This window comes from Melospiza melodia, chromosome 4, assembly GCF_035770615.1.
Source record: "Melospiza melodia melodia isolate bMelMel2 chromosome 4, bMelMel2.pri, whole genome shotgun sequence".
Classification (NCBI taxonomy): Eukaryota; Metazoa; Chordata; class Aves; order Passeriformes; family Passerellidae; genus Melospiza; species Melospiza melodia.
This window is the reverse complement of record NC_086197.1, coordinates 7,874,309-7,936,176: the sequence shown is the minus strand read 5'-3', so window position 1 is coordinate 7,936,176 and position 61,868 is coordinate 7,874,309. Positions and strand designations below refer to the sequence as shown.

General features: G+C 43.7%; 2 protein-coding genes across 6 annotated transcripts; one reads left to right on the top strand and one right to left on the bottom strand.

The window, feature by feature from the left end:
• The first annotated feature begins 23,275 nt into the window (after positions 1 to 23,275).
• Positions 23,276 to 52,135, top strand: DMTF1 (cyclin D binding myb like transcription factor 1). Of its 5 annotated transcripts, none has more exons than XR_010027489.1 (17): positions 23,276 to 23,382; positions 30,047 to 30,163; positions 30,661 to 30,780; positions 31,701 to 31,795; positions 32,506 to 32,620; positions 34,768 to 34,844; positions 36,273 to 36,430; positions 37,244 to 37,276; positions 38,462 to 38,571; positions 39,096 to 39,324; positions 40,914 to 41,065; positions 42,501 to 42,716; positions 45,164 to 45,249; positions 45,886 to 46,044; positions 46,791 to 47,177; positions 49,825 to 49,895; positions 50,094 to 50,224. XR_010027489.1 is itself a non-coding variant. In XM_063153770.1 (17 exons), exons 2-17 carry the CDS (start codon positions 30,055 to 30,057, stop codon positions 50,898 to 50,900), a joined length of 2,304 nt encoding a protein of 767 aa, XP_063009840.1. In that variant the 5' UTR covers positions 23,276 to 23,382; positions 30,047 to 30,054; the 3' UTR covers positions 50,901 to 52,135. The 5 variants fall into 5 exon arrangements, 3 of the variants coding, with proteins under 3 accessions (XP_063009840.1, XP_063009841.1, XP_063009842.1); XM_063153770.1 differs by lacking the exon at positions 49,825 to 49,895 and adding an exon at positions 50,791 to 52,135 and having other exon boundaries at positions 50,094 to 50,241; XR_010027488.1 differs by having other exon boundaries at positions 46,791 to 49,895.
• Position 52,136: 1 nt separating this feature from the next.
• On the bottom strand, positions 52,137 to 61,135 carry TMEM243 (transmembrane protein 243). The gene is made up of 4 exons (XM_063153773.1): positions 61,046 to 61,135; positions 55,049 to 55,099; positions 53,694 to 53,798; positions 52,137 to 52,649 (listed from the first exon to the last, which is right to left on the bottom strand). The coding sequence occupies exons 1-4, from the start codon at positions 61,121 to 61,123 to the stop codon at positions 52,527 to 52,529; spliced, it is 357 nt and encodes a 118-aa protein (XP_063009843.1). The 5' UTR covers positions 61,124 to 61,135; the 3' UTR covers positions 52,137 to 52,526.
• Between the last annotated feature and the right edge of the window lie 733 nt (positions 61,136 to 61,868).

The window sequence follows — 61,868 nt, the reverse complement described above, 5'->3', positions numbered from 1 at the left end:
AAAAAAAAGTGTGCTTTTATTCCAGGCTGCTTTCCAAACATCAGAACTCCTTTCAGAGCTCAAGTAACACAGGGGTTGTCACATCAGCAATTTTCTGAAGGCTAGGTACTAGATTTTATTAATATTTTGACTCTGTAAAACATCCCAATTGTATTAAAACACCCATGAAACTTAAACACAAGTAGCAAGGGAGTTTTCCTCCATTTATCAAGTATTGTACTTTCAGGTGTGTCAGGGCTGTTGCAGGGTCCAGATGGCTTGTACTCAGAGATCAGGTTCAAACATAAACCTGCCCTTCCATTTCCCCTTTTTTCCCTCCTCCTCCCTTCTCCTTCTCCTTCCTTCCAAATCTCAAATATTTAAATATCTTTATAGGATATAAACACCTGGACTGTGCAGGTTCACTTCATGTTTTGACAGAGAATTAAACTATGTTGTCTGCTAGTAATAGAGTGACAATTCAGCTATTTTTTTACAATATCTGTACCACTGCTGTGTACTGACCCCATCTCCCTGCCTTTGAACCATTTCTGCTGCTCTCACAGCCCTGCCCAACCCAGCAGCACCCACAGCACAGCTCAGATGAACCAGGAAGAGAAGAAAAGGGCAAGGGGCATTGTGCAATTAACACTCAGCAGCATCCAGTTGGCCTGGAAAGCGTTTTTTAATGCCTGAAACTTTGAAAGTTGAAGGAAGATGACACACTATCGCAAAAGCAGCTTTCAGGGCTCATCACTGTCTTTGTTCCAGATTCATGTGAAAAGATTTAGTATTTTCAAGAGAAATTCCTTGCTGGATGGGCCCTGGAAAAGGAAACAAAATTGCTGTCTTTTAGGCAGCAGGTAGGACTGGGCTGGGTCAGGATTGCTGTGACTGGTAAAGAGAGGGAACTCTTGAGTGAAAGATGCCACGGCAGAAATTAGCAAAACGCAAAGTGCTTAAGAGACTTGGTGACTCCTTATATCCCTGTTCTTTTTTTCTTGGCTATTTCATACTTTTCTGAAATCCTGCACTGACAGCACATTAAACTATTTAGCTGTTAACTTTTTGTTCACTTGTCACTGTCATATTTTCTGAAAAATCCCTTCACCGGGATTTCTTCTCCTGGGAAGCTGAGAAGCCTCAGAGAAAAAGGAAAATAATAATTATCTCATTGCTTCTCCTGTTTTTGCTGCTTTGGAATGTGGTTGGAGATTGTTTATCCAACAGGTGGTTGTTTGATTGGTTTCATGTGAATTGTTTTTAATTAATGATCAATCACCATCAGCTGTGTCAGGACTCTGGAAGCAGTCACAAGTTTTCATTATCATTCTCTTGTAATCTTCTGTCTGCATCCTTTCTCTATTCTGTAGCATGGTTTTATATTTATAGTATATAATATATATTTATATACTATATATATACTATATATATAATACAAATATATACATATATATTTATATATTTATAGTGTAGCATTTTTTAATGTTAATATCATATCATATCATATCATAATAAATTAGCCTTCAAAAATATGGAGTCAGATTCTCAATTCCTCCATCATCCTGGGGACCATGAAAATACCACATTCACTGGACACATATGTTGACTTAATATATGTCTTAAGTCAAACAATGGGAGGAAAAAAGATCCTGCAGATCTCCTCAGATCAGTTGAAAAAAATGGAAATGTGCAACTATATTATAGCAAGGATATTCCTGATGAGGTTCATTTCCCTTTGTACAATTAACAGAATTCTGATAATAAAGGAGTGGCTTTCTCCAGAAACTGCAGCTCAATTTAATTCTGACTCAGCAGGGAGAGCCTTTTCTTGATCAAGATGATCACCACTTCATTCAGTGCATGGAGCTGCAGTGCTGAGTGTTCCCAATTCCTAATGGCCATAAAATATGTATGTGAATGGTTTGTGCCTTTTCACAGACTGTTTATAGGGTGAGACTGCAAGCTCAGCCATTGGCAGGTATTTTCTGAGGTTATGAAATAGTAGAACCAAAATGCAGGCACCTAAGCCCCCTAAAGCAATCTGCAATTGAATAAAATTAGACACATAATTAATCTAAGTCTGGGAAGCTCAGCTTACAGGAAGAGGGAAAAGATAGCCCTTTTCCTCCATTTATTGAAGAATGTTAAAATATTCTATGTTCACAGGTGCCTTGTTCACAGCTTGTATAAGAATCATATTTTGGATTCTAGGTGGTTCCTTCCCCCTCGCCAAAAAGATATAATGAGAATTCTACCCAGCTGGAAACTGAGGCTAAATAATTTCATATTAAAAAAAAAAATAGATAAGGCATAGAATGGTAACAGGAAAGGCAAGTTATGTATAGGGTTGTGTGGGTTATATATTACCAGAAATCTTTAAATCATGGTCAGATATTATTCTGAAAGAACCACTAGAGCTGAAACAGAATTTTCTACTCCATGAAGAAATTACCATGTGGGATTTGGAGGTCTGTGCTATACAAGAGGTGAGTTAGTTAAAGGTGATTACCAACATCCACTTGAAAAATCAAGAAATTCTTTCTCTCTGATCATCTCTCTGAGCTCTGTGGAAAGGAGAAGTTAAAACTTTCCCCTTTCCAGAGAGCTCAGAGAGATAGAAAGATAAAACCACCATTGTAGCCATAACAGAAAAAGATGCAAAGAGAGCCAAAGCAAACAGCAGCTGGCTCAACAAATATAAATTTCAGGTAATGGTCATAAACAACAGGCTGGAACTGTGGATGCCAATAAAGTGAGAGCAAAGGTCAAATTTTTCTCTTCAATAACATGGTTGGTTCAAAATAACAAATAAAATGGAAGTGTCATTCACAAAAAAAGCCCATTTGTTTGAGCACTGCAAATAGCTGGTCCCCATCCCAGCAGTGCCTCAGTCCCTACAGCAGGCACAGAAGTGGTGCCTCCAAACCACTGAAAAGGCACCTGGGAGACTGAACCTGCTGCTGATCCTGCTGACCAAGCTCCCTGTTTCATGGCATTCCTCAAGTGTTGATTTGCCCCCCTCTGCCATCCCTTCTCTCAGAAACAGATTGTAAAATGCTTGCAGGCAAAACCACCTTTCTATTGTTTCTTTTTGTGTAGTGGATCCCACAGGGGGCTTCAGGTCATGGCTTTGACACTTTGGGTCTAAGGAAGCACTTGGAACAGTAACAGATAATATTTCATCCTTTAATCACTGTTGCCTGCAGAGCCCCTGGAAATAAACAGAACTCACACTGGTATTCAAGTAGTGATGTTGAAGGGAAGAGATTCAGCATTTACAGAGACTCTGGGGATATTAATTCATAGCAAGTCAAAACCCAGAGAAGTTTGGTCTCGATGAGGTGATTGCTGGAGCTGGTTTCTTCCCCATCTGCCTGTGTGAGATTTTGGATGCAGCTGTGCAGACACAACAGGGGCAGGATGCTGAGCCACAGTGATGGGGATGTGGAGACTGATCCAGACTCTCAGTTCCTGTGAGAAGCATTAGCCCTCAAATTGCTGTAAGTAATAATCAGATTTTATGCTTATCACAAGAAAAATCCCATCATTGTCCTAATAACTCTATGAAAAAATTATCTCATTATTTATTTCTTTGTTCGCCAGTGCAGTAACCTGAACACAGATGGGCAGGAAATACTTTTTTCCATCATGTGACCTTTGGGCTCTATTGTCAGCTTGTTTTCTGCACCATGGAGCAAGCTCATTTGTGAAAAGGTAGAGGGAAAAAAACAGAATAGCCAAAACCTTTGTATTAAATGTATTTACTTGGGCTGAGGGGTGTACCTCTGAGTCCAAACCATTTTGAAAGCAGCTATTTCCAAGGCAGAGAAATCTCTGGCTGACCCAAAGTTTATTTAAATGATTAAAGAAAGTGTAAAAGACCTCACAGGAGAAACTAAGAATCATGCCTTGGAGCCAAGGGGGTTTTCTGGAGATATACTGGGGTCTGGGTCACTGCCCTGGGCCAGGATTCAATCCTGAATCCTCCATTTACCATGTTTGTCCTGCCTCTGCTACAGGGACTTTTCACTTTTGAAACTCAGAAACAAAGACAGATGGAGGTAAAAAAAAGCTCTTCTTTAGCTCCCCATTCTCTAATGGGAATTGTGTTTCACAAATTGTGATGGGGAAATGATGGAAGAGTCCTACAAGCTCTGCACAGGAACCATTCAGCACTGAAAATTATCTCACACTGGAATGGGCTAAGTGGCCAAGCTAGAAGGGAAAATTAGAGAGAGGATTTCAAACTCAAAGAAGAAATAAATATAACTGTTTGCTAGTTATATAGTTTCATATGTAGTATGAAGGATATTACATCAATATTCATCAAACTTCATGGCATTTTAAGTCATTAAAGAATTTTTTCCTTTTCTCAAAAACAAAAAACCTGCTAGGTTGACAATGATGAGATAAAGAGAAAGAGGCGCTAAAACACTCAGTTTTAAAATGCAGAGTGCTTGGACTCTCACTTAAAACCAGTCTTGTCCATTTGAGTGGAACCAAACTGTGTTATAACCATGTTATGAAACCATGAAAACCTGTATGGGAGCCCAAACTGGGATATGTCAGCCATAGAAACAGAAATGGACAGATGATGCTCCAGAAGTTAATGAATTTTAAAAGAACAGCTCAGACATCTCCTTCTTAGAGAAAGGAAAAAAAAATTAATACTTTGGGTTAGGGTTGTCTAGATGAAAAGAGATCTTAAAACTTCTTTTTTTTTTTTTAATCAAATCCAAATATTATTAACAATAAGGGTTTAATCAAAACCTTATTTTTACTGAAAGGCCCCAGTTTTGGAAAAAGGGTGAATTAAAAATTGAGTAGTTCTTATTTTCAACCAGGACAAGGCAATACTTCATGCAAGGTTAGGCAGCAACACACAGTGAGGAGATAACTCAGGTTTACCTGCTCTGTGTGCAGCTTCCCCACTATATCACACTTCTTTCCACTTCCTATTTGCAGAAGCAGAGCAAAACAAATTTGCACAGAGCTGTCCAAATCAAAATGTAATGATTACCTGCAATGAGCAAATAGAAAACACAGTCATTTTTATAGAAAGCTGTCTGACTCTCATATATGCTGCTGAACTGGTGGTGGATTGGGTTTTTTTTTCAGAGCTTTTTCTTTCTGATATATTTGACTCCCCTGCCTCTCATTGGCAAAGCACATAATAGATATTATTGTTAATTTACTGGGAAGATAGTTCTCTGCAAATTTTTTGTGACTAAAGAATGCAATGAACTTGCACAGAAATAACATCTGGGAAAATACATCACATTTTTGTCACTTCATTTGAGATATTCACCTCTCTCTGGGCTCTTCACGTACATAATGGAGCTATCACACACAGCAAGGTTAAAAAATAGCTGCACAGACAAAATTAACTTGACTGGCAGACTCTGTGAAGGTCACAGAGCAAGAGGGACTTCACACAAATTCACATGGCACTCAGAAAATATCTTATTCTACTGAATTCTGACAGCGACCATACCCAGATCCCTTCATCTGAATGCTGTGAAAACTGGCTGCAGACATCATCTCTACAAGTGACCTTTGCTGCCTCTCTGCCTTGGCTGCAGACATAAGCAGCTCCACATTTGGAAAATATTCGGAGATGAATTCACATTGGAAATCTGCACCTGAAACCTGCTCTGTAATGCTGGAGCCTGACTCGCTGCCACCAGTGATCAGAGTGAAGGCAACTCCAGCAGCCTGAAAGAGCAGGGTGTAAAAGGTTACAGCATCTCTACTGTCAATTAGAAGAGCTTCTGTGGTCAAAACATCATTAAAAGGGGAAAGACAGGGGAAAAAACAGGAATCTGTCCAACATCCTGCACCAGACCTAACAGATGGACTGGCCTGATTCTCAGCTGCTGCTGCAGGCAGATTCAGACACTTGATTCTCAGCTCTGAGATTAAAAGAATAGTACTGATAAGCAAAAAAGAAAATAAAGACAAAAAAACAAAAAACCAAAGCCAAAACAACAAATTCAATCAAGGATTTCAGCCACATCACTGCACATATACATACATATTTCTCAACAGCTTTTATTTGTTCTCTCACCAAATTGATAACTTCAATATTCACTGGAATTGCAGTGTACTTGGGTTTTTTCCATTTTTTAGATACTTTCCCATTTACTCCTCACAACTGTCTGTAGTGTCTAATACATACTACAGAGAAACATCAATTATTAAAGATGTCAATTATTGTCTTTTCAAGAGGACTGAGGTGTTTATGCACATTTTTTCACATATGTGTAACCAGAACTATTTTTTTCCCAAAATAATTTTGAATTGCTAGGATTTCTAATCACTGGAGAGTTTGCCAGAGCTGGCAATTATTCTGATATAACATATGGCTATTAATTCTATTTGATACAGCTGACAGTATCAAATACAGTATTTCTCAGCAGGGAATTTGCAAAAAGTCTAAAAGGGATTTGCAGCTCTTGTGCACAGACCTCAAATTCTTCCTTTCAGGAAAGGGAATGAAATTTTGAAATCAGAGGATAGAGCTGAACAAACACTCCTGAAAGGGGATATGGTCAACCAAAAATGAAATTGAAAACTCCAGAAAATTTGAAATGGAGTGACTATAACCAATTGTACTGAGATGAAATTGGGTGAAGGGAAAAAGACCACAACTTGTCAGAAATTATTCCCTTGGAAATCCTTTAAATTAGGGAAGAAAGATAAAGAGACAGAAGGGAAACAGAAGAATAGAAATTTCATTTTTAAAAAAACTGGGTAGGATGTGAAAACAAGAAAAGCCAATGGGATGACATGAAGTGCAGAAATATGGACCAAAGTTTGCCCAATTGATCCTCATTGAAATCACAAGATTGAATCTTGAAATCAGAGGAGAGAGTCGAACAAACCCTCCCAAAAGGAGTTATGGTCAATCAAAAATGAAATTGAAAAATTCAGAAAATATTTTTTTTTTCCTTTCAGGAAATTCTTCCTTTCCCTTCAGACTCTTTAATTTGAATCACTCCCTGCATTTCAGCCATCCTGATTTGGCCCTAAATATCCAAACAGAAATTTAAGAATTTTTATCGCTTGAGATCCCATCATATATATTCCTAATCTAAATTCATAGAACTACTCATGATTGAAATTAGGGATATACTGAGGTATTTACACAGTGAGAATGCTGAGGACTAACTTCTTAAATTTCTCCTGCTTGTATGGCTGTTGACATTGTCTTAAATGGAAGAAAATGTAAAAAGCAGATCTCAAGAATATCATCTAAACATTGATATATTTAGATTTTCTTTCCAAAATAACTGATTGATGACAAAGTAATTGAATTGTAATATTGTTCATTTGAGGCGGGGAAAAAAAGGGATTTTGTAATTTCTTGTTGTTCTTTTTGTCAGTCCCAAAAGCAGAGATTAAAAAGCATAATAAAAGCCTTTTTTTCCCTTGAACACAGAGTTTTCTGATCACCAGTGACATATCTTATCAGCTGCAGAGATGAAGATGATTTCCTAAACAATTAACTCAGAATCACTGTTGGAGACAGGCCAGCAATGCTTTGGCTGTTCCTTACACTGATGGGTGAAGCTGGTTGGTTTATTTTATAATGCCTTGTTTGCTGGCTGTTGCTTTGCCTTGTGTCAACATTTGAAAAAGTTGTGGTTTTGAGTTACAGAAACATTTCAGATTAAGTGAGAGACGGAGATGGAAATACAGGTTCTCCATCCAGCTCAAATATCCCTCCCAAATTTTTTTGCCACCCAGTGACCTCCATCATCAGCAGCATTTATCCTGCCTCCTGCTCCTTCTAGATACTGAGCTGCAGGGAAAGGTGCCCTGCCAACGACTACATGCCAAAAGCTAAAGATTTGTACTGATTTAATTTGAGAACAAACTAATTTTAAAAAGATTGAACAGATGAAAACACAAATTACAACAGAAACCAGGGCGCAGTTTGTAGTATAGCACTGAACTGCCACAATGCAGGAATGTGGCCATATGTTTGGGAGTGTAACATTTTGTACTTTATTTTAATTCTGGTTGGTTCAAGATGGTCAGGAAGCTTTTACAAATGAGTGGAGGGAATGAGTCTGACAGTTGAAGCATGCTGATCACTTCACTAGTAAGAGTGATTTTACTGGTTAAGTCCATCCATTTAGACTGAAAATCTATTAGAGTACAGCGGACAGATTCTGACAAGAGTCATCCAGGTGGGATAAATCCAGATTTACAGCCATATAAATGAGAAGAATATGACCCATCTGGCATGTTTAAAAAAAAAACACATAACCACAAGATCTTCCAGACACTTTCAAATCCCTAGGAGGATCACTCCTTTTCTCTCATAAGAGTCCTGTACAGAGAAACCTGCACTCTCAAAATAACCATCATGAAGAAACTCACAAATCATTTGCAAGCTCGAAGCAAAGTTTTTTGCTTGGACACGATCCGATCCCCAGTGCAGCAGCAGTCTGACATTTACTCAGGGATTAGCACATCCTCCAGCATCACATCCCAAACACCACAGCCCTGCAACTCCTGGCCCCACGCATAGGGCTGCTGTTTGACATCAATGAGATTCACACAAACGCTGCAGCTGTGCTGGCCCCAGGTGAGCTGACATTTGTGTAATAGCTGTCAGAGGAGAAAGCTGCCCTGTAACTCAGACCCGGGGAAAGAGGGAATCTCAGCCAATCCTGATAACAAGTGTAGAATTTCTTAGTTCAATCCCTTTTTGAGCTGGTTATGGATTGAATCCTGCAGCCCCTAGCTGGGGATCAGTTTGTCATGCTCCCCTGTATCCCCGCCCCCAGGAAGGCATTTTAGCTTCTGCCCAGCACTTGCTCCTGATCTGACCCCACTCAGAGGTGGATGGTGACTGCAAGGCTTTGGGAACTTTCCCAAGTTCCCAAATTGTTTAAAACAACAACACAAACCCTGTAGGGCCAGGGTGCTCCAAGGGAATCACAGCCACTCACTGTTCTACAGGTACTGACCAGTGGATGGAGGATGAGCTGTGATTAGGACGGTCCCTGGGGAGGATGTCACACACCTGAGTGGGACAGGAGGAGGGGGTGAGGTTGGAGTATCCACCTGTGAACAAATCCCCAAAGTAGTTTCCATCTCACAGGGAATAGAATAGCCCAGGGGTTGCTACCAGCAACCAAGCTGGATAAATCAGTGCTCTGGGAACAAAGAATTTGTCTTGCAGCCTGATGTTCACACAACCCTTCACCTGTGCTGGAGCACAAGCAAAGGGCAGGACTGGGAGGTATTAAAGAGCTGAAAAGTTTTTATTCCTGGAAGTTGAATTCAGAGTCCAGTTTCTCATGTGATGAATTCATAGCTGTCAGCTACAGGCACTTCAGGGCAGATGTGCTGTGTAGGAGCACAATGTGCTGTACACAAAACTGTGATTCTGGAAGACATAAACACAAATAATTGTTTTCTCACTCCTTTGTTCAAAATGTGCCTGTCTGTAAGTGCTGATTATAAACTCATTTTCCATGAGATCCATGTTCTCATCCTTTCTCTCTACTATGTAAAAGGAAAGTATCCAAAATGCCACAAAGAGAAAACTGGTAATCTGGTAAAGGTGGGGTGTACACTGCATGATGATGGCATATGAGAAATTCTTCTTACAATGGGGTGCAAGCTAAAACCTGAGACTTTCAGTAAAATACAGGACAGACAGACAGCCTGTATCTGGGACAATGTTCCTACTCATTCACTCCCTACAGATTCACATCCTTAGCTGCTCTAATTCTGCACAGTCTGACTGACTCCTGCAGTGGAATGAGTTTGCAGCAGGTAAATATTCATCTCTACAAAGGTAAGGGGTGTTCAGACCACAGAGGTGCAAATCCATCTACAGCCTGAAGAACTGGATTTATCCTTCTGACCTCTGCAAAGGGAAGAGGATATGAATGAGATAATGAGGAAAGGGAAAATATAGACACAAAGCATTGAATTAATTGTGAGGAAAAGACCTGAGGCATCACAGAGTCCTCCCATCAAGGTAGGGACAGGTGCCAAAAGCAATTGGTTAAAATTCATTTTACCATTCATTCTGAGGCAGAGAGCAGAGAGCAGAGCACAGACTGCAGGGCTGAACAGCTTCCAGCCAGCAGAGAAGGATTTCTGGTGGGTCTTGGTAATGCTTTAAATGCCCTGAACACACACCTTCAGCTGTGAGACCCTGCAGACTGTGCTACAGACACAAGAGAGGGGCTCCTGGAAAGGCAAATGTGGAAGCCCAGTCTGCATTTTCACTCTGGGCTCAGGGCTCCCACTGGTGACTGAAGCTACTGATGGCAGCCTCACTGGTGGAACAAATTCAGGAATCATCCCCCTAGTGAGCAGCTTTAAATTAACCTGATTATTTCATCCCAGCTCTTTGACAAATGAGTCTGATTTATTTAGCTCATTTGAAACAAGTTCATTTTAATGAAGTTATTTATATAACTCTGTGATGCCATTAGCCAGATTACACGCTGTCCAAAGGGCATAATGCATGATCTCATTTCCAACTTAAACCCCTTCTATTTCTTTCCTCCTCTAACTTAAGTAGCAGGACATCAGAACATATGTTCTTCTGCTTCTCTCTAGATGGCAAAAAGTCCTTTGACAGCTGCCAGGTATTATCAGCTCATTTAGTCACTTCTTCTCTAGCCTAGGAAATCAGATTAGAATGCAAAACATATTTCTGCTAAATCACAGGGAAATACAGCCCTGTTTGAAGTCCAGAAACATATCACTGTCACTTTTGGAAATGGATAATGTTATCCTGGCCACTGCCCTTTAAACTGTCAAATTTGTTTTACTGCATTAATTGCTTCTGAAGATTATTCTCACCAGAATAATCTGGTGAGAATAATCTTCAGAAGCAATTAATTCAGTAAAACATTATGTCTGTAATTGGAAAAAACAAACCTGTTGTGGCTCAGGTTTCAAGTTCTACCCTGCCATGGATTTTCCAAGAGGCAAACTTCTCACACTCTTCACGCTCATACTTCCCCACATGAGTCCATGGGCACATGGGCACAGAAATCCACTCTACAGAGCACATGGAATGTTTGAGCCTTGCTGTGAGCATGAGAGAGCCCAGGAAAAGGCACATTGGGCACTTTAAATCACCTCTGGAACTGAGCCCTGGCACTGGGTATCATTTTGCACTGAGACCCATTGATTTTTTGTGAGCTCAGGTGGAATTGCCAGCAGCAAGATAAATGTATCTGAAGAACTTGGCCATGCAGGAGTGGACTGAGGTTATTGATGTTATTTATCAAGTGCTGAGTTTGGGAAACACTGCCTGAGGTCCAGATGTGCTTAAGCATCAGGGACCTCCCCTTGGTCCTTCTGATGCAAGTGCAAACATTTCGCAAGGCCTTGGAGGAGACAGAAAAGTGCTCTGGAGATTTCAGGAGGATAACCTTGTCTCCCTAGGTTTACCTCTGTCTCTTCTTGAATGTAAAGTATCCACAGAAAATGTTAGGCACATGCATTCTAAGAGGACACATCCACCTGGGCATCACCTCAGAAGTGGTCCCTGATGGACTGTTTCCTCATTAAAAGGGGAAAAAGTGCTCGCTTCTTTTTGCATAAGAGCCTCTGGCACAATTCCCTCCCCAGGAGCTGGCAGGCTTCTGTCCAGACTCCTCTCATTGTGAAACATGGTCCATGGGCACGTTCTCCTCAGCACCCAGAGAGATGTCTGCCTGCAACCCCTTCTCACATCCTGCAGCTCTTGTCTCTGACTTTTTAACAACTTTATGGGCTTGTGCTGGAAACTGGGTCACTGTAAAGATCCAGGACAAAGCAGAAAAACAGTAAAAAATTACCTATTTTGGTAATTGGACATTTTTCTTAACCTAGATCATTTCAGTCATGTAGCATTCTGGCAGGGATGGTGGGGGGATCTGCTCCCTCTCTTCTTACACAGAGCCTGACATAAACCCGGGGCAGGAAGCCTGATGCTCAGATGGGAAGGATAAAACAGGGGTCTCCCATCCCACTCAGCTCCCTGGACTTTCAGATTTCAGGAAAAACCTGAGGTAAGTGACAGAAATCCTTGTCTGGCTCCAAGTGTGCTGGCTGCAGGAATAAGGTCTTTCTTTTTCTTGGTTCTTCTGGCCTTTAGCTCCAGCACTTTCAGCCACCCTCAGATAACATGGGTGCTCCATGGACCTCTTGAGCACAACAAGAAGAGTCTGTGCACCTCTTAGACAGCAGTTCCAGAAAACAAATGAGATCTAACCCTAATTTTTAGACATTTAAATTTAGATATTAAATAGGCCGATCCCATCCTTCACTAATGCCTTCAAATGTTCTTTTTTTTTTTTTTTTTTTTTTTTTTTTTTTTTTTTTTTTCAATATAAAAGCATTTGGGTTGATTACGGGGTTTTTGTTTGCCAGAAAGAAACCACTGAGAGAAACCTTTAATCACACTGTACATTGCAAGGAAAACAATCAGCAATGGATCACAGTATCAAGCATGTGATATAAAAAGAAATATTAAAAACTAGGGCAGAATGACTCTCTGAGGTTGTTTAGGTTGTATCTCAGGTGTATCTATTGACAGAAACTTCAGAGTGCTCTCAAAGGGAGACTGCAAGACCAGCATGAGTCTGAAAGCTGGATTTGTAAACATAAGAGAACCTTAAATTGTGGAGAATACTGCCACCCACAAGTAGATTTTAGTTCAGTGGAAAGATTTGGGTTTGGAGTTGTATTCTTCCTCCCAGCCCTGTGATAATCCAAAGAGGCAAAACCAAAATTGGCTGATCTGCTTAGAGAGTTGAAGTTGGGAGCAGAACAAGAGAAGAGAATTTCATTTCGTAGTAAAACAAATTCAGGAACAAACTCGAATGAAAATATGTAAGAGAAACTGCCTGCTCACATCCTCTCAAAGTTGAAAAAGCTGGTTCCCAGCTCCTGGGTAAATCACAGCACCATCTGCCAGCAGAGAGTAGAATTACATCATAAATGGCGCATTTTCCCTAAAAAACACTTTGTCCCCTTCTAATGCATAGGAGGTTTGTCATTGATTTCATGATAACCCAGCATTTAGCATAAGCTGCCAAAAAAGCTGAACCTACGTAAAAGCTAAATCAACCTGCAGCTAAAAACAGGACAAGTTTTTCCACTGTGGAATACATCACTCTCCCCCCCACAGCTTGAATTTATCAGAGTTCAAGATAATGACCACTCATTACTGGGGTTTTATGGGTGACACAGGCCAAGGAAGCAGCTCTTGGCCCTCTGGCTTCCCCTGTACAGTTGCAGCCCCCCTGCACACAACCTGGGCACAATGCCATGCAGAAAGCACCTGCCCACTTTCACCTGTGCCTCCTACAGAATAAACAACATTTGCCACCCTCTCCTCATGCCTCCCCCTGTGTAGCAGGATGCTTTGCCTGGAAAAACAACTTGAACAGTGCTCTATTTCCAAAGCTATCAGTGGTAAATGAAAAAGGGAACCTCATGCTGCTTTAGGTGCTGATTAGTGCTGAAACCAGTGTGACACATCAGTCTCGAAGTTAAACATCCTGATAGTGAGACAAAGACCTGGTAAAATACCTGGATAAAAGAACAAACAAATGCTACTACTGATCACTTACCTAGAGGTGCTGAGCTGACATGGCTGGCCTGGAGATATATGACTGAGAGTGCATCACTTCACACTATAAAAGCCCAGTTCCAAATTTTAACATAACATACCCCTTCTTGGGTTTGTATGTGTGGAGGTTCCTCACTGAGGATGCCCCTAAAGGTTATTCCTGGAGGCTGAGTGAAAGAAATCTGTCCATGGCCATTGGTATGGGTGAGTAACATCAATCTCTACTTCATAATTGTTCTTGCTAGCTTTGATACAATTGCTTTAATACAATTGCTTTAATGCAATTGCTTCAATATCACTCCATAGTGCACTGTATAATAATGGTTATAGCTCCTGTACTGTCTACTAAATAATTCTGATTAAGATCTTTTAGTCTAATCATAATAATCCTAAATCATATATATTTATATAAATACATCTAGTTTGCCATCCTTAATGCTGTGAAACAAAGTTGTATAAAGGTTTGATTATTCCTAAATAAACTGTGGAAACCCAGGGGAGCACTGACTTTGACCCTCATTCAGGGATAAAGTTTCCCAGACTTCAAGATAGACTGGAATCCACAAAAGTGTGCAATAGATTATAGAGAGCAGTGTAGGTGTATCACTTGGTGAGAAATTGAGGTTTTGGGATTTTTAGTATGTTGTGGATGGAAGCAAGATGGAGGGCACAGGGTGTCATCCTGGGTTTCTTCTTCGTGCTTCTTCTTCCTTCTTCTCCATGGGTTTGGGTGGCATTTTGTAATTGGGCAGGAAAGTCCCCATTGTGGGCTCTGTGGGATCAGTTATTGGGGTAAAAGGGAAAATAATCTAGGTGTCAGTTCTTAATTGGAGAGTTTAGGCTTAAAAGACCTTGTAACAAGAGACTGTTGGCCATTTTGTGCCTTCTAATGAAAAGCTGCTGAACTCACAGTAGTGAGATTGTTTTACTGATAAGAAATAATAAACAGCTGAGTCTGAACATGAATTACTGTCTCAAGTGCCTTCAATCCAGACCCAGAGAAACCAACGACTGGTACCCCCACAATAAACCTTTACACATAAACTATTGACAAAGTCTGGGGCTCAGATTGGATCCAGCTGCACTCAGGCTCCTCTCTCAGAAAGGCTTTAGAAAGCAAGGGGTGTCCTCTCTGCACCTCATGACTCAAAGGGAGGGCTGCTCTCATGAACTTTGGCTGAAGCTCCCACCCTGCCCACCTCACGCTGCCAGCAGCGCCTCTGATTTGGGTAGTGCACAGTAAAGCAATTCCCAGCTGGGATCCATCTGCTCCTCCCATCTGCTCTGTCCTGTTCTCTCCCTTCTCTTCTGCCAGAGATCCTGTGAAGTCTCATTCCTTCTCCTCTTCTGCTGTCCACACACCCTCCTTACAGAAACCAGTTCCTGTTTGCTCTGATATCCCCTCCAAACACCAAATCCTTATGGATGCTGTGAATTGCACAGCTGCCTTCCTGCTAAACTCAGCAGCAGGAAGAAAGGCTCATCCCAATTTCACTGGCAGCTCAGATCCACGCAGACCTTGTCCTCTGCTCACTGTCTCTGGAATTCTGATCCTTTTTCTTCCTCCCATTTAGCCATATCAACAGAACCATTCCTAGTTTTGGACTGGGTTCAGAGGGATTGCTACTGCTCCAAGGCATGGAGAGGGCTGGGCATGTCCAGATGGCAGCCCAGGTTGTAGGTGTGCAGCCTGCAGTGATTGCTACTGAATTCAGGTGCCTCAGCAGAGGTTTCAGAATAAAAGAATGACAATGCCCTTATTCCCAGCTCTGCAGACTGGGTATTGAAGCTCCTGGACACATTGCCATTCTCAGACATTTTCCAGGACTTTGACAGATGGTAAGTGACAGAGCAGGCACTCAAAACCAATAAGAGAGACTTTCAAGGTGGTCAGACCATTACAGCCTCACACAGGTGCAAGTCAGGAAATTACAAGATTGTCACCAAAGTCTCACAATGAGTGAGTGCTCTTTATAGGATTCTTCCTAGGCCAGGCCACAGGCAATAATTTTTCTTAGAGTGAAGAACCCATACAAACTGCCACCAGTGCTCTGTTATTCCTTCTCTGGCATCTATCTCTTTTATGGCAGCTCTTCAGAGCCTGAGCAGTTCTCCATAGCCAGCCCCTACCAAACTGTGAGCATAGAAATGAACAAGTGTTATATAAATACTAGATTGTTTATTTATAGATATAATTTTTTTCTGTCAATGAGTAATGAATATATTTGCTGTACCCATATGTAGTTAGCTTCATATCTCTACAGAGAGAAATCTATAATCTATACAGATAGAAATATGAAAAATCTCACAAACAAACAGGAATCAAGGACTTTTCTAACTTCTGTGCTTTGCATTTCTTCCCTGAATCTTGCAGAATAAAACTTTATTTCTTCTATTATGAAAAAGGATCTGCATCAAGCTTTCTGCCACCACCTATGTAATCAGATTTGGGATTATTAAATTCACACTTTGCCTTCAGGATTTATGGTGACTCATCAGCATGCCGATCCTCCTTCTCACATCTTATCAAGGAACACCCCAGCCTCACTTTCCCCCTAGTGCTTGACGAGGAGTGTCATTTGCTGTACCTACAGAGCAATGCTAATTGGGCTTTAATTGGAGCAGGGTTCCATCTCTGGGATACAACTGGTGGGTCTGGAGCACAGGGCAGCGGGGACACCTGGTGGCCACCAGGAACACAGGGCCTCTGGAAGAAAACTCAGCGTGAGCTGGTGAAAAGCTATCTTAATATGAAGAGATTGTTAGATCCATAGAAAATTCTGTGTTTGAGTCTTTCATGGAGTTAAATAGGTATAGATGCATGCAATTGTTCTGTTAACATGAGAGAACTCAGGATTCATGAAGCTCATTTCCACTGCGGAACAGGAATCTCTTACAAGAGTAAGAGTTCATCCTGCTCCTGAAACACCAGAGAATTCCAGTCATCATTGTTTCTACATATACCTTGAATCTGATATAAAGTGAATGTTCCTGAGTGTGGTTACAGCACATATCTGTGAGGAAAAATAAATTCTCTCTATTGCATAAACAGGGAATGGGGCCCAAACAGAGCTCATCATCCCAAACTCTGCACAAAATCTTGCAGATCTGTGACTAAAATGGTGACAAAAAATGACCAGTGACCCAGTCCTCAACGTGCTGCCACTTCACAGCTTGTCATCTTTGTATCTTGCTAAGTCCCAGAACAACATCACTCTGTAAAAGGAGGTACAGATTTTGCAGTTAAAATAATGTTTATATGTGGTACATCCAGATAAGTAAGATAAAAATATAGTAAAGTGGAAGGCTTTATATCCAGCATGGGAAAGGCTCATAACTGAAGGGATGACATATGGGGAAACTAATTTATGGAAGGAATCCTCTTCATGTTTGCTGCTTAGTGCACAAGGTCTTTTTAGAAATTTCCACATGGCGGAGGCTTAGATGAAATTTCAGTATTGTTTCCTGCAGTCTGAACATATCCTCCTGATGAAGCATTTTGGTACAGCTCAAGGAAGTGGTATCCCGTTATTTTCAAAGCAAGACCATAGCTAAACCAAAGCAAACCAAACTAAACCAGCCAAACAAACAAACAAAACCCAAAAAACCAAACAGAAACAAAAAAACCACCACGACAACAACAGAACAGAGAGGTACTTCACGGAAGGCAAATGTAGTGTTCGTGCATCATTTGCTGCACAAACTGGGGGGGGAAAAACTCAGAAGCTGCAAGAGATCATGACTGGTGAGTCCAACAGCTGTATGCAACCCTAGCATAGCAAACTGTGTCTCTGCTTTGGCCAATTAGTGCCTAAGGGGACCAGGCACTTAAATTGGAAGTCAACTACTAGGTGTGGAAATCGAGATTCCTGAGTTTTGATGTCCAGAAATACCAAGTACACATAGACCAGAGTTAATGTAAGTGTGCTTTGAACAAAACAGGTGCTATAAATCTTGCTTTCAGCTCCTTATACCAGTTACGTTCTTGTCCCAGCTACACATTCCCTCTCCATATTTTACCAGCATTTTTATGTGCAATGTCTCCTCTCCTAAGCTGCCCTGTCTTCCCATGAAGACACTTTTTAAAGCTCCCAAGGTTTGGGGAGGACACAACTGGAGGTCACATATAAGGGAAGTGGCCAAAAAGGTGGAAGTGGTAGAAGTGCAATGAGGTTTTTAGACAAAAAAATTGCAGGCAGGGGATGCCATGCACCCTCTTGCCCTTATGTGCCTAGTTTTTCTGTGAGGGACTCAGCTTGTCTGCCAAGGATCATGGCACACACAGGCACCCACTCCACAGGGCAGCAAGCACCACAAGCTGGGCACCACTACAAGCTTGTTTATTCTTGGCTTTATGGATAACTTTTGATTAATATGGTTTGGTTTTGTGAGGCTGTTGGGTAGGAGGGAAATGAAAAGTGACCACAGAGTCACAGAATGGTTAGGATTCTGTGGTAGTGTGTTTGTTAAGTTTATTGTATATCTCCCCCATTTTGTATTGTTCCCCCCCTATGTTTGCAAATGGTTCTGCCCTCCTCAGTTTTCCCGCCATTGGCATAAACTGTCAGTTAAGTTATACAATTCCTCCTCTCCCCTATTTCCTTATATGTAGACTTTCTGTCCTCCCTGGGCCCAGTCAATCACCCCCCACTCCTCCCAACTTTCCAGAATCATCTTCTCTCTGGGGGTTGTGGTTGGCTGTGGTCCCAGGGCCACTCCTTTACTTTGTATTTATTGGTTTCCCCTTTATGTCTGTTATGTTAAGTTCATCCCTCCACCCTTCCTTATTGGTCCAGTGTAAACCCCTCCTTTGTACACCCATCCCCTTTATAACCTCGTTTCACCCCCATTTCTTGGTCTCTCCTTGGGGTTTTTCTTTGGGGTCTTTCCCTGGGGTCTCTCCTTGGATGTCATCTTGGAGTGTTCATTAAACCGGACTTAACCCCATCGAGAGTCCAGCTCCTTATTTCCAGTCGCATTGGCGGTGAGACCAGTCCGTAGGCGAGCACAGCCCGAGGCCCTCAGACGCCGAGGGGTGCTCGCTTTGGATTGCAGCAGGGTGTCGGCCTGCCCTCTGCTAGCCAGACACTGACCATCCCAGGCCGCAAGTTGGTGCCCAACGTGGGGCCTGGCTGGACAGCTGGACGACTGGATGCCAGGTCACCGGACCCCACGGACCGGATTTACAAATTCCTTTTGGCCACCCCTGGTAGTAGCAGACCCCGTTCTAGGGGTAGCGCTCCCAGGGGACCCGAAGCCGCAACTCCAGGCACCTAAGATCTGGTGCCCACGGACCTGAGGGCTCTCTTCTCCAGCCTTTTAGGCCCAATGGAATTCAGGGTCTGGGCGGGAGAATGGAGGAGGGAGATTGTGGAGGTTCTCCCAATGCTTTGGATGAATCCCTCCACATCTCACGACACCGAGGGCTTGGTGATCTCTGAAGACCATCTTGTGGGCACCGGGCCGTGGGCAAGTGGGGCACCACAGGCCAAGGCGTTGTTTACTGAACAGCTGGTCGAAACAGGGAAGGCTGCGGAACGCGCATTTTACAAACTGGCTACAACTACCTCCCAGATGGAAGAGGAGGAGATAAGGCAGGGCGCGCAGGAACTTTACCTGGCGTTCATGGAAAGGTTGTACAGGTTCGTCGAAGCGCAGGTTCCGGGGGAGAGGGAGAGAGAGGAGATGTTAAGACAGATGGCCTACTACAACGCTAACACAGCGTGTAGGTGGGCCATCCAATCTCTCCCTCGAAACCCCTGGCCCACGGTGGAGCAGATGATTGAAGTGTGCGCCAGGGAGGTTCCACTGCAAATCCGAAAGAGCGCCCTAAGAAAGCATCCGTAGCCTTCGCGGAGTTCTCAACGCCAGAAGACCCTGATGCCGAAGCTGCCGCCGCCGCCGGACCAATGACACCAGGGTCCGGCAGAAGAACAGTGGCGACTCACCCTTGCCACCTTTGTGGCAAGGTAGGGCATTGGATGCCCCAGTGTCCCATGAGACAGGACTACATGGAATATAGGAGGAGGGAGGAAAAAGAAAGGGAGCAAAAAAACTAAAATCAGAGCGCAGTCCCTCCCTGCGCGTGGACACAAATGTGGCGGGCATGACAACATCCAGCGGGGAGGGAGGAGAGAAGGGAGAGCCACCGCACGCCTTACCTGACTTGTCTTTTTTAATACCGGACTTGACGCACACCTGTGGTATTCAGCCCCAACCTGCACTTAACACCTTGTCCTCTGCTTCCCCATACAGGCTGCAGCTCACTAGGGATCTACATCTCCCCAGTAGTGATTTACAGCTGGTATCTGTCGACCTCCAACATCCCGGTCGCTGGAGGAAGTTAGGACATTGCAGGTGGACCATCATCGGAGACACAAAGCACACGCCGCGAGACATTTACATCATCTCGGGACTGGTCACTACAGACCGGGACCGTTTCGTGGTAGGGCTGTACTGTATCCGACCCCCACTCTTCCTCCCCAAAGGTCAGATCATCGCCCAGGCCATTCCGTTCCTGGACAAGAACATCGGAACAAGCCGGTGGAAGACTCATCACATCCGACAGTGGCCTGGGCGCAAGTAGTGGGGAGGGAGAAGCCCCGCCTGACATGCCAGCTTTCGTTGGGCGGGGACCGCAAGATCGTAAGGGGTCTTCTGGACACAGGGGCAGATGTGACGATCATTCCCTCTCAGGAGTGGCCGTCACATTGGGGCTTGCAAAACGCAGCTGGTACGATTCAAGGTATAGGAGGGCTCCAATTGGCTAAGCAATCAAGGAGCGTTGTACAAATTACGGGACCCGACGGGTAATTGGCTTCAGTACCCCCGTTTGTATTGGATTACACCGAGCCTCTCGGGGGGAGAGACCTACTGGCCCAGTGGGGAGCCAAAATTGACCTGCCAAAGGCTCCCCAGGTTTTTCGGGCAGTGGCCACTGAGGAGCGCCGGACCTGGAAGCTGGATTGGCTGACTGATAAACCAGTGCAGGTCTTGCAGTGGCCACTTAATAAACAAAAATTGAAGGCGCTCAACGAGCTCGTTCAGGAGCAGCTACTTAAGGGCAACATCGTGGAGACTATGTCTCCCTGGAATTCTCCAGCTTTTGTGATAAAAAAGCCCAATAAAGATAAGTGGTGGCTCCTGACCGACCTCCGCCAAATTAACGAAAAAATAGCAGATATGGGGTCTCTCCAGCCATGGATGCCCTCCCCAGCAATGCTCCCCCGAAACTGGAATCTGGCTATAGTTGACATCAAGGATTGCTTTTTCCAAATTCCTCTACACCCTGACGATGCCCTGCATTTTGCGTTCACAGTTCCTTCCATCAACTGTGAGTCCCCAGACAAGCGCTACCACTGGCGGGTCCTTCCGCAAGGAATGGAGAACTCTCCAGTGATCTGCCAGTGGTACGTTGCTTCTCTGCTGTCCCCCATTCGTGCAGCCCTCAGGGATGCCGTCATTATTCATTATATGGACGACATATCATTATATGGACGACATCCTTGTGTGTACACCCGACGATGATCTGCTTGCCCATGCACTTGACCTGACAAACAATGCGTTGGTTGCTGCAGGGTTCGAGCTCCAGGCAGAAAAAATTCAGAGGATGCCACCTTGGAGGTACCTGGGCCTTGAAATCACCAAGCGGACCATTGTTCCGCAAAAATTGGCCATTCGAACTAAAGTCCAGACCCTAGCGGATGTCCACCAACTGTGTGGGTCTTTAAATTGGGTGAGATCCTGGCTGGGCATTTCTACCGAGGACCTGGCCTCCCTGTTCGATTTGTTGACAGGGGGAGAGGGGCTTAGTTCCCCTAGGGCTCTCACCCCAGAGGCTCAGGTGGCTTTGGAGAAGATCCAAAAGACTCTTTCGGCCAGGCAGGCCCATTGCTACCATCCGGGCCTGCCTTTCAAATTTATCATACTGGGAAAGTTGCCACACCTCCATGGCATAATCCATTAGTGGGACAAGACCTTAAAGGACCAAGGCTTGGGAGACAAACTCCTAATCATAGAGCGGGTCTTTCTGAGTCACCATTGGTCCAAAAGAATGACAAGGCCACAGGAGTTGGTAGCCAAACTGATCCTCAAGGCAAGATCGAGGATCAGGGAGTTGGCAGGGTGTGGTTTCTCATGCATTTACATACCCATTGAATTGGAATCGGGCCAACTAAAATTGAAGACCTTTAATGAACTGCTGCAAACAAATGAAAACCTTCAGTTTGCGTTGGACACTGACCATCCCAGGCCAGATACACCCTCGCCGCAAGATTCAAAGGGATTTCTGGAGACCACCCAGTCCAACCCCTCCTGCCAAGGCAGGGTCACCCAGAGCAGCTTCCACAGGAATCCAGGTGGGTTTGGAATGCCTCCAGAGAAGATTCCTCCACTTCCCCAGGCAGCCTGTTCCACTGCTCTACCCCACTCTATGTAAAGAACTAGTTCCTCATGTTGAGATGAAAGTTTCTGTGTTTTAGTTTATGGCCTCTGCTCTTCATCCTGCTGCTGGGCATCACCAAAAAATGTCTGGCACCATCCTCTTGGCACCCACCTTCGAGATATTTATACACATTGAGGTTCCCTTCCAGTCCTCTCCTGGAAGAGAGGATTAAAAAGCCCACTTCACAGAGTCTCTCCTTATATGAGACATGCTCCAGAGCCCTCATCATATATGTGGCCATTAATTAGATATTGATTGGCATCCACTGATTTAACATTGGAATGGGTTGCCCAGGGAAGTGGTGGACTCACTGTGAGAAATGCCTGTTGTATGATTGGCTTTTCACAAATATTAAAATAAGTATTATATGTGTTGTGCTAGAACGTAATGCTGTATTAATTCTCTTAAGTAGTGTGTTAAATATAGTTTTAGGTTATAACAAAATGTTAAAATAGAAACTATGCTATGTAAGATACTTTTTTGTAGAAAGGACTCTCAGCGAGATAGCAGCCACAGGACACGTAAATCTTTCAGTGAAAAATAATTTATTGCTCTCTTATCAGAAGAAACCAACTTCTTCCACCTTGCTCAGGCAGAACAACGCTGTTAGGATTAAGAGGAAGAGGCTGACACTGACCAGACAGAATCCTGTGTTTGAATGGAATTTATGCATCATGTATGAGATGTATGAATATGCAACAGGTTATTGTTTTTAAGGGTTAATCCTCTCTTAATGGGTGTCCTTTTTCAGGCTTATGTTGCCCAGAAAAATGTACCCAGACGTCCATAACTCTTTGTTTCTATTGTCTCATATTGTCCTAATTCAAACTGTCCAAAATTTTTATTACTATAGTTATATTGCTATTTTTATAACCATTTTATTACTATTAAACTTTTAAAATTTTAAAAACAAGCGATTGGTGTTTTTCACAGTCACCATCGCTGGAGGTGTCTAAGGAAGGTCTGGATGTGGTACTGCGTGCTATGCTCTGGTTGCCAGGGTGGCATTGGGCTGTAGGTCGGGCCCGATGCTCTCAGAGGCCATTCCCAACCCCATGCATCCCGTGTGGATGTTCAGGGGCTCCATGCCCGGGCCCTCAGCGAGGCGGGGAAGGCTCCGTGCGCTTTGTGGCGCCGCCGGCGCTGCGGGCCGGCTCCGTGCGCTTTGTGGCGCCGGGCGGGCGGGCGGAAGCGCCGGGCGGGCGGACGCGGGCCCTTCCGGCGGGCTCGCAGCGCCTCTCCCCGCCGCCGCCTCCGCCTCCCCCGCTCGCCGCCCGCCGCCGCCCGGCGCCTCCATCCTGGTACTTGGGAGTCTCCATCCTGGTTTCTCAAGTGCCCGGACCCAAAACAGGAAGTAAGTGCGCGGGGCCCTGCGGGATCGCAGGGCCGGGAGCTCCGGGCAGCGGCGGCGGCCGCGGGCGGAGGGGAGGGGACGGGGCGGGGAGCGGCCGTGTGCGGCCCCGCGGCTCGGCGCGCTCGGCCCGGGCTGCCGTGCGGGCGGGCAGGGCCGGGCGGGCAGCGGAGCCCGCGGCGGGGCCGTCCAGCGCCGCCGCCCGCCGAGGGCACGGGAAAATGGCGGCGGCCGCCCGGGGCCAAATGGCGGCGCTGGCGGCCGCGGGGCAGCGGGGCTGAGGCGGGCCCGGAGCCGCCGCCCCGGGGGCAGTGCCGGGGCAGGGGCAGGGCCGCTGCCTCCCGCCGGCTGCTGCCCTAGGAGAGCCCTGGGCCGGCGCTGGGCCGCGGCTCCCGCCTGCCCGGGGAGCTGCGCGCAGCGAAATTGGGAAGCGGACGGACGGACCGGCCCTGGAAATTACCGAACCCGGCTCCCTTGGGAGGGCAGGGCAAGGGGAGGAGGCCACCAGCGCGTTTGTTCTGTTTATTATGCTTTATTATTTTTTAATTGTTGTTGGTTTTTTGTGGTTTTAACTCCCTCCCCCATACCTGGATGTCTCTAATAAGAGGCCCACCTGCACGATCGGATTTGAATTTCTCCATTTCCTCCCTCTGGGTCTGCGCTTGGGGTACCCTGAGCTTGTGGGTTTTATCTGTTTTGTTTCATAAGCTCTTTTTTTTGTTTGTTTTTTTGGTTTTTTTCCTCCATTGAGAGTTGTGATTTGAGGTTGCTTAGGGCAAGTGGAGTCTGAAGTGTTCGACTCTGCCAAGATCTGGGGTTTCATCTTAGGGCGGTACCAGGATTTTGTGCACTAGAGCCACGCTCTGTTCTGCCAAAGTAAAGGATTCCGATTGGAAAAGCTTATTTCCCCACACACACACTTTTTCTTTTCTTCTTTTTTTCTTTTTTTTTAGGTCTCTTTATTATTGATTGTGCCCTTGGGCATGGTGAAGTGTATTACACTTGCGCCAGCTACTCTTTCAGCTGGCTGTAGTATTTGTATGTATCCATTCACAAAGAGTTGCACTGTTCAGCCCCACCTGGCCATTGTTAGTTGAAGTAATCTAGAAAATGCTTTTTGGTTGCCAGCACTACTCTGGCTACAGATGTAGGTTGGCCTCTTGACAGCATAGTTAGAATTCCTTTGCAAAACCAGGAGATGCGGGTTTTGCATTGAGATGGACACATCTCGGTCTGGTTTTCATTTACATCATTTCACGTGATTATAATAATAAACAACTTCGTGATGTTTTATGACTTACTGAAAAGATTGAGCATTAATTATAACTCCTTAAGGGGACTGCTCAGAAATACTGATTTTTGTCTTAACCACACAAAATTATAAAAAGTGGCCGTATAAGAGACAAAGATCTCTCTACTATGTTTTGCATGTTCTCCTTTTTTTTGAGCATAATTTCTGTGCTTATCTGTCCATCAGAAAGCAAGAAAGACTTCTCTTTGCTTATCAGTCTTACAGTTAGGATAATTTTTCTTATTTTTCTTGAATACTGAAATTCTACCCATTGTTTATAAAGGTGAAGAAGTTACTGAAATGCTTAGCATGGAACTGGATTTACATGAAGGGAAAAGAATTTTAGTACATAGGAAGATTTCTGTCCATAGCTATAACCTTGTGCTCAAGAGCAAATTCCTGAAAAAGAAAACTTGAAACTTTCTGTGTTATTTCTTTTGAAAGAGCTAGGACATAGGTTTTATTTTGTTTTGTGTTGTTTTTTCCCCTGTATGACATTTAAAGCATGCTCAGTGCTTTTTATTAAACTTTCAATGGACAGGCTAAAACGCATGGAGTTCTGCCAAATTTGGATCAATGCAAATGAGGACACTTTGTCCCATTGTGTCTCCCATATATTCTGTTTCAGTGATGGCCCACTTCCCTAAACACCACTGATGAGTGGGATGCAACTGTATCTACAGGACTGTAATCTCATGCTGATACAGATTAATAAATCTTTGTATGCCCCAGACTCAGGTCCTTGTGTCCTTGTGATTGGTTTCTGCTCAGTTTGGTTCCTTTTTGTATCCATTGTTGGCAGCTGTTTGAGAAAATTTCTGCCTGGTGGAATTGTAAGTTTGAGCAGGACCCATTTGGTCTGGAGTAAGGTTGAGGGGGGAGTTTTGTTGAATTTTAGTAAACAGCCCTGGCACTAGTTTAATAATGAAAGCTCCTGATAATGTCCTGGAAGTACTGACTTGGTCTGGAATGCACTAAACATTCAGGCATCCTAAAATATGAGGTCCTGTAGTGACTTTGTTTCCTTAGTGTCACTCTTGAACAAATCTCAGTGTGTTCCATGGAATTGTTCCAGTTAAATGCCACAGAAACTGGAAAACTTCCTTAATAATCTTCAATTCTTGCTTTTTAGAGGACTTAGTGAAACATACTTATTGCCCATTTCAGAGAACACAGCCTTTAATTCAACTTACTATAGAAATTTTAAGATTTACAACAGTCTACTAAAGACTAGACATAACATTCAGCTAATAACTAGAGGCAATGACAGAATTCTGTCTGCAAGAGTAAAACTACTATTTCTTAGAAATGCTTAATTTTTACAGCCCACAGAATAATTGAGTCCATCTGTCTGATGAGGGTTATTTAGAATTAAAGGAATTTTGTATTAGGATATTACTACTTTTTTTCAGTCTGGTGTAAAATCAGCTTTGTAGGGGTTTTTTTCTGCCATAATTCTGCTGCATGCTTCCCAGATAAATAAGAACAGCTCTATTATGTGGCTTTAGTGGAAAACTTATATTGGAAATCTCTATTAAATGAGTCTTGTAGACAGAGTATTTTCCCATTTCTTTGGCTGCATGTTGAAACCTGTTTGAAATTGTAATACTGCTCTAAAAAGTGTCAAATTTAGTAAATACACACAGAAATCCAACAAGGCAAAAAATGCTTTGAGAATTTACATTGATTTCTAAGGTGCTATTTCATTATGGATTATGGCACCCACACTTATGGTGCATGTCTATCCAACACTGTTCTCTTCCCCAAAAGGTAACACCCTCCTTCAGTAAATGAAATATTAATGATGGATTGACACCTCTGTAAAGAATGTGTGTGAATCAAGGATTAAAGAAAAACCTTGGGTTGTTAATTTAAAATTCAAGGAAGCTTTTTGTTTAAAATAAAACTCGTTTGCATTTTCAAAAGCACACCTAGCGAACTTGTGAAAAGGAGGTGATATTTTGGAGGTGATGAGACTACTCAGGTCCTAATTCTCACTAATTAATAAACCATGGCTGTCATTTACTTTGCATTTGGCTTTTGCAGGAGCAGATGTGTGGATGTGCAGGTGTGTGTAATGAGCAGGATTCACGTGGCACATCCCAGAGCCTCTGCTGTGGTCTGGCATTGCTCACCACAGCTCCAGCCTCTGTGCTGGGATGGACTGAGGGTGTCCTGCAGCCTGGATCAGGAGAAGGCATCCGAGGGTGTTGGGTCAGGCAGCAGCCCTGGGCTTTGGCACTGAGCTTCCTGTGGATGTGTCATTTCTGATGCATCTTCAGAGTACCTGGTAGCTACAGCATTATTTAAGTGTGAAACAGTGAGGTTTGTGACATCTGGGGGTTGTTACCTATTCAGTCAAAAGAACCACCACAGTTATTCCTGATTTTGGTCACTCATTCATGTATTAATGGGTTGGTGCCCCTGTCCTGGGGTAAATGTAGCTTGGAAGAACCTGCTTGGTTGGTTTTACTTTCAGTTTTCTTGTATTTGTATGATCTAATGAATAAAAAATAGTGTCCAAAATATCCATTTGACTTTGGCTTCATTCCTCATGTTCTTTCTACACAGTGTTCAATTGTGGTCCAATATGCGTTAAAGTTGATGGGAACCAAGATTGTGGCTCTTTTTAAGTTTTTATCAAGGCTTGGTCAAGGTTATTACCTTTACTCAGAAAACTTAGGATACACTAAATCATGAGTATCTTACACAGAGCATCATTATTTTTTTTTTTTGAGGGCCTGCACTTGCAGGTGGCATAAACCATTTTTGGGAAATTGAGGAGTTATGAACCCATCCTCCATCCAGGAATTCCCAATTCTTGGGAAGTCACAGGTCCTTGAACAAAGTGCAGTGCCCAGTGTTGCTGTCACAAATTGCTCTGCAGTTTGGGGAGCTGGAGCTGAGAGCTGCACATGTGTGATTTGATCAGAGGAGTCAGTGATGCTCTCAGATGTGCTGCCCCAGCCACTGTCTGCTAAATCCTGTTACAGCTCTGCATGGAAGTGCCAGGGTAGCAGCTCCTGATCCTGGGTGGAGCTTCCTCCCCATCCCTGGAATGCCATATTTGGATGGATGGATCCCTTTTATGCTGTGTCCTGTTCCCTCCTAACTTGCAAACCAGCAAGGCAGGCAATGTAAAGGGATTAATTACCCCGTGTTTTTTATTTGGTATCCAGATCCTCTAAATATACAGATTGATTTTCATCAAGTCCTGAGTAACTACTGAAAGAATGACACAGCTTTGCTGTGCCTGTACTCAATTTTCATCAGTCTTCAAATAAAAAAGAAGGAATGGTCTGCTCTGTCTTCTGCTGTGGATGGTGCTATAATTTCCACTGCTTGTAATGTGTCTTATAAATCTCATTTCCACATTCTGCAATTCTGTTCTGCAACAGCTGTAGGTGAAGTAATAGACTGTTGTAATGTGTCTTATAAATCTCATGTCTATCAGGCCTCTAAAATGGTGAAAAATGGATGCTTTCAACTGACTGTAGAAAAATAAATGTTGTGACAACTAGTTGACATAAATTAAGGAAGAATCCTCCACCTCATTTCCAGTAATTTCAGGGATTTTTACTACAGCAGTCCCTGTAGTAAAACTTCCTGAGAAAATACATATGAACATGAAAAAGAGAATCTGTTTGTTTTGGCCCAGTTTGTTCATTCTCTAAAATCTAAACTAATAACTTAAAACTGGGTTGAAAAAGTTACAGTCTGCTAATTTAGCTGTAACACTTTGGATGTCTTCCTTCATGTTTTAGCATTAAGGATGCCTCTTTGGGCTCCTAAAATCAGTATTACAACCAGCAAACAGCAGCTTCTAGGGAAGGATAGAGCACAGGCTGTAAAACTCAGCAGCAGATGAATCCCAAGGAAGTTACTCCCTCCTACACTTGCATGTGGCAAGGAACTGTGGATGGTAGATGTGAAAGTAAGTTTGAGAACCCTCTGATTTAAAATGTCAGTGGTATCTGAAATTTTTTACGTGTTCAGAAGGGTAATATCACTTCATTTGAGGAATCAGTCACTGTGTGTGCTTAACCATGTGCCAAATCTTCAACGAGCTCCAGAGGTGAGAAGTTTTTTAGAAGGACTGGCAGTAGTTTTTTCTTTCTAGGATAACACTTCTCTTGGGGATCTTCAATACTGAAGAACATGTTTTCTGATTAAAAATTAAATAATCTCCTGCTGATGCAGTAATGTTAACATTATACTGAGAATTTGAAATCCAGGTTGTAAATTCCACTTACATGTGGATATATAGCTATCCCTGCATAGTACATGGAAAATGTGTAATGTATTTGTGATTTCTTTTCTCTAAAGCTATAGCCAGATATTTTTAACAACATTTCGGCTTCAAAATAAAAGTTAAAAGTAATTTTTTGTGTTTGTTGGCATATGAGTAAACACAGAAAAAGCACTGAGCAGTTAAAGGAGAAATAGATTATATTTTCTTTTTACAAATCTCTGCCAAAGTCAACAAAAGCAGGCTTAAAACTGATGACATCTTTGTAAAGCTTCTGGATATTTTAAATGTGATTTCATTTAGCTTCTGCAGCAGCAAAAGTTGCATCTCTGTATTTGGATAAAACTTTTATTGTGGAGTTTTTGTTGTATTTCAGAATTACTGGTGGTGGTTTACATAGAATTTCTTAGAAACTTTGTGTTTCATTGCAGTACTTTTATAGTGGAAATGAAGTTATCCAAGACACTTTATATTGCCCTAATTCTGTGACTTCAATGTATATGGCTTATCCTGGATTACTTATTCTCTCAGTTGCTTTTTGTACTGGTGATTGCTTGCAAACAATTTTTTCTGCAGCTCTTATTGTTTAAATGCTGAAGAAAAAAAATGCAAGTTTCACATTTAGTTATATGCATGGAAGGAGAATAAAACTTTGCAAGTTGGCAGTCTGTAAATAGGGCAGCTGTGACTAATAAGACACTAGAAAAATATTTGTCAGTCCTGACTAGCTTTCAGTTCTGTAATAGCAGAATTATTAAATTAACAGTGGAACAAATACTGGACAAAAATCTTCAGATGTGAAGTATTTAGAAATGCTGAAAAAGTAATAGCCTAGGTTTGTATTTGAAAAAAAAGAAATCAGTAGACTGCAAATCCTCCTAATAAGGAGTTTAGGTACTATTTTTAACTGGGAAAGTTACTTTAAAGCTATCTGGTTTTACCCTGTGCAATATTTATGGGCAGGAAAGTAAAGGTAGGTGAATGTGTGAAATTGTGGCTTTGTCCTGTGAAAGAGCAGGCTCATTCCCTGTGGGATTTTGTGCTGGCTGCGTGGGGGATGGAAGCAGCACTGTGGTCCAGGTGGAGTCCAGCTGCAGAAAGGTAAAACCTGTGTGTTGCTCTTTCAGGTTTGAGTATGAGCACAGTTGAAGAAGAGTCTGACACAGTGACAGTAGAAACCGTGAACTCTGTGACTTTGACTCAGGATACTGAAGGGAACCTAATTCTTCATTGCCCTCAAAATGGTATAGAATTGTTTTACATAGTATTTTTTTTTCTTCTTTGTTTTGATTGATCTCACCACCATACATCCTTACCCACAAATTCTTTGAGCTACTCAGGTGCAGCTTACTGTACAAGAATTGTTCTGCTTTAGTTTAAAGAATGATAAAGTGTCGAATTAGGTATAAATCCCAAAACTGTCTGTGTGTGCCCAACAAAGATACAGCTGCTGATTTATTTCAGTTGAAACAGATTCTTAGAACCAAGCACATACCCAAATTTTTGTGGACTGATTAATATTTGACAGACTGTGGATGGAATTGTCAAAGAAAATGCATGTTGAAGAAAGCATGGGGACTGCTGTTGCCCATAACTTAGAGCAGGTTCCTGGGCAGCAGCAAAGCACTGAACCAGCTTGTCACATTTGTTTCTACTGTTTGCTTTGGCCAGCTTTTTAGGAGAACTCTGTCCAAGGCTCCTTAGCTTACAGGAAGTAACCTGGGTGTGTTTTTGTTGTTAGAAGCTGATGAAGTAGACTCTGAAGACAGCTCTGAACCTCCACACAAGAGGCTTTGCTTATCAGAGGATGATCAAAGCCTTGATGATTCTACTCCATGCATTTCTGTTGTTGCAGTTCCAAGTAAGTTCTTTTATTAAAGATTAAAAATGGACTCTTGAATCACAGTTGAATATTTTGCATGGGGTGTTTTTCTTCCAAATTTTATTAATATATTTGAGTATTATATTTTTTTCAGCCTTGGATAGTTTTGCAGCAGTTAGTTCTGGCAAAATAAGCCTGTGTTAAAGTAGTTTAGAGACCTACAGGTGCATTGAATAAAATGAAGGATAAGTAAATTAGCAACTGGATGCTCTCCTACAAAGAAATTTGGGGTTTTTTTAATGATCAGACAGTACAGTTAGTATTTCAGTGTTTTGTACTATTGAGGTGTGTAAAAGAGATTGATGTAAAAAATATAGGATGAGTACTGAATTAGTCTTCTGGAAGTTGATTGAATATTAGAAAGTTTAATATAATCTCCCAAAGGGAGGCAAAACTAGATATAGTTAAAATACTAATTTGCAGTACCTGGAGTGCCTGTTTATGTGGTGGAACTAGATGGAAATCCCTTTGAACTAAAGGCATTATCATGTTGAAGTTGAAGGAGGACTGGGGAAAACACATGCAGCCAAAAGATTTGAATGTTTTCCTTTAATAATTGGAAATTCCTGGAGGTAGGGCTGGAAAAAAATATTAATACAGTTTCAAATTTCTTGCATCAAGCACATTTTGTTTATGTTTCACATTAGGCCATAGTTGTAGTCAAGCATAAAACTGAAGGTTTCTAAATCCATATTTAAATTTTATGAAGAGACACAGCTGATAATCATTTTAGGTGATAATCAGTTGATAATCATCTAAGAATTTACTGTGTTAACAAATAAATACCAAATAAAACTCTTCAAAATTTTCACTTCAAAGTTAGCAATTTATAATATTTGTAGGATGTGTAAAAAAGTGCTTCAGGAGTTAAGTATGCAACTAACTTACCCATTGTAAAGTTGCAGAAAATGACCAGAGCTTTGAGGTGACCATGACTGCTACCGCTGAGGTAGCTGAAGATGAGATTAATGAAGGAACTGTTACCCAGATTCAGGTACAGTAAAACTTCAATTTACCTATTTGATGTATGCTTTTATTTAAATTGATATGAAAAGGGAAACAAGTATCAGAAGTGTTTACTAAATGAATAAGACTCTTTGATACGAATGTTTGTGATCAGGGATCTTGTTTGTAAAATGCTGGTGTGTAAAAGCACAGTCTGAAGTTACTGCCCAAGGAGCAATACTGCAAAGAGTAATAGAGGTGACACTCCACTGGTAGTTATGTACTCTGATGTGATCTGCATAGAAGACAAGTTTATCTGTTATTTCTGTCATTCTTTGATTGTAAATTAAACTTTATAACATGCTCAAATAGTCTTTGTCTTGTCACCAGTCCTAACAGTTAGATGCAGTTTTCTTTGTGGGTGTAGCATGTCTAAAAGTTCTAGATTGGAGATGCTGGATATAGGCCTATTTCCACCACAGAAGAGACTCTTCTTACTTACTGTACATTAAACAAGATAAATAATGTTACTTAATTAATTCTCACAACATCTGTATATTAAATGCTAAATCTTACTCAGGTGTTTTAAGAAAGGTGATAGTTCCAGTGCCATATCTAAGATGTGACACTTTTGAACAGTCAGCAAGGTGATGAGGTGTGCTGATTTCATTTTCCTTCAAAGTGTGTCTCCATGTTAATTGCAAAGTGATATAAACAACTGAATATCTGACTGTATAATTTCATATTGGTCTTTTCAAGATTCTTCAGAATGAGCAGTTGGATGAAATCTCCCCAATGGGCAATGAAGAAGTATCAGCTGTTAGTCAAGCCTGGTTCACAACCAAAGAGGATAAGGATTCTCTAACCAATAAAGGTAGGGTATTTCAAATGCAGTTCTCCCATGCTGTAGGAAGGTAAACTATTCCAAATATCTCAGAACATTTTGCAAGTTGCATAAAGTAGTCTCTGGTCTGGCTTTTTGGAGATGGGCCTTGCCTGCAGTGGTGACAGTGATGGCCACAGTAGAGAAGGGCTGTGGGTGCTGTGTGTCAGCCCAGATGGGGCAGAGAGTTGTGTTTGCCTTGTCGGGGGTGGGGAGCTGCAGCAGAACTGGGGGACACCAAGAAAGAAACCAATCCATGCTCAGGTTAATGGAGTTGCTTCAGAAGAAGAGGGCTTCTGCAGACCAGGACCTCATGAAATAATCTCTACTACTCCTAAAACTTCCACTCCACTGGGCATTCCTCCCTTTCCAAAATATCTGTGCAATCCTGTAGCAGTTGCTGAACTCAAGAGATTTTGTCTTTTTTTTTCTTTCCTGCCCACAGGGGAAGTGGCTTTCTAAACCTAGAGAAAAAACTTAGTGTCTAATGAAGACGTCTCTCTGGTTTCCTCAGCCCCTCTGTTGTTTTTCTTACTTTGACGTCTACTTTTTCTAGAGGAAAATTTTTTTTTTCAGTCGGTTCAAAGCAACCCCCTCTTTTTGTTAGAAACCTTGTCAGCCAGTCAAAGGAGGGCACTCAATCTGGTGACTCCAGTTAAGAGATTAATAACTTGAGGAAGGTATTTCTAGTAAAATGTGCCAAGAAAAATATTTGAGAATCTCTACTGGCTGAGCTTTTCTTGTAAGCTCTGTGGTTTGTCACAGAGATAGCAGTGGGGGAATTTCAGTGTGTGTCTTCTTGTACAGTAGCTCAGAGTTTGGCATGTGTTGCCTGAGCTCATCACTTTATAGCAGTTTCCACCTAATAATGCTTTTTCCCAGACCTGTGGGCAGGTTATGATCATCTTGACTATGAATATGCAAACAGGTGAAGTGCAGAATATCTGTCCTTTCCTAAAATAGTTTGGTATTAAAGGTAAGGAGTAGCAGTGTCCCATTAAGTCAGTTCAGAGGCTTGGAGCTGTGTGAATCACAGTTACTGGAATACCTTATTTTTCTGTCTCTGTAACTGTGGAAGAAGAGATTGGAGCTATGGGACACAGGGCAAGAGTACTCTCTCACCAGTTCCAATGGAATTAGTAATAATGCCTGTACTTTTCATTATAATTGGATTTGAGTAGACGCTCTCTTTGGTGTGCTCTGTCTCTCAGCTCTGGTAATTAGCAGGCTGAGAAGGAAGTACCCTGATTTTTCTGAGCAGAGGTGGGCAGATAGCCAGCACACACCAATATGTAAACTGGGTCACACCAGCAGAAGCTCAGTTAAAAGCATTGTATGACCATAAGGGGAAAAAAGGATAATCTAAAGTAGGAATATTTTAATGTTTTATTGATAGACTTCAGGTTTGAATTTTTCTCTCTGAATAAAGTTGGTTGGATTTGCTTTTAAAGCTTAGCTGGCATTGTGGTTACTAGAGGCACGGACAGAGAAAGAAACATTGTTTCTATTGGCTTACCACTTTCATTTGGGGCAGTAAAAGACCTACCACAAGGTTTTATGTTGGCTGTGACCCCTGAGCATTACTCCCAATGCAAAAAGAAGGAAAGAGATGGGGGCCAGCTTGTCAAAAAGAGACTTAAAGGAGCCTTTACCTCTATGAAAAGCACTCACAGTAGGTGGCAGTACTCTCATGTTGAGCAGAGTTAAGGCATGCAAGAGAATCCCACCTTGCTGCCAATTCCTCAGGTAATCTTCTGCGTTGTATTTTAAGTTCCAGCTTCTGGAATGATTTTGAATGCATGGAAATTTCAGCTGTCAGTTTAAAGGCAGAAATTTTCTAGTTGCACCTGAAGAGAAAGGCTGAAAATGTGACTTGACAGCTCATAGAGGAGTTCATATTCTGTTTTTAAAAATGGGATGTTTTTGAAGAGGGGTCTGACTCACATTATTTAAATATTAGTTGAATGTTACTGTCAGTTATGAAATAACATCTGTTTAAAATTAATGCTAGTTATATTTTAATACCTAAAATTATTCTTTTCCTTGTAAATTGCAGCATGGGTTATGTTTTCAGATACTTCTGTTCTTGCTGGTTTTTGGCCTTTACTTCAGTAATTAGTTGTCATTTCTATTTTCAGGCCATAAGTGGAAGCAAGGGATGTGGTCAAAGGAAGAAATTGACATTTTGATGAGTAACATTGAACGTTATTTAAAGGTATGTTTAGAGTATGTTCCCTGCACATTAATGTGGTGATGCGGTTCCTGCTAGAAACCAACTTTCTTTAATACTTCCCAGAATACTCAATAAGTGATTTGGATTGGTTTGTTGTAGGAATGGTCATCACCCATTCAAAATAGATAAGAAAAATTTATTCATAAACAGGATTTAAGTGCATTTAATGTATGTAACATTCCTTTTCATTTTGTACTGGATATAGCCTGTTTTGAGCATCCTGACATGGCATTTTACGTGGTTAAATCTCTTTCTCTGGCTATACATTGAGGACTCATAAAACCTTTGTTAAAGATAGTGGAAGAAGATTGCACTAGCAGTTTCCTTACTGAGCACTGAACACAACTTCCAGACATCCTTGGTGCCAAGTCTGTGGTTGTGTACTATATTAGCAGGATGCCTGTGTCTTCTTTCTTCCCCTTAAGTTACTGGGTTCAGAGTTCAGTGTAAATGGGCATGTGGTGAGCACACTGATGGTGATAGTTGCTCATAAATCATATTTGTGGTAGGCTTGCAGCTGAGAATATTTGAGCTGAGCCCTTGCAGCTGAGAATATATAGCCTGGATATTATAATTCCACCATCCTTCACTTGTGGTTTAAAAAAAAGCCCTGAATTTAGTGTTCATTGGGATAAAAATCCACAGTATTAGTTGAAGAGAATGTGTCTGCCCACACACCTATTAGAGTTTCTGCCACAAAATCATTCATAGATAATACTACATTTTAAATCTAGTGAAGCTTTTTTAAGCTAGCTAAATAACTTTTCTGAGTTACTGATAAATCATTTGATTCATTCTTTTCCCATTTATCTGCTTTCTTGTGCTGCTTTGAATAATTGAAATATAGTGATTCTTAGTTTAAGCTGAAGTTTAGCTTTACTGTTATACTTCTTTGCAGTGTTTTTTATTGGATTTATTTGAGTTTCCATCAGAACAAGAGGAGTAGTTTAATTGAAAGAAATCACTTTTGCATAAGGAATAGCTAAAATTATGTAATAAATCAATATAGCACTGTTTGACAACCTTCCCTTGTATGGCCCCAGACTAATTCCACCACAGCACATATTCCATCATGTTCTATATGATGGTTCAATTTTTGATCTTAAAATATACATTGAACAATTTTTTTTAATTATATGTGGATAGGTGTTAGAATATGTCTCCCTGGACTCCAAAGTGAAAAAACCAAAACAACAAAACCTAGTGTTCAAGGGTTTGTATTTAAGGGAGCTAATCCATAAATACTCAGTTTTACTTTTGGACTGTAGTATTTGTGATACACAGAAAGTTGCATAATGGCTTCAGTTCTTGTGTTCTACTTCTTGATTCCTAGGAGACTTTTATCTAAGGTGTTTTGTTTGTGGTTTTTGTTTTTGTTTGTTTTTTTTTTTTTTAAATGCTTTGTTCTAGGCCCGTGGAATAAAAGATGCCACTGAAATTATATTTGAAATGTCAAAAGATGAAAGAAAAGATTTCTACAGGACAATAGCTTGGGGTCTGAATCGGCCTCTCTTTGCTGTCTATAGAAGAGTTCTGCGCATGTATGATGACAGAAACCATGTTGGAAAGTATGAAACCCTCTAATGCTGCATGGTTTTATTGGTATGACTAGGGTCATGTATTTATGCTTGACATGTTCTATGTGAGACAGAAAAATGTAGCCAAACAGACCTAGATCTTGCTAATATGTCACCTCTGCTCAATTCTGAGAGATCATCCTTGGCAATAGTTGTGTTCTATTGATGGTATCAATGACAGCTTTAAAGAACAGACAAACAAACAACCCAAAACAAAGGTGAATAACAGATTCTGATATGATGACAGGACTTGGACACAGGGATGGATCTGCTGAGATATAACTTTTTCTAGGGCTGTGACCTGGAAATAATTGATCTTCACCCCTTATGCCCTTGCTTGCCATTTTCAAAGCGTGATCTGGTGCTATCCAGATAGGATTTTAAATTTTCGTTTTTGAAAGTAGTTGAAAATTAAAAACATCTTCGCAGTGCTGATATACTCTTTTGATAGAAAGTCAGCTTTATGGTGATGGTGAACTGGGACTGTAAGGAAGAAGCTATTTATTTGAAAGACTAATGCAGAAAATTCTAATTCTGTTCATAGGAGTAAGATCACAGAGAATGAGGAATTTTTCTGACAAATGAGAGGGATCCTTTACCAGTTAACCTTAGAAATGCACTAATGTAGAAAATTACATTTGTTCCTCACATTCTTCTGAATATTCAGTCAGATTGTATCTTACAGCTGAAATTCCTTAATCTCTTCTTGTACCTAAATGTGTGCTGTGTGGTTAGTAAAATAATGATATTTATACTGTATGCTTTCTGTTTAAAATAATGTCTTTTTATTTACCTGTTGCTTAGGTATACTCCTGAGGAAATTGAAAAGCTTAAAGAGTAAGTTATCTTATGAACAAGATCACTCTTCCTTGTTTATATTTAGTAGCCTAATCCATTTTTAAGGGTTTCCTTATATTAAATCACTGAAAAGTTACAAATAAATTTGGCTGCTCCAACACTACCCAAAAGTAGTGGTTACTGTCTAAAGAAAAATGAAATTACATTTGGATTCCTTTAAATTTTTTTTCTAATGTGCGTTCCGGACCTAAAAATATGCAACAAAGTTCTAAAGCAATGCTTCTGTTGTAACTAGGAAAGTCTCCTATTTTTGCAAGCACAGTCAATATTTGTGGTTATGAGAAACAGAAGTTCCTTTTCTTTATGAAATTCGAGCAAAGGTTATTCCTAAAGGAAGTGTCAGGTCAAGAGTAGGATCTCCCCTAGGAAGTATTACAGATATATATAAATTATCAGCTCAAAAAGCCTAATTTTGAGTGTGAACCTAATAGATCAAGGAGATGGGGCTGCAGACTTTATCTCCTCCTGCACATTTCCAGGGTTGAGCAGTTGGAAGAAACTGTTGGGCTGAAAGGAGGAAAGGAGTATATTGCATTCCATTGATGGAACTGTTTGGACCAATTGAGCTGCTTTGTGTTGTTCACAAGGTGCTTGGGGTTCCAGATGTGTCAGAACTACACATGGATCAACATTTTAAGCAACCTGCTGTCATGTGAAGGAGAAAAATGATTGCTAAAATGATGAACATGATTATGCAGTGTTTTGCTTAATTTAAATTGTAGGATGCCTGGGTTTTTATTGGGCATTACTGAAATGTCTCAAGTGCTATCTACATCACCTGAAAATCATTGAGGAACCTGTATAGAATGGAAATTAGCTGTTTATCTAAACATTCATATTGTGTTTAACACATTCATTAAGCCTCACAATCTTCCTGCAAGACAGATACTATGCATTTTATATGTATAGTATCTATGCATTTTATATGTATCTTGATTGATAATATGCATTTCAAATATATCTTGTGACTCAGCTGGTCCAAAAGGCTCTAGAAAGACATAGGGAAAAGTAGCAGAAAATAGTAATAGTAAAGTAGCAAAGTGATTTCCCCATTCTTTCTTTAAGCCTGTAAACTGCATGTTCATCCTGTTTTTATTAGCAAATATTTGCTATTTTGGTAATTTCCTAACTGGATGTAGTGCTAATGAGCATGTTTCTCTGTAGGCTGAGAGTAAAGCATGGTAATGATTGGGCCACAATAGGAGCTGCCCTGGGGAGAAGTGCTTCATCTGTAAAGGATCGATGTAGGCTGATGAAGGATACCTGCAACACAGGTGAGGTAAATGCTGGTGTCAGAAATGGATATTCTGGTTAAAATTCTGTCTCTTGTGATTAATGGTTATAGAGTTACACTGCGTTTGGTGTCAAGAGAGAGACAGATGCATTTCAGGAGTAAAGTCCTGTTTATTTTGTAATGTATATATTCACGTGTAAAGGAAAATTCAGCCAGACCTCATGTGAATAATTGTTGCATGGTTAATTCACTCCAGCTAATACAGTTCAGATAGCTTGGATCAGTTTGCTCTGGTCACTCTTTGGACAAGCTCTGTGTGGCTTTATTCATCTGTGGCCTTATTCTTCTGAGAGGAAGAAAAAGGAGAAATTTGGCAGCAGAACAATGGAATTGTTGATTTGCTGATCAAGAATGGATATAATATAAATTATTAGTAATTAAGAACAGTTGCATCTTCTTCACAAGTTAATATTTGCATCTGGAATAAGGTGTTGGACATGGCAGTTATGGATCAGAATAGGGGGTCTGTGCTGCTGGTTAAGGTGGAGGGCTTCTGTCTTTCAGGAAAGTGGACAGAGAAAGAAGAGAAGAGACTGGCAGAGGTGGTGCACGAGCTGACAAGCACAGAGCCAGGTGACATTGTCACCCAAGGTGTGTCCTGGGCTGCGGTGGCAGAGCGGGTCGGGACGCGCTCGGAGAAGCAGTGCCGCTCTAAATGGCTCAACTATCTCAACTGGAAACAAAGTGGAGGCACCGAGTGGACCAAGGAGGATGAAATAAATCTGATCTTGAGGTTTGTTATTTTAGTTACTTTTAAAGGTTTGTAATATGTGTTGCTAGCAGGATTCCATTGGGGTCCATTTTGCTGGTTTCCTAGACACTGAAAATTCTAGAACCTTCCAAAAATCACTGCTGTGTTTACAGTTCCCAGAGATTTATTATTGAACATATTTTTTGTTTTTTGTTTTTTTAGTGAATGTTAGTGTTCGTGAAAGGTGTCAGATTGAAAACCCTGGAGACTGAAGTCTTCTTTATTCCACAGAAAAGGTACAGCACAGGCAGCAAACCGTGCAAGCTTCCCACACGTTGCCCCACCGATGCGCTTTAACCCTTAACTGGAGGGTAGCTCAGTCTCCCTGCCCGTTCAGTCCTTGGCCTCTCTGCTGAGATGACCAACAAGGGTCAAGTGTGGTGGTGGTTTCTGTGATGTGGACATCTTGTCTACAAAGAGCTAAACTGAGACTGCAAATTAATTTCATGTAGGCCAACAAACACTGATTGGATATCAGCATCTCTGACTATTTGAACTGGCAGCCTGGTAGTGACTTTGGAAATCTTTTGCTCTCTCCAGTCCTCCTCCCATTTTGAATGCCTTTAACTCAAGCTTTTTAGCCAGTGGATTTTTGTGGGTTGGGTGGGAATAAAAAGCCAGGGCATCCAGGGAATTTAAGGATTGCTTAAACAAAGTAGTATTAACAAATTTACTGAAGCTGTTTGACATAAACTCAAAATGAGGAGCCTGATTCCACATTTCAGAATGTGCTGGGTATATTTCTTAATTTTTCTGGTTTGGTCTGTCCAGATATCTTTTATTTATCCTACAGGGTTGGTTTTGGTAGGTTTTTTTTTCATTTTTGCTTTTTTCTTTCTTTAGCTAGCAAGAGTGCTCTTGCCTTATTTGTGAAGAGGACTTTTCTTAACTTCCACAAAATTATTTTCCCCTCGCTATTCACCTCTCTTTCATATGCTCTATGAACAGATAAGGGCAATTCAGAGATTTTTAGTGATTTCAAACAGATTCTGGTAGAGAAGACTGTCCCTTATCTGGAGAGCCTGGTGGGATTGATTCATGAGGAAGTGTTTATTGCTGTAGTTTACTTCATCTACTTTGGCTAAGAAGCATCTGAGAGAAGGCAAAAATATGTGTTAAGGACGGATGGTTGTTGCTTAGAAGAAAACAAGTAAATATCATAACATGAAATTAATTAAATGAATGTTCAGAGTGAATCTCAGGAAGTATTTCCTGCCTTGGAGATGTGTTTGGGGAATGTTTTTTTTCAAAAAGAAAAGATGCAAGCGCCACCACTTGGAATGCTTCACGATAATCCGATCTAAGACCTAATGTAGAAGTAAATAAGGAGAATAATCCTGCATGACAAGGAGATGGACTGGATCATCTAACAGGTCTAGTCCATCTTCTGTTGTTGATGATTCTGCTTGACCTCTGGCAGCGTGGAGCCTTGGAAGCCTGTGTCGATTCCTGGGGCTGGTCACTAGCATGTCGTTCTGCGCTGTTACGTGTGACACGGCCGGACGCGTGCGGCACCCCTGCTGCCCCGGGGGGCCCTTTCTGACAGCTCCCTCTTGTCTGTGTCCTGCCAGGATAGCGGAACTTGAAGTTTCTGATGAGAATGACATCAATTGGGACTTGCTGGCTGAGGGATGGAGTAGTGTCCGCTCCCCACAGTGGCTCCGGAGTAAATGGTGGACCATTAAAAGACAGATTGCAAACCACAAAGATGTTTCATTCCCTGGTAATGTACTGCTTGCACACTTCCCTTCTGAAAGCTTCTTTCACATATGTCACAGGAATAAGGCTGCGTTTTGTTGTCTGCTTACAGCATTGCTGGCCAGAGAGCACATTGCTCCTTTGCTGGAACTTACTGGCCCCTTAGATCTGCTGGCTGAATTGCTCCTACAAGCAATCCTTAAGTGTTTCAGTCTAACAGGCCAAGCTGATATGTTCAGCTAGACAGACTTTGCCATCCCTTCTCAGTTTGGCTAAAGTGAGAGTATATATCTCAGCAGCTCAGCTGGCAGATCTCAGATGATGCTGATCTTTGTTATGGAGGGCAGTGACCTCTTCAGGTGGAAGAGGATATGGTATGTGCAGCCTAACTATGGCCTCAGCTTAGATGTGTTGCCTTTATGATGTTAAAATGTAATCTCTGTCAGGTGCTGAACCTTAGCTGTAGACAGAAAGTAGATCTACTACTAGCTACAATGAGAGGAGGGCAGGAGTATAAAGCTCCCCCAAATACATTTCATACCATTTTCCCATTCTGGCTTGAAGAAACTAGTGCCTAAGCCAAAGGGTTGTTTGTGACCTTCAGACCTCCCTTTGTCTTACTTGGGGAGTGGAAAAAATTCAGATTAGTCATGTCATAATTAATGAAGGATGTAATTTAATGCACACTTGTGCTGTGGTTGACAGTGTGGTTATGTATTAGCCCTGCCTCAAGGCTGCAGCTGGGAGGTTACCACACATTAATAGGCAGTTGTTGCAGCAAATAACTCATAGATAAATGCAGCACTGAATCAACAGGCTCTGCTCTCTTTCCCCTGACAAAGGGGAGATGTTAGGCAGTTTGCTGTAATGAATTCTAGACAAGCTGAGGCCTCAGGTTTTGTGACCTGCTGTTAAATCAGCTGTTCCCAAAGCAATTACAGAGAAGAAGGGTGGGTGGTTCTATGGGAGCAGTGGGCCTCCTCAAGCACAGGTGAAGAATTGTGATATAACCACTGTGGGATTCATTCTCTCTTGCTCCCCATTTTCAGTGGCATTTCTGTCAAGCTCTTGAACAAATCTGCTTCCATGTTGTAGAAGATTGGAGGATTTACTTCTGGTAGCAGCATTACACAGCTAGTGATACTTGCACTTGATTGTAGCTTGGGGATATATCATGCATCATTTTAGAGAGTTCCAAAATTTTATGGGCTATATGTTCTTTTTTCCCCCCAAGCATCATGAAGTACCTGGGTTCCATGAGGAAATCTAGTTCACTGCTGTAGTTGGCTATAAAGGGTCTACGTATGTGCTAAATTTCTAGTTTCTGTATCTCTGGAGATCGTTTAAGTTCCAGATTCTGTAGGATTTTGTTTGCTCTTTTCATCTTGGGTAAATCACCAATTGCAGCATTTCAAATGTGCTTGTTCAACCTGCTTTAGCATGGGTGTTTTTTCTCTCAGTGCTGATAAAGGGTCTTAAACAGCTCCACGAGAACCAAAAAAACAATCCAGGGCACCAGCTTGCAGAGAACAAGTGTGGCAGTGGCTTAGCAAGCAGTAACTCCAGCTCGGGGGTGCAGCACGTGCAGATCCGCGTGGCTCGCTTGGAGGAGAGCACGGGCAGCGCCCCCAGCCCCATGGCAGCTCTGCAGATCCCCGTGCAGATCACCCATGTCTGTAAGTACTGCAACAAACCACTCACACAGAGCCTGCAAATTGCTTCTGCTGAGGTGGTGGAGGAGTGAGCCTGTCTTCGGGAGTTGTATTCATTTTCCCTAAGTCATGGCATAACTTCAGATGAAACATTTCTGTGTTCTGTTTACCTGTTTCTAACTTTGTTAGGCAAATGTAGGTATTGCTGTGACTGTAGTTCCAAGAAGCTACAACTGGAGCACTGGACAGGTGTTGTAGGTGTCTGTTTGTGTGTGTGCATGCAGGAGTTTGCCACATAACCTGTTCTCTGAAAAGCCTTCAGTGCACAAACCTCTTTATGAAGATAGAGTGTGTTTGTTTATTCCTTAAGTTGTTTCTGGTCACTCTTGCACACAGCAGTGAGCATTATGTAAAAGTTCTCCTTTTGCAAGTTACATAGACTGCTGGCCCTAAGTTCTGACACAGGGCACTGAAGGGAAGGTGTAAGTGTGTTTTCCTAGTCCTTTATTATGCAATTATTTCTAGTCACAAACACTCTGGGAAATGTTAGCTGCTAAGTCACACCAACAGCCAGTGTTCTGCTAAACCACTGTATTTTTTTTTAAGTTGATGCTTCCCATGCTCGTAAGGATGAACTTTGCTCATTATCTAACATTGATTACCAGATCTGCTCTGAGTGTAGTTCTTACTGCTTGATTTTGTAACTAATCTTATTAAGTAACTCCAGTCACATGCAGTCTGCACTGTATATTATTTTGCACCATTTGTCATTTGTAAATTTTATTAGGAAAATTTAGTGCTTTGGTTTTGCTGATTACCAGATTAGTTACAGAATATTCTGGATTGGAAAGGATCCACATGGATCATGGAGTCCCAGCTCTTAAATGAGTGGCCCATACAGGGATTGGACCCATAGCCCTGCTCTGAGCTAAGCTGATCAGTCTACAAACTGATTCTTCAGACTATGCCTCAATAGGCATTTGGCAGACCATTTTCTGTTTATAATTTTAGGAGGTCAATCTATCTTAATCTATTTATTAAGTGCTAGCTTCATTTTTTGTGGTTTATTTTCTAATTAGAATGACAGATGACACCAAGCCAAGAACTTTTTGTCTGTCATAGTAATGTCAGTAGTCTCAGACTTTGACTGAAGCTTGATCCAAGCTGATGAGCAGGAAAGATGGGCTGGGATCCTGGAACCTTCAGTCATCTCTGGATTGAATCCTGTAATGGTTGTTTTGTCACTTCACTTGCCCATGTCTGCCTAACAAGCCTTTTCCCCCATTTTAGTCTGCTTTTCTGAAAAATTTCTGGTTGTGTAATCAGAGTGCATTTTGTATTGTGTGTTTCACAGTCCCATGGGAGCTGAACCTATTACCCACTTCCAGCTGCATTTGGTGGAAGGTTCAAGGTTTCAAAGGGGCAATTCCTGAGGTTTTATGAATATACTGGCTAGGTGACTGACAGGTCACAGTTTACAGCTCTCTGCTACTGAGTACCAGCAACTCGGCAGCAGGAGACCTTAAACATGCCACCACAACAATAATAGCTTCAAAATTGAGCTTTTATCTTAAGAGACCAAAATTACTGTATTTTGCTGCCATGGAGTCTGAGATGGCAAAGTTTCCAGTGCTTGGGTCACTGCTATCATCTTGTAGATCTTTTCCCCTTTTGGTATTTAGGAAATTACTGGAAAACCTCAGGCAGAGTATTAATTTGGTTTCAGCTTCCTGGAACTTGTGATTTTTTTTTAAGAGTAAGTAGAAATTGTAATTATGATTATAAAGTTTTGAGTACAAGTTGTTTGGACCTGGTGATCTTAAAATACCTACATCAACTGTTTCCAGTGCTTCTCTTCACTACTTTTAGAATTAGTGGAGCTAATTGCATAAATAATTACATAGTTGTAGTAAGAATACTTACAGCTTTTGTACTGCAGTCATAACACACAGGATAGGCAAATATCTGGGAAGCATCTGAACTTTCATCAGGGGTGGACATATTGTGGAGGGCAGAAAAGGTTAAAAAATACAAAAAAAGAAAAAGAGGACTGTGGGAAACACAACAATATTGAGCCTGACACTGGTTTAGAACCAGCAGTACATGATCCAAAGGATATTATTACATCAAAGGGTATCCTTACATTAGAACCTCTTGCAAATCTCATTACAAAAAGTAATTAAATCATGTCAGAAACTTTATTTTCTGCTTTTATCTCTGTGTACTAAACCCATATTTACTTTCTTTTGCTCTTTTGGATTGTAGAATGCTGTCTTTAAATAGAATTGTATCTTGGGTACCAATTAGACAACCTTGTCATTAGGACTGCAGCCAGTTTTCTTTTTCCTCTTAGGGGAATTAACAGTACCCTGCCATGTATTAATTATAGTATGTTATGCTCTCTACAGGCCTGAACATTCTGGTTTACATACTTTCCTTTTCTTTTTTTTTTTTTTTCCTTCCTTTTGCAGCCTCAACCGATTCCCCTGCTGCTACTGTTGACTCTGAGACAATAACACTGAACAGTGGAACACTACAGACATTTGAGATTCTTCCAGTAAGTGACTGGTGTTTGTTACTGTGGCTTTTTCTTTTTTTATTTTCAACCCAGCTGCTTCTTAGACTATAGAAGTGTGCATTTCCAAAAAGGAAAAAAAAAGGGAAGGTTTTCAAGCAGAAAGAAGAAGAGTTCTAAAACTTTTTTCTGAAAGTGTAATCCATTAGGGCTGCCGAGTAAGATGTGAATTATAGTTAAATGCTTTAAATTTGCTTCAATGCTACAGAGTTTTCCTTTGTGCTTGGATTTTTTTCATTGTTGGAATCTGACATAAAGGAGCCAGAGAAAGCTCCCGGCAAGTAAAGATTGTCTCAGTTGCATTGTCCTGTGATTTGTAGTGCAGTTCCTCTTCCATCTCAATGCAAAATAAGCTGAATTTGTTCCTTTTTTACCTGCTGATGTACAGCATATTACAGACCTGCTGGGCTCCTGCCCTGCATACTTGCCTTGGTAGCCTAGGGCTAGAGCTGAGTTATTTTCTGCCTTTTGAGTGCAGTGCAGCAGTCAGTGCAGAGGGCATTGGATTGGTGTGGTGTGGTGATTTTCCAGGGGAGTTAGGCTGGGTCATGTAAACCAAAACGCTCCAGCATGTCCTGGGCACTGCATTTGGGTATTAAACCTGTGTTGTCTTTGTAGTCTTTCCACCTCCAGCCGACTGGGACGCCGGGTACCTACTTACTGCAGACGAGCTCGAGCCAAGGGCTGCCTTTAACGCTGACAACGAGCCCCACCATGACCCTGACGGCCGCGGCAGCTCCGGCCTCCCCGGAGCAGATCATCGTTCACGCCTTATCTGTGAGAGCTCTTCGTGGGGACAGCCCGGCCTTGGGGCACTGGGGGAAGGGGGACATTGCAATGCAGGGCCCTGCACATGCCTGTTAAACTTGTAAAGCAGTTCCTAAGTCATAACAATGTCGCTTTGCTTAAAATCCTGAAGATTGAGAATTTGGAGGTTCGTGTGTTAGTTTTAAAAAGCAATCTCAGGTTGCTTCAGAACTTAGCTTAGTGAGCAAGCTCTGAACAGAATGTCTCCATTTAGTGGCTTGATCCCCAGCAAAACTAAGTCTTGTTTTGTGATGTTTTCAGTTACTCTCACAAATAGATACTGGTCCATAATACTTGGATAGTAGTGACAAGTATTGCTTTTTGCTGGAGGGAGGGAAGGAGAAGCAAACTGGAGATTGAATCACAAAATTATGAAAAATTCAGTGGAAAAACACTGATCTTTTGAATCTACAGTGATCCTCACCTGAATGGTTGTTTCCTTCATATTATTATTTACTTTATATGTGACTTAAAGAACACATGACACCACATTCAGTCTACAAAAGTTATCCTTTAGGAACAGGAGAGGCCAACAGATGATCTGGGCTGACATACTGTATATATGAAACTCTAAACTACACTTAGCAATTGGAATCTTTTTAGCAATTGGAATCTTTTTGCTTGTATTTGCTTGAAAGATTTGTAGATAGTAACAGGAAAGTCTCTGACCTTGTTTGGGGTTTTGTTTGTCTCTTTTTTGCAAATGCTGCTGACAGCCAGAGCATTTGTTAAACACAAGTGACAACGTCACAGTGCAGTGCCACACGCCGAGTGTCATAATCCGCACCGTTGCTGCTGAAGACATCTCCTCCTCTGTCACCCAGACAGACCTGGCTGTGGATGCAGACATTCACTCAGCTGACCTGACAGATCCTCCAGACACCCTAGGAACAAATACTTTCCCACATGATATCCATCAGTCCAAGCTGAGTGACGAAGAGCAGTCAGCCTACAACGAAGATGATGCTTCCAAATTTAGCAGCAGGAATAGTAGAGAACTGATGGATGGAGTTCTGGTAAGAACAGAGGAGGAGATTGCTGATGCTAGCCTGAAACAGAATGAGGATTCTCACTCTGGCTTACCCAGCACTTACGTTACTGAGGTAAGGGAGGGCGTGATACTTGGTGTTTTCCCCATTTCTGCAATTCTGGAGAACTATTTCATTGAATCTGGCCTTGATGTTAAGCTATTGGTCTGAAATATCTCAGTGATTTCATTTATATTGGTAGCTGAAGGGAGAAGGATGAAGAGAGACTATTCATAAGAGGTATAGTGATAGGACAAGGGGGAATGGCTTCAAACTGAAAGAATGTAAGTTTAAATAGGCATTAGGAGAAAGTTCTTTCCTGTGAGAGTGGTGAGGCACTGGAACAGGTTGCCCAGGGAAGCTCTGGGCTGCCTCATCTCTGGAAGTGTTCAAGGCTAGATTAGATTGGGCCTGGAGTGATCTTCAAAGTCCCTTCCCATCCAAACAATTCTGTGATTCTGTATCACAGTTCTACAACTATTTGCTGAGATCCTCTATCCTTGAGCTTCATTAGTGTGTTACAAGTATGAAAGTAACAGCATTTAATTTGGTACCAAGGCTTATATTTTACTTATCTGGAGCACGGAGCTGTGGAGTTGCTTCACTACTCAGGGTTTTCCTGCATGGTGCAGCATTGGTGGCACTGAACAGGTGCCTTCAGGTGATTCCTGCTTGATGCTGTTGCTTTAAACTGGGCTGTTAATTGTCCAACACACTTGCATCAATAGATGGATTGAGCAAGGGAGGAGAGCTAGAGTATTTGGGTTTTGCTTTATGAGTCTAATAATTCAAGATGTACCTCACTTTTCAGTTTTGAGGACTTCTGTTAAACATCCTGCTCCAGCCAAGTATCTGTTAAATGGGAATTTGAAACATTAAGCTACTTCTCTCTCTGGCCTCAGATTTGTTCATCTCCAACACCTGAGATGCAGAAATGAGTTTATCCAAATGATTACAGCTATTTGGATAATTTCCTTCAGTTGCTGGAATTATGAAAATGACTAAGTCACAGAAAACAGAGGTGCTAAAAAGAAGATAACACTCTTTAGTACAAAATTCCTCTTGCTTTAGGGGTTTGGAATCTGGGAAAAGATGAGTTAGAATTAAACATCCTTAGCTGTTTTTTAGGACACTGTTCTCTACAGCAGCTGCATTTCTGCTTTGTCAGCCTTGAAAATCCACCATTAATATGCTTTGGCCTTGTCTTTGAAGAAGCTTCTGATAGACAGTGCATATCTGTTATGCTCTTACAAAAGGGAGAATCTTTGTACATCTCAAGTTTGCTACTATAGAAGCATCTGAATCCTGAATACATCAGAAGATGGGGATTATTCTTCCATTTTCCTCTTTCTGTGTCATGGTTGACATAATTGTGATAAGGTTTTCAACATTTGAGGCAGGCCATCAGCTTTCTATTCTCTTTTAAAACTTCAGCTTCTCGAGGTAGAATTAATAAACTTTTGATATTAACCTAGTTCCTAGTTTAACTTTGTACAAATTGCTCATGGATAGCAGAATGTAAAACTAAACTTTTTTTTTTTCCTATACAGAAAAACAAACTGAATTTGTAATTCTAATTTGCTTTACTCTTCAAGTCAGATTCAAGTTTGACATGTGTACTCAAATTCCAGGAAATAGTGAACTGTCTGTGAGTAATTCTCAGTGAAAAGTTACTCCAGAAAAACATGCCTACATTTTGTTTTCTTTAAGTCAGTGTTATTTTTATGAGCTTGCCAGGGTTGTATTGTCACTGTGGGTGGGTAGTGGGAGGCAGGCAGTCATGCTGCAGGGTTTTATTATTTCTGCCTGGGAAAGGTGCCCATTTGCCACAATGGCTTCTTTGGTTTTTCACGCCCCCTCTTCCCAGTTTCAGGCCTTGCAGCGCAGTGCTGCTGTGGGCAGAGCTGTGTGCTCTGCTGAGAGCTGCTCCTGCAGGTCAAGCACACCATGCCCTTGTGCATGGGACCTTGTGCAGTTCACAGGTTGTCACCTCCTCTCCAGCAGCATCAAGGGAGGGGTTTTCAGACAGCTCTCTTTGCAAAAACACTGTGCAGTTACACAGGGAAACAAGTTTTCCTACAAAAAACAAGGTGGAGGAACATCAGGATTTTCTTAAACACAGAGGGCTGTAACCTCAGTGATAAATCCAGGTACCTTCTATTGTGTCAGCAGCAGTTGCTAGCATTTTACATCAGGGATTCCTGAAGTTTGAACATACCTTATGCATGTTGCACACAAAAACTGGAATACAGATATCTCTGCTGGTTCTGGCAGTGATGTGTGGGATGACTTGTCACTGCATCTGTGGAACCAGGAGTGTGCTTTGACACTGAGTCAACCAGATGTGTTGCTGCCATTCCAGTACCACAGGAGCCAGGGAAGAGGCAGGAGCAGCAGCAATGGCAGGACTGGAAGAGAATGAGGGTATTGACAATTGTACCTGGATGGAATCAGTGTGTTACCAGTCTTGTGGTACCATTAGGTTCTGCAAAAAAAGTCTGGAGCCAAATTCCAGCCAGTAACAGACCAAGCAAGGCACAGCAAGTGAAGGGGGTCTTTTGAGCTCTGTGTTCAGTGTTAGTTAAAACTTGACACAGGAGTTGTGAAACTTAAGGTAAAGCTGTTGGGTTTGTGGAGCAGGTAAGTGCTACAGTGGTAGTGCTTCAGTCTCAGAACATCTAGACAGAAAGCAGTGGAAAAGCCTAATTATTCCTCTTCACAGACTTAAATATTTGACTTGGCAAGGAAGCACCACCTGGAGTGTCTCCCTTCCTCTCCACATTGCTGAACAGGGTAAAATTCTTCTCATCTTGTTTTTGGGTGCCTGCACTAAGATAACATGCCCTGTAAATGCTGAAATAAACTATCTCAGGTGATGACATTTCAATTTAATGAGATAAAATTCATCCAGAGTGGAATATGGCTGAGCAGTGCAGGTTTTTGTTTATGTTACCATGAATACACTCTCATGGTCTGTTCTCTGTTGTGCAGGATCTGGGTTCTCCAACAATAGAAGAACAAGTTGATCAGCCTACAATAGATGATGAGACTGTGCTTATTGTTCCTTCTTCCCATGGTTTTATCCAGGCAACAGATGATATGGATAATGAATCAGTCTTGCCCTTGACAACTCTCACAGGTATGACAGTCCCTGTGATTAAAGCAGTGTACAGAGCTTCTGAGTCTCTGCAGACAACACTTCATAGATTCTTGCTTTCTCTAAAATAATTTTACATATCAGTGCTATCAAACTGCAAGTAACCTACAAATACTCCTCCCCAGAGGAAGCATCTTCCTGTAGAGCCATCAGAGGGTCAGCAATGATAGTGCAATACCTGATGGATGGAAATGTGAGTCACACCATTGCATCCATATCCATCCATACTGGTTATCACTTACCTTCTCTAAAGATACTCAGACCCACCCGGATAATGTAGTCCTGTGCAAAGTGCTCTGGCTGAACCAGCTTTAGCAGGGGGTTGGACTAGGGGATCTCCAGAGGTCCCTTCCAACCCCAGCTATTCTGTGATCCTGTGAAACTAGAAATTGCAACCTGCCCAGTTTAAGCAAGCAACACTACCTGCAATTGGTTAGAATTCCAGGCTACATTTCCTGTCTCCTAAATTTGTGTTTTATATCTTGTTTTAATGGCACAGCAATAATTTTAATGCTTTTTGTCCCTTGCCAGATCCTATCCTGCAGCACCATGGAGATGGGTCACACATTATTGGCTCATCGCTGGGCAGTCCTGACTCAGAAGATTCCAAGGATGTTGAGGATTTAGTGAGCTGTCCCTGAGAAGCAGCAGTGGTGTCCATTTCCTATTGACCATGTTTGCATTGTGAAGTTAGTTACAACCTGTGCCACGTCTCCAAAGAAAGCAGTCACAGTCTGTCTCTTTGAGCTGGAGCTTCCAGTGTGAAATGGCTGCGGTGCACTTTGTCTGCTCAGGCTGTTTCCCTCACCAGGAGGGAGGACTGAGGTGCCACGTCTCACTGGGGTGTTCCAGTGTGCTGAGGAGCCTCTGTTGCAGTGCTCACAGTGCTCAGCTCCATGCAGTCAGTTCTGATCTGACTTGTTACTGATGTGCTGAACTGCACACGTGGAAAACTGGACAGAAGTCAAGGATTGTGGACTGGAGCCTCTTAGTGCCACAGCAAGTAGTAGTTTGCACAGGTTTCATGAAGAATGGGTGAGGATTTTTGCACTTACTGACTCTTGTAACACATGGAGTAAGAGACTGTTACATTTCAGGAAGGAGTGAGTTCCATCAGAGACTTCAGGGAGCATGGGCAGCATGGTGAAGCTGTGGTGTGTGTTCCCATCTCACCTGACTCATTCACATGTCTGTGGCATAGGAAGAAGGCAGAAGCTTATGGGACTTGCCTGGTCTGCTTGTTCCTGAGGAGTCCATTGCTGGCAATGGACAGAGCTCAGAAAGATCACTTGTGGAAAATCTTGGGGGTTTTTTGTTTTTTTTTTTTTTTTTTTCTTTCATCACTACAGCAAGCTAAATAAAAAGGGAAGGGCTATGAGAAAGGGAAGCTACTGGGACCTCCAGCCTCCCCCACCAAGCTGGGAATTTCTTGGAGATTGTTGTGAGTAGGTTGGAACGTTTGTCTCTGTTGCTGTTTACCTGACACTACCAGCCACCTCTCCAGATGTGATTCCTGCAGCAAGTTGGTAAATGGGAGTGGTGTGGAGGTGGCAAAGTCTTGGAGGAATAGCTCTGTGAGAGTCTGGACATAGGGCCTCGAGGCAAAGAAGGCCAATTAATTCCTGCATTGTTTGAAACAGACACTAGGCTGAACAGCAGCCTGTTAGCTAGGAATCAAGAGAAAAAGCTATAGAAACTAAAGACTTGTATAAATTATTTTATTTATTTCTGTAATTAGCTCTTCATAATCAAGAGTTGGTCTTTTTCAGTCTGTGGTTTTGTTAATGTGAAAAATAAGTTGTAGTTTTAAATGGTTGCCTAGGGAACAGAAATAATTGTATATTCAGTTTCAACAAAATAAAGAGTATTTGTCTTACTTGACTGTAAGATGCCATTTATTTATACTGCCACAGATCCTTTCAGTGCTGCAGTTTATTTGTACAGTAATAAAAAAAAAGTGCAGTTTTTTTCCAAAATGAAAAAGCTTGTGCCATTCTGAAACATCAGTACAACTGGAATGTTCATTAAGCGCAACAGTAGCTCTTCAAAAAAAAGCAGAATGTCACGTCTTATGGCAATAATTCTCCCCAACAAGAGGGACATTACATATACATTTACATGAAAATCATGTACTGATTTATCCTTGCACAACCCACTTTTTTCCTCTCAGGCTGATGGTTCTCACTTGGATGTCTCGAGTGGAGCTGAGAGCTGAGCTGGAAGCAGTTCTGACACAGCAGCATCATTGCTGAGTATTCCAATGTCCTTCATTTATCCACTTCATGGAAGTACAGGTTGGCACATATACATAACATGACAATAGAAAACAATATGTAGTAAATTAGATTTCTAAATTTGGGTTCCAGGTCTCCTTGTCGATACCAGTAGATCTAGAAGAGAAAAGGAGTTTGTGTTATTCCAAAAAAACAGGTATTCTGAGGAAGCTTTCTTTGGTAACTGAATTGGTAACTTGCAGGTTTTGGTGATTTAGTTTTGGGGTTTTTTTCCTTCCTGTAAAACAATCCAGCTTCCCGTGGCCAGAGGGACTGAGTGTGTGTGTCTGTATGTGAAACAGGCCCTGAGGACATGAGCTGTCTGGTCAGCTTTGCTGAGAGGGAGGGAGAGTGGGTGGCTTTAACTCTCAGAGCTGGCTCACCCTGGTGGATGAGGACAAACAGCAGCTTTGCACTAACACAGTCTATTCTGGGCAGAGTTGTGGCCACCAGCTGTAGGATCAAAACCTGAGACTGGCCAGGGATTGCAGAGCAACTTCCCAGCAGTGAGGGGCTCAGGGCTGCTCCAGGACACAGCTGCAGGAAGGAGAATGCTCCAAGTATGAAAACTACAGCAGAAGAAGGAGCCACCAATGTCCCTGCCCATGGAAGTGGGGTTGGACTACAGGGTCTTTGATAGCTCCTTCCAACCCAAACCATTGTGTGATTCTGTGAACTCAGACCTGCCAGCTCCCTTTGCCAGTGCTCAGGACCAGCTCCCTCGGAGTTCTGCAGTTGTTGAGTAGAGGAACATCTCCCACTTGCTGTGGCTTCCTACCCCTGTAGCCCATCCCCTGTGTTTGAAGGGGCACTGACTAATGCAAGTGCAGGGCTGATCCCACTTCAGGTGTCTTTGCAGCACAATCCATCTCTGCATTCCCATTTCAGGGCTCTGCTCCCTGGTTTCCTACTCTGTGACTGCACTGGCAACGCCACAGAGATGACAAGTCTTGCACCACAGCTGGGCTGCAGGAGCTGGCTCAGTTCACACACTTACTCTGCAGTAAATACAAAACCCACTGCCACTCCCTCATTGTCAGCTTATGTTATGGAGGCAGGAAAGCTTTTCTAGGAGAGTGTAAAAAAGAAGGCAGCACCACGTAAAGCAGATTTTACTCAGAGCCGTCGACTCAAAAGCACGGCAAACGTGGCGGTACTTACAAGAATGCCAGCAGAAATGCAACACAAGGAGATGCAGAAAGCAAAAAATACATTCACAGGTTTTGGAGGTAGTTGTGGGAAGACAAAAGCACTGATTAGAGTGACCTGTATGGAGGAAAACAAAGATGAGGATTTCGCTCTGGCCAGAGCTGCAGTGAGAAGAGGCTCAGCCCAAGGGCTGGAGCAGAGCAGCGCTCACATCCTGACCTGCACACCCCTCCCTGGCCTCTGCCTCCCACCCCTGAGGAGCTGAAGGAAAACGTGCAAGTCTGGAGGAAAACTGCTTTGATACAGCTGCACACTGAGAGGAGTGGGAAAAAAACTTTGCCAAAAGCTTTGCCACGCTGGCTCCTTGCCAGAAACCACCCTGCAAGTGGCCCTGAAGCCCTCAGGCCCAGGGGCGCACGCTGCCCATGTAGGAGCATCCCTGAGATTTTGTTTGTAGGGGTTTGAGGATGAGGGAAGAGACGAGGATCTGACTCCATGTTTCAGAAGGCTTGATTTATTATTTTATTATATATATTATATTATAACTATACTAAAAGAATAGAAGAAAGGATTTCATCAGAAGGCTGGCTAAGAATAGAAAAAGAAGGAATCAATAACAAAGGTTTGTGTCTCAGACAGAGAGTCGGAGCCAGCTCACTGTGATTGGCCATTAATTAGAAACAACTGCATGAGACCAATCGCAGATCCATCCGTTGCATTTTACAGCAGCAGATAATCATTGTTTACATTTTGTTCCTGAGGCCTCTCAGCTTCTCAGGAGGAAAAATCCTAAGGAAAGGATTTTTCATAAAAGATCTCTGTGACACAGCCCTTCAGCCAAGTGTTCCACCAGCTGGCACCTCCCTGTCCCCACCTGTCCCCAGAGCCTCCCTGCACCCCAGCTCTCCAACAATCCCCCCACGGACCACACTCATGGTCTCCAGTTGTGTCTGTGTTGGGTTTGTCTTTAAAGCATGGGGAAAGCACAGCTCAACACAAAGGGACAAACTCTGGGAAGACTTATATAAGCCATAAATAGGGGACAATAAATCATAAATAGAAGGAAATAGAAGCAAACACGCTCTCCTGGCACATAATGCTTTGTTGTCTCGCCCAGCCTCATGTTCAGCCAGGATGGACAATCTGCCAGAGAACTTCGGGATTTTATTGCAGCTCTTAAAGAAATGTATTCCCCTTCTCCTGTTGTCAAAGAGTTTTAAAAGACAGATATGTCCCAAAATGACTGCCTGCCCTAAATCAGAGCCTCTTTGGTCATTGGAAGCTTCACCAGCCATTTTTGGGGAGGAATTCTGGTTTTCTCCCTGTCACTTGAAGATGCAACATGGGGTGGGATGGGAGATACTTACTACAAGCAGCAAAGTTGTTAAGCCACCAACAACTAGATTGATGATTCTGTCCTGAAAAAAAAAAGAAGAGTGTTATGTGTACTTAAAAAAACAACCACAAAAAAAAAAAAACCAAACCATATAAAACAGAGCATAAACAGCACTGAGAGCATCAGCCAGGATCCACATTATTGCAGCACACCAAGGCTCCCTGCTCAGCTCTGCCACACAGGAAAGTTTCCCCTCCCTCCACGGACCCCAGGGAGGTTGTACTGGTCAAGGCCTCATGTAGCAGGTTTGCTCATTTGCAAATGGCTTCTGTGCTACATCTAAATCTATTACAGTTGTGCAAATTGTATTTAAATATTATTTTTTAAAGTGGGAGTGCACAGATGGAGGTTGTCAGTAAAAGCTTTTTTTAGCTTCACTGCCTGAGAATTAATAGACTGATAGAGTCTTAGGTGGGAATTTGTGGGCTGCTGGCAAGGAGGTGAAGCGTTGCCCACACCCCAAATGCTTCACCCTGACACAGTGGCTCTGCTTGGACAGACTGATATCCCCCCTCACTGCTTTCTGCTGCTCCTGGTCAGTGTAGAACAACTGGGAGGACACAACTTTCTGCCCCTGGGACAGAGATCCCTCAGTGACAGCATCAGTGCCACCCCAGTGGCATCAGTGTCACTGGCTGTGACACTGGGCTGTGTGACACAGGCTCACAGGAGCACCCACAGCAAGGTCCTGTACTGATGAACCTTCTGGAGTAAAAAACAAAGGAAAAGGAGAATATTCCAATCCCTGCCAGCACACTGCCTCCTCCCTGGTGCTGCTCTGAGAATAAACATGTATCACCACATGCACACAGCCAGGTGTGATACCCCACACGGCTGACAGCTCAAATCAAAGGCTAATACAGATACAGCAAAAAAAATGTGCAGAGAGAAAACACCCCAGACTTTGATTAGGTGTACTGAGAGTCATTAAGTAGGTATGGTGAAGGGAAAGTGAGAAAGGATTTGAGCAGTGAAAGCATTTTGCCCAAATGCTTTCACTGGGCAACACAGGCATCCCTCCACCTGCTCTTGCACAGTTCTTGCCTCCTAAAATTTGGATTTGTAGAGGGAGAAGTCCCAGGCCATGAAGAAGTAACACATGTCAGCAGCAGGGCACCAGAAGAAAGCAAAGAGGAGGCAGGGAGCAGCAAATCACGAATTTGTGGGACACCACCAGCCCTACCCGAGGCTGTGGAGCTCACATTGAGGTGGTTCAGAACAGGTGGATGCTGTGCCCTGGTTGTGCTCATCCCCAGGGGACAGGGCCACAGCAAGCAGAGTCCAAAACCTCTCCTATCAGTCCCCAGCTCCTCTTAGTGAAACAAAACCACTGATGCTCCTGCAGCCCAGAGGTCCCAGTGGTTGCAGCAGTGAGAAGTGACTCCCTCCCCTCCACAGGAAATTGTCACCAACATCCCCTGGGCAAGGTCCCCCCCAGCCAGGCACAAACCCTTTCTCCTCACTGGCATTTCCACACACAGAGTTGGTGATGTGGCAGCAGCCTCAGAGCCAGCTATGGGACACCCACCACTGACCCCACAAAGGAACCAGGAGAAGTAACCCCAGGCAAACAAGAGAAGCAGCTTCAAAAGTGCAACCATGAAATGCTGCATGACAGCAGAACATCATGACAGCTCAGCTGGACTCCTCCTCCTCACCTAAAATAATTAAAGAGCTCAAAGCTGACTTTGGGCAGGACATGGAAGGGTCCTTACCCCAAAAGCCACTCCAGCACCAGGAGAGGATGGCATTTCTGTTCTGCCCTTGCCCTGCAGACCTGGCTGAGCCCACCGAGGCAATGTTACAGAGTGGGACCAGAGCTGGCATTCAGGCTCAGCTCCTCCATTCAGGGTGGCAAGAGGGGAGCAACTGGATCCCTTGTGCCAGGAGGAGAGACAGCAGGGAATACCGGGGAGCAGAACCAGCAGTGGGTCACCAACCTGCAGGGCTCACCTGGTGAGCACAGGGGCACAGCCAGCTCTGCAGAGAGCTCAGAGGGATGGACACACAGTCAGCCACCATCCAGAAACTCAGCCATGCCTGCTCCTCATTAACTGAGACCCATTGTGCCAGGACAGGCTGGACTGGCAGGAGAAAACAAGGGGGTCAGACCTGACAGAGATCATGGAGCATTTCTCTCTTGAGTTCCAGTGTGGGAGAGAGCATCCCCCAGCAAAGGGACCTCTCATCTCACCCTGCTGACTGAGGGACCTCCCAGGGCCAGCAGGATCGGGTACAGATGCCAGCAGTGCCTCCACTCCCTGTGGCCAAGGCAGCCCCTTCCCCTGCTTAAACCTGTGGGCACTCAAATTTTCAAAACACACTGCTGGCACAAGAAGGTATTTCAGGATGCAGGGATTAGAGACATTGATCCTGAAATCCTGGGCTTGGCAAAGCAGTGAGAGGCTGCATTCCCCAGTGCCCACTGACACTTCAGCCCCAGGCAGCTTAGCACAGCAAAAAGGTTAAAAATACTCAAGCAGAGGCCAAGACGGCTAAAGGGATTGGGGATGACGGAGCCTTTCACCTCCACACTGTGTCTGAGAGCACAGCCTGGCCAGGCAGACACTGCTGGGCATGCAGGAACTGCCTGTGGACAGCCCTGGGTCCTACAGGTCACCACCAGCACAGCTGATTCAGGGAGGATTTTTCTCCAGCATTGCTATGTACTGTAATAGCTGCTAGAGAAAACGACAGAAAACCCCAGCAGGGACACCAAAACTGAGAGCTTGAGGTGACCTGGACCAGCCCAGGGTACTGCACACACACCCCAATTTCTGATAGAGCCCAGCAGTGCCCCCATGGGGGTCCCCATTCAGCCAGGCAGGAGAGGAATTCCATGTTTCACTGTTGCACAAGATGCATTTGGAAACAGGAGGGTTCCTGCCCTGTCCTTTTCTCTGGGGAGGGGATTGCAGGGCTGGAGGCATCAGAGTTCTCCCCGGGAGCCTCTCAGTGCAGTCTCCTCTCCCTCCATCTGCCTCTGGAAAGGGACATGAGGTCAGGAAGCGTCAAATCCTGGCAAAGCAGGAGGGCGCAATCCAGGATTCTTGAGGATCTGGGTCAAGGTTACTTGGAGCAGCAGGGAAACTGAGGCTAGGCTGGGACTGTGTCTGCTCTCCCTCCACAGGCTGTGACAGAGGGGCAGCTTTGCTCCTTGCCCCATTCCAGCTCGGCACCTCCCATCCCTGAACCCTGCAGGTCAGCAGCGTGTGGGCTGAGCCCCGGGGATCCTGAGGGAGGCTTGGCCAGGAGAATGGAAAGGGCAGGTCCCCTGGAGTGTGGGTACCTGGTGCCATCTCTGCAGGAGTGACAGAAAGGCCATTTTTGTGCCTGACATCAGCCAGTCCAGATGGTCAGCAGCCACTGCAGCCTGAGTGCAGTGCCAGGCCCAGCCTGGTGGAACTGCAGGCCAAACAGGCTGTGCTCAGGGCCATGCTGGACACCCACCCTCTGCAGGACATGGGGACACCCTGGTGTGCCCTCAAAAGCTCATCATTCCCATCCCAAGCTGCTCAGCCTCTCCATTGCCTTCTGCTTCTACATTAATTCCCAATTAACTCCCACCACACAAACACCCCCACCATGGAGGAACCCAGCTTTGAGCTTCTCTCCTGAGAGGTGCTGCACCCGTGGCACTGTCCCCTCCTTGCCACCGTGCAGCTGTGCCTTTGCCTTGTCTCACACCCCTCACTGCATCCCTGGAATCACAGCTGCTTCCACAGAGCCTGGCACTCACTGGGGCCGTGTTCCTGCACTCCCTCTGCCCAGCAGCCACTTCTGGGCACCACCTTGCCCCAGTCCCTGCTCAGCATCACACACGAGAGCCAGCCTGGCAGCTGGACCACGGCAGGGCAGGGGGGTGGGTGCTGCTGCCCAGCTCTGCCATCCCCACACAGTGGCTTTGCCCTCAAAGTCACCAGCGTGGGGACCAGGAGAGCGCAGGAAGGCAGGAAGAGGGAATCCCCATCTCTACATCCATTTCCAATTTCTAATTTTGGGCTCAGGGCTTCCTGGGGCACGAGCACTGTCCCTGCTCCTCCTTGTTGCCCCAGCCCAAGCAGAAGATCCCAGTTTGCCAGTATCAGCCATCAGCCAAAAGCAGAGCTGGGACAGGGGCAGACACTCCCCCTGGCAGAGCTGCTCCCGTTTAAAGGCAAAGTTTGGCTTTTCCACTTCTGACCCAGAACATTCCAGCTCGGGACCTCACCAGCATCCGTTCCTGAGCAACCCCAGTGAACCAGGGAGGAAAGGACCCCGGGCCAGCACATGATGCCCTGTCTGTGGGACACGGGTACAGCAGCGAGAGCCCATCTGACAGGTCCCAGAACAGCCACAGGAGACGGGCAGGGAGTGAAGTGCAGGGCGCTGGATCCCCACCAGAGCCCAGAACTGAAATTAGCGCTCCGCATTTATTATTTACCGCTCTCCTTTGTGAGAAGAGGCGTAGCTGGAAAAAGGAAGGGATCAGGCATCGAAGGCTTAACCTGGGCTGGAAAGTTTGGGAGTTGTGTGCCAGGACTGGCTCCCTGCTCGGGTGGCACATCCCAGTCCCCAGGAGTGCCCCGTGCTGGGAGCTTCCCAAAATCCCTGACCCAGGTGCCCCAAAACCTCCAGTGCCCATCAGGGCAGCACAGCCAGTGGGGCACCTGTTCCCCCTGAGTTCATCTCCCTGCGGTCTGCCTGTCCTACAATGAGAGCATTTCTCTCTTGAGTGTTTCTCATCCACATCATTCCATTTTCCCCCGAAAATCCGCTGGGTATCACTTTGTTCTCATTAAACATTATAATAATTGTAGCAGCAGTTCCAAGTTCTTGCAGGGAGGGCAGTGATGGATTTGATTCACTTCTGAATAATCTCAGGCAGTTTCAGCCTGCACCCCCCGTTCACACGCGAGTGTGTAACCCCTCCTAACAGGGGACAGCCCCTGGTGATGTGACACTCCAGGTACCGTGATTCCCGAGGGATCCCGGTGCCGGGCAGCCCCAGGAGCCCCCTCCCTGCCGGCAGAGCCCCGCAGCAGCGCCGGGAGCCGAGCGGCTTGCGGGGATTGACACCTGAGGAGCCGCCGTGCCACAGCCCAGGAGCCACCGCCAGCTCCGCCAGCCCGGCAGGAAAATCAGTGCCCAGGAAGGCACCAAACGCTGCCCCGCCATCCCCATCCCCTTCTCATCCCCATCCCCATCCCAGCCCCCAGCTGGGGCGGGAGCGGCCCGGGCTCCGCAGGGCACACCCGGGCGGGACACGGCGGCTCTGTCACCCCTGCCCGTGCCCGAAGCCCTCCCAGGGTGCTCCCGACCCCGAGCCCCAAGTTCCCGATGGAGTTTTGGGGGGATGTCGCTTTGGGGAGGATTATTTGAAAGTTGACTTCCTTGCGGGGAGAGGGGAGGGAAATGTTTTGTGAGTTATTTGGGGAGGGGGTCGTGCTGGAAGGGTTTCGTTCTGGGGATATCTTTTGGTTTTTTAAAAAATTTGGCGCGGTGCTCGTTTAGGGCTGATGGATTATTTTTGCTTTGGGGCACTAACTAGGAGATGGTTGTTTTTGTTTTAATTCAGGGTTTTGTTTATAATTACGCCAAATTAAAGCTTTTCCTTCTTTTAGAATTTGAGGAGTTCCTTTAATATTTTTTCATTGGGGTGCAGCCTTTCTGATTTCTGACGCTGTTTGGAGGGGGACCGAGGATTCTTTCTTATTCCATAGGGATTTTTAAATCTGTTGGCAGGATTCGGGCAGGTTCGTCGCTCGGGCGGGCCGCTCCGTGCCCGGCCCGGGGGCAGGGTGGGCGCCGAGCTGCCGCTCTCCGGGGCGGCCGGGAGGAGCTTCCCCATAACCGGGGGGCATTCGCACCGGCAGGGTGCGGAGGGAAGGGGGCACTACGGGACTCGCAGCCGCATTTCCCCCGGAGCGGTTCGCACTACCGGGAGCGTTTCGGGGCAGCGGGGTGCCGCGGGCGGCGGGTGCCTTACCCTGGCCGAGGTCTCCCCGAAGAGCGGCCGGTTGTCGGCGCCGCCGGTGCCGTACCCGCGGGCGGGGAATCCCTCCATGGCGCGGGGGCGCTGCGCCGGCGGCCGCGGGGGGGCGCCCGCTCATCCTGCGCCTCCGCCCCGCCCGCTCCGCGCGTCCCGCGGGCCGAGCCGGCACCGGCACCGGGAACCGCACCGGGAACGGGAACCGCACCGGGAACCGCACCGGGAACGGCACCGGGAACCGCACCGGGAACCGCACCGGGAACCGCACCGGGAACGGGAACCGCACCGGGAACGGCACCGGGCGGAGCGGCACCGGCACTGCCACCGGCACCGGCGGGGCGGAGCGACACCGAGAGCGGCCCCAGCCCCGGCCCCGGGCGGGAGCGGCCCCTGCGCGGGTGCGGAGCCGCCGGCCCGGCCTGCGGGAGGGGAGGGGAGGGGCGGAGCCAGCGCGGCCGGCGCCGATTTGTTGCTCAACAAAAGTTGCGGTATTTGAGCAAATCTTATTAAGGATGATGATATGGCTGCTTGGAGGAAGGAGCCTGATTTGATTTGGTTTTGATTTTTCTTATTATAGGTTTTATTTTCTTATTATATGTTTTATTTTCTTGTTCTTGTATTTTTAAATTTTATTTTGTTTTCCTCTATTGTGTTTTATTCTCACAGAATCACAGAAGCAGAATGTCCTGAGTTGGAAGACATCCAAAAGTAACATCAGTGCAGCTCCTGGCAGTGCACAGGACACCCCATAAACCTCACCCTGTGCCCGAGATTATTTCCAAACCCTTCTCACTGAGCTCTGTCAGCCTCAGTGCTGTGA

Coding starts and splice junctions, on each gene's coding strand:
- DMTF1 (XM_063153770.1), top strand. CDS start 30,055: ATGAGCACAGTTGAAGAAGAGTCTGACACAGTGACAGTAGAAACCGTG. Junction 41,066..42,500: donor CAAAGATGTTTCATTCCCTG/GTAATGTACTGC, acceptor TTTTTCTCTCAG/TGCTGATAAAGGGTCTTAAA. Junction 46,045..46,790: donor TCATCGTTCACGCCTTATCT/GTGAGAGCTCTT, acceptor TGCTGCTGACAG/CCAGAGCATTTGTTAAACAC.
- TMEM243 (XM_063153773.1), bottom strand. CDS start 61,123: ATGGAGGGATTCCCCGCCCGCGGGTACGGCACCGGCGGCGCCGACAAC. Junction 55,100..61,045: donor TCGGGGAGACCTCGGCCAGG/GTAAGGCACCCG, acceptor TTTTTTTTTCAG/GACAGAATCATCAATCTAGT. Junction 52,650..53,693: donor GCATTTCTGCTGGCATTCTT/GTAAGTACCGCC, acceptor TTTCTCTTCTAG/ATCTACTGGTATCGACAAGG.